We start from the raw sequence: 62685 nt of genomic DNA, 5'->3' as shown, positions 1-62685 counted from the left end.
TGCGGCGAACCACAAGTTTCATCGAGGCTACTGGTCTGACAGTGTAGTTGCGAACAAAGTAGTAGAAGTAAAGAAACAAAGATTTAATTGCTACTCAAGTGCAAACGTTTGTTTATTGATCGAGTTTATTTTTTCTCAATACCTTTATGGTAAAGTATTTTGGAGGTAGCTATAATTAAAAAATGAACCATCCTGTTACAAGAGTTTTACCACTACAATCATCTAAGGAATACAAGTAATCAGAAAGGCAACACCGTATGGTACGTCAAACTATTATCTTAGTCATAAGTGCCGAAGATAAAAGTTGTGGAATAAAGTACAAAACGGCCCAGGAAGCGGACAATGAAACTAACACAAAATAACAACATGTTTTATATTGCTTTATTTTCTAGACATGCATAGCCGAATTGTTACAAGCTAAGATACTCTATACACAAGGAATTAACAATTTATTGTATACCTTAAGTTTTAACACTGATTTTTTGTACTTATATCAATCATTAGCTTATTTTATGACACCCGTTTCAACCACATTCTATTTCTTATAAATGAAAACAGTATTCACCAAAAATTTTATCAATTATTGATATGTTCTATTACTTAAATTAGTACTTAAATAAAAGTCTGTGCGGCAATACAAAATATTAGGATTAATACAAGAAATGATGCAAGCATCGACACGGTAATGCCTCATTATTGACATCATTTCTTAAACACTAGACTACTTCTCACAAACACACATCACATGTAGTACTAGAGGGAGTAGACATATACGACTGGATACATTCATTTCTGATTCAAGTTGATAACATTTTTGTAATGCCAAGACAGCATACAGGTTTTATATTGTTAACAAACTCTAATTTACAAATGAGATTTCAGTGATTATTGTGGCATTTAAGTTAAGTAACTCTCATATAATTCATATGTACATTACTCAATATTTCATATGATCCTCCGGCTATTTCAATGTATATCTTGTTAAAGTTAAAGTGTTAAAAGTGATTGTATCCAGAGTAGAACAGTCATCTCACCTAGAGTACTGATATATAGTGAAAAAGACAACATTCATGGAATACATATCAAAGTGAAATACTAAACTGTGACAGAGAAGGAAAGAATAAAACTCGTCTAGGTGTGCGATATCCAGATAGTTTTGAAATGTAAGTAAACACTCTATCTTTCGACAGATGCTGTTGACAAGCAAAATTCAACACAGGTGTATTATAAATAATTGAATTTTTCCTTAGGTGACATTTTAGAATATATGGACTCTTTGTGTCATGTTTTCATTTGAGAGGAGATTACTTTATATTTTGCATCAATATTTATCGTTACAGTCGCTTATATTCATGTTCAATAGTCCGTAGATAAACCCGTTGAAAACAAGTGATTCCTTACAATTTCAAATAAGGAAGAACTCTTTGAAAAAAATTAACTTTTATTTGTTCTCATTGAGTACCATTACTACATGTAAGCCTTTGACCTACAGTAACTATAGATCAAAAATGTGAAAATTAGGGCCTTATTACTTTGTGCTTTCAAGTGACATCAACACACTGAAATCACCGATAGTCTTAACATTTCAAATTTTTTTAAACGGAACTACATATGTTTAAGAAGCCAACATGATTTTGGAGGGAAAGACTGGAAACGCTTTACACTTTAGGCATACGATGAAATTTGAATGTGCGTAAGTCCTACTTGAATTAATTAATAAAATGTAAGAAATTACGAAAAAATATAACAGATATTTTAAACATCGCTTATGCCATGGTTACTTATAACTCAAAGAAACAGTAGGGGACAATGTTAAGTGTTTGATTTTGTGCATACATATTTACTTTAAAACCTAAATTGAGATCATAAGATAAAATGGCACTGAAACCGTCGAAAAACTTTTATTACATATAACAGCTTTAACTAACTGTAGAAACAGAATGTACATTTTTATTTATATTAGAAAGCTAATGCATATACTAATAAATTTATGAATTAAGCAGATTTGTACGGACAAGAGTAATTTCCTTTCTTCTTTTTATATGAATTACCTTTAGAGAGACATTTACTTTAAACCTGAATAAATGTTTACAAGAGTGAACAGAGACAAACAGACATGATATATTTAGTATCATAAACATGTAAAACGGAGTATAATAATTTTCTTCAGTTCACTAAATTCGAATCTACTTAGGTGGTATACTACATCTTTAAAAAACTTTCAGATTAACAAAAAAGTTAGTTCATTCTAGAACATGAACTAACAAGAAATACATACACTACTAAATTAGGAAGTTACTAGTATGAATTAAAAGTTTTTGGATGAGCTTTCGTTGAATCTTAATACAACGACACAACCAGAGCCATAAGAGTCATCATGACACTAATTGCCAGAGTTGACGCGCTGTTGCAATCAGTGCCCACTGTTACTGTTAGTGTTGCAGTCCCAGTCAGTGGTGAGCCATCATCGTCGGCGGCATGAATAACAAGAGTGTAGCTTGCTGTGGTTGACATGTCAAGAGTAGTTCCTGAACTGACTTGAAGTTCGGCACCAGAAAATGTGAAGTCGTTGTTAGTGTCTCCAGCTGAAACAATAAAGATTATGGTCATTCTTGCTTCGTTCAGAAGCTGATATGGTAATAAAATGGTCATGATTGCTCTTTCTCAAGTTAAGGTAATGGTTGTTCCTATCTAACGCTGAAATGTTAAAAATCATTGTCATTTTCAGCTGAAATGATAAAAACTATTGTCATGGTTGCTCGTTTGTCCAGCTGAAATGACCAAAGTAAACTGTTTCGAAATGAACTCCTAACATAATCGATAATTGAATGGAATCGGAAAAGGTATTTCAATTCACAATCGGAAAATAATCGAAAGCATATTCTTATAGTTGATATATACATTTGCTGTTATCTCTAATACGCTGTACAATATATAATATCATCACATTTATACATGCTGAATGAATGAGTTGAAAAATGCTTTAAAACATATTTTATATTTAGAATAATACAATGGTATTTTCAAGACAAGTAAGATCAGAAGTAAGTGGCTAAATGAAATATGGACAGTGGAATAAATAGTGGATTTTTCTGCCTGTATATTCAAAAGCCTGTACGTTCTCTAATTCTACATAGCTTTTAGATTATTGAATAGATTTATATATATATATGGTAACGAAAACCAGTATATTGATAATCAGGCTAGGTCAGATGGCTTTATAAATTATACATACATTACCATTTTCAGACATATATACATTTGTATATTCAATATCATATTTTCAGACATCATGACATATTGCCCGCAGTGGCATTTTCTTCCAAAATAGAAACAGTCAAGGCAGGTGTGTGTATTCATCATGTGATAGACGATTATCATTATTATAATATTCCTCACTATGCGATGTTTCTTGTTAATCAAGTAAACTTGTATAAACAAGAGAGACATCGGATGTCTCATCATCTAGCACGAACCCTAAGTTATAGGGACTCAATACTAGAATCGACACTTATTAACAAGTACAATTGTTATATATGTACACTTGATTTACTCGACTCCGGAAGCAATCAATTTTTAACTGGTGACGCTGTTTCTAATTTGCGTATTCATAACTTCATAAGCATCCTAAATATTTATATAGACTAATGTAACGTATCATACTGATTGTCCGATGCTTGTGCGCTATAATATACCAAGAAAATATTTTTTATAATAGTTTATATCAAACGAACCCGTCGTCAAAACACACCATGCCTATGTTAATTTTGCACGGAAACCTGACGCACCAGTGCCTTTTTAATTTTACTTGCATTTTCCGATATGAGCTTTTAAAGAAAATCGACATGTGATCCAAGTAATTTTCCATCCGAGAGCACGTGCGACCGTTATTATGTTTATTATGTTTAAGGAAATACCACATAACCAGTTAAATTTTGGGCCCGCCCGCTTAGCTCAGTAGGTAAGAGCGTTGGTCTACCGATCTCGGGGTCGCAAGTTCGATCCTCGTGCGGGGCGTTTATTCTCCGTGACTATTTGATAAACGACATTGTGTCTGAAATCATTAGTCCTCCACCTCTGATTCATGTGGGGAAGTTGGCATTTACTTGCGGAGAACAGGTTTGTACTGGTACAGACTCCATGAATACTGATTAGGTTAACTACCCGCCGTTACATGACTGAAATACTGTTGAAAAACGGCGTTAAACCCAAAACAAACAAAACAAAAAGTTAAATTTTGGCTATATTTATGACGCCACTTTAAATAGCCACTCTTTGTATTTCCTTTGGTAAATATTGGCACTTCTAGCAAACCAGTTAGTCATTTGTCGGGTAAGCGGAGCATATTTGGATGAGGTTATGTACATGTCTAATCCTGGCATTGGTTTATTAACTGACGCAACGGTGTATGTATGGATATCAGACGCAAAAGTAGTAACCGAAGGTATTAGTAGGAAGAGTCCGGCCGTTTAACGTTGTCGGCGTCTTGGCACTGTAACCGACTATTAAGTCATCGCATCATCACTAATAAAAATATCATCATAACTGCTTGTGTCTCTAGTAGAAATGATACCAATTAAGGTCATGTAATAAAATTACAATTATAATCATTATATCTTGACTTAGAGCAAGACCACAACAATGCATAAAACTTTACTACTTTAGGGACAACAAATTTACCACAGACTAACAATACGTGATGCCTTCAAGAGCATATTAATTACAATTAAAAATGTGGAGATATAAAAGCAGAATGCTCTCATAATAGCAGAGACACTTACGGAGCCGTATTGTGATCAATTATCTTATATAACAATCTGCAATCGCATTTACTGATAACGGGGTTTCGTGGCTGGCCGAGTGGTTAAGATTGTTGACTTTGAATCGCTTACCCACCCCCGCCCCACTGTGGGTTCGAAACTTCAGCTGGGATGTAGAATTCTTTCATGTAATGAAGGAATTCCAGCTGATTTACGGAAGGCTTACGGCGGGTATCTTCCTCTAACATCAAAAGCTTGAAAGCTGGAAAGCTAACGTATTGTTGTGTGGTATGTCGATGTTACGTAAAACCAAACAAAAACAACATTAATTTAAATCTTGTTCAAATATTTATATACTTACAATTAATGCTGTAAGTTATGGTATCTCCTGCATCCTGATCAGTGGCAGTTAGTGTCGTCACAGACTGACCTGAAATGATAATAGTTAAGATTAAATATGCATCTGTTCAAAGACATCGTCTAGCCGATTCTTACAGTTTTTGCAAATTTCTACATTCTACTAATAGTACTTGATAGTATTTTCACACTTCAGAAGAGTTTAGAATAATATTTGTGTTATTTGTTATGTTTGGTTTTAAGTCAATAATCTAAACGTTTGGCTTTTATAGTGATGAAAGAGGCCGGATGCCTATTCCGGCCATTTATTAAACAAATATGAAACGAAAATTTCTTAAGTGTTATGATACATTTTAGGAAATTCAACCATTTCACAAAAATATCACTTTCCAGAGAAATTGTGAACTAAAGGCGTTTCTGCAACTGTATGCAATTACATTGTCTTCCACATTTGCTTAAATTTATTATTTATGACTTAAAAAGAAATGTTAACTGAAATATTAGAGCTACGTTCAAAGTACTCAAACGCAAAAGAAACTGTGCACTTTTTTGAAATAGAATATTCTCAGTTTTAAAAGAGGCATCCGTCTACAATTTGCAACATGCCTTGCTCGAAGCATGTAGTATTGATCTGCCTTCAACTTTATGATAAGAAACTTAGTGGAGTCAAGATAACTAGTGGTAGTTGACGTTTGCATGATTTGCACATGCTGCCAATAGGAAATATACATGTCTATAAAAACGTGTTTAGTCAGTTTTCTTTTACCTTTAATGAAATGAAAAAAAAAAACATTAGATTTCAAATCTGTGCTGTGATTAAATGCCACAACATAGTGAAACTCTGCGAATTGAAGCATTAACGAGGAGACAACGTTATTTACGTCAGCAGAACATTTTGGTACCAAAGTAATGCCATGATTATTTTGCACCAGCAATTTCAGAAAACTGGTCGAGTTGCTTTACGTTTTAGATCCAGCAGACCTCGGGTGAAAACCGCTACCCAAGAAAGGAAAAGAAAACCTCGTGATGTCATTCTATTGTTACGTTAGGCCAAAGGTTTTCCATATCAATGCTTGAATAAATAGTAGAGGTTCTCACACACGATATTTAAACAAAATAATGTTTGAAGAACAGGCAACTTTTTCCTCATCTGACAGGAAAAAGATTTACAACTTCCATTTTTGACTCCTGTTGGCTTTGAATAGCCAAGAATCCCCATAAACGTCAAAAGTTTGAAAATTATCGAAACACATCAAATTGGCCATAAATTGCACTAAATTTTGGTACCAAACATGACATACTTTTAGACAAAATAAACCACTTCGGACAACATAATCTACTTCAGTTGACGAAAACCTGCGTGCACACTTTCTTTTTCGTTTGAGTATATTTCAAGTTTACAATTCTTAATTTTAAATTTCGTCTGGTAGGGTTTTACGGAACAGGCCGTACAATATATAACATCTATAGATATGATATTTGATTAAAAGCATACCAGCTGTAGATGCATCAGCAACGCAAGCTGTGAATGATTTGGCACTAAATGTCGGGGCCTCATTCACGTCTGTAACGGTAATTTAAACAGTTGCAGTTCCAGAATGTGGTGTTTTATTATCATCAACTGCACTGGAATGGTAAGTGAAATAATTTATTTTATTTTATGCTTTTCAATGAAGTACTGAAATTTATCGGTGAAATAAAATTGATATTTTCACTGTTTCAAACAGTGAAAATACCATTTTTATTTTTCACTGGTACGGAACTACACTTGAATGCGAAAGAATATGAATTATAAATAATGGAAAATTTCATGAAAAATATACTTCAGTAAAGACATAGATATAAATTAATATTTACAGGATCATGAATAGTCTGCCAATATCTGAGGAAAATGTGACTTATGATGGCATTTTTTGTTAATGCTCGGATATTATTATAAAAGTGTTCCTTAGGATCAAACATTAAATTTAAAAGGGGCTGTCGCCTTATGGGGTTCCTCATTACAGTATAATGGGGTCAAAGGTCAAATGAGTGCATTTACAGATAAACTATACCGTTGTTCACTCGTTTTATTTTAAAATAAACGTCTAAATTGGTTTAAATATTGTTTTTCAACGCCCTTTTCTATTTTGTAAATAAAACTGATGATAATATTAAAAACAATATAAATAATATATATATATTATATAGAATAATATATATCTAGGAAAAGTGGCATACGATGGCATAGTGTGTTATACTTGACATGTTTGCCAATTTATATATGTGGATCAACTGCAAAAATAGTTTTGGTACTGTCGTATCCAAGGGTTATTTTAATGTAATTTTAAGGTCACAGACATGTCAAGGTCAAAAATGAACTTTTGAAAATGACTTCTAAGGTAGTAAAGGAAGCAAAATAGTGCATTTATTAATAATAAACTCAACAACTTTTCTAACTCCACACCTGTTTTTTTTTCTTTTATCGCCAAATTGTGACAGATTTGAATGATGTTCTACATAATGTTTAATGATTATTTTATTAAAATAAAACATAAAAACGATCATAGCCTGAATTATATTCATTTAACCGTAAGGGTAACAATAAGGTAACCTTTAAATTAAAAGTCGCATAATTAGTAAATTCGTCACAACAGAAATGCAAAGTATCACATTCTGAATGTTCAACTATGTTTAGTTGAAATGGAACATCCGTCAATATTTTCAGTATGAACATGTTAATTTTATATCAGGTTTGTGATGTCATTAATGACACCAATTAATGACAAAATTGTTTAATACTGCAGATGGCAGTACTTTCCACATAGAGACCAGCACCAAGTTGCATCCATTCTGTGACGTTTTATTTTTAGGTTACCTTATTTGAACTGTCATATGGCTCAATGAATGTACGCACAGTTGATATCGCTGTGATGTTTATTTAACTAGTCATTAAACAATGTGTCCAATTTTCATTCAAATCTGTCAAAATTTGGCAAAGATAAAAACAAAAGTCAGGTAGCAATAAAATTTGAATTTAAGCTTTGAACTGACTATCGAAAGATTATTTACATATTGTACACCTTTTGATAAATGTTTGCGAAAGGGAAAATATGGTTGGTTTTTAGGAGGAAGACTACAACGAAATTACATATAAATATATAAAACGTCTCACATAAACAGTTAAAATCACTTTACTGTCATGAATACAACCAAGTATTTTAGCTCAATAAGGAGAGCGTAGATCTAAGGATCGCAGGGTCATAAGTTTGATCCCCAGGAGAGGTGTATGTTCTCCATGATAATTTGATAATAGACATTGTAAGGAGTAATTTCGTCCTCCACTTCTGAATCGTATGGAAAAGTTGGCAGTTACTTGCGGGGAAAAGGCTAATACTTGTAGAGACTCCAGAAACACTGATTAGGTTAAATGACCGCTGTTACATGACTGAGATACTGTTGAAAGTAACATTTACATATACGGAATGCTTCTCCAGCTCCTAAAGTAATCATTTCAATACTGGTGATAATTCATTATATGATATATATTTATGTTAATTTGTCCCCGCGGTGATTGTTAAATAGGACCATTTTAGAGGAATAACTGAAATATAGGTCACAATATAGGTGTACACAAAACATGTACGGTAATAAACAAAACAGAACAGATCTGTAGGAATTCAACTAGTTACTCTATACACCATGTCTTTAATTTGCTGTAAATTGTTTCCTTTTTTTACTAACGGTCAGACATTTATCATCATATTTTATGTATTTGTAATTTAATAAAGTAGAACATTTCAAGAACTATTGACGAAGCTCTTAATGCGATATTTGCATTATTTTATTCTGAAAATTCAGCAGGCTATTTCTTTTTCGAATCCTATAATTTTTGGCTTTGCTTCCACACTCTCACTTCCTGTTCGAAACAACAGTTGAAAACGAATCAGATCATAACAATTTACACTTCTGACACTTGGTTTCAGACAGGATGTCTTTGATTACATTAAAAAAGCTAGTATCTTGACACTGAAACATTAGTCATTCATATGTTTTACAAATTAAAATGTAAAAATAAAGATATAAAAACATCAGAAAGGTTGCTTTAGATTTATCATAATAGTAAAATTAAGGCAGATTCAGTGAAATATTGAAAATATACCTTTCGATATCTTCATGATTACTGACAGATGATGGTTCAGCTAATCAAAATGATGAATTATGGCGGTTCGATAGTAACTTAGAGATATACAATGTGTAAAAAATAACTTTCTTCATGATGAGAAGACTGAACATGAAAAAGAGATTTGAAATTCAAAACGATGGATTTATAATTAACAAATACTGTCGATTGAATACGTCAGGCTAAGACGTCTATAGCATGTGCTCACATTTGTTTCATTTTATAACATCAGATTCCTTTGTGATACATTGATAAGATGCTCTACCCGGTTCTATCACCAAATACTAGGAAATCTAAAGGCGTTATAATACGCGCCATAGAATTTTTCTACCTGTACTGTTCATACAGACAATCATACAGGCAATCAAATAGCCTTTGTAAAAAGTGTTAGCCTGAAAATGGAAGTTTTAGAATATCAAACATGAAAAAGATAGCTTTTATAAATGAACAAAATATCAGAGCATACGAAAAATTAAGCTCATTCTATAGAAATAACTCTAGTCGTTTTGAATTTTGCCAGTTTCAAATGCAATAAATCTACACGAAGTAATTTATTTACTTCTCAAATTCATAATTATCACCGAAAAATTACAAGTTTATATTAAAAGGTAGCACAAATGGCGAAAATCTGACGTTTATAACAAAAAATGCACTTATTGACCTTTGACCTTGTGCTGTGACCTTACTATGACCCTTAGAAGGCGACAGCCCCCCTGAAACTTTTCCAATTTTTATAAAGTTAACAATGAACATGGCTGTCGGGCATTAACAAAAAATGCCATCAAAGGCAATTTCTAGGCCACTTTTCTGGATATATAGGCAGACTAGAAGATATACGTTCTATCATTAAATAATCTAAAAGAAGTCTGGAAACGTCTTAGGACTATTTGAAAGTTATACGCTATAGATATCGTGACGTCATGAAATTATGACGTCATGATGCGATGCACGTGACGCTGCGCGGGTAAAATTGGCATAATTTGTTTAAAACCATTAAAAATACATCAAATAAAAAGAAAATTTGTTTGTTTCAATTTAAGATTGAAATATATTTCACTCGTGAACACAATAATTTACATTTTCACTCGTGGCTGCGCCACTCGTGAACATATTTAATTATAGTGTTCAGTCGGTGAAATATATTTCGATCTTACACTGAAACAAACAAATATCCTCTATATACCATATGTAGATAGAAACATGACTTACTCTAATACAGAAACAGTTCCTAGCTGAACTATTTTTTTCAGTGATGCCAATCTAATTTATCTTCAAAAACAAATGAAACGACCGTTCACTATGAATTACAGTCGCTGACACAACACTAAATGCCCGTTACAAATTAATAGTCAAATGCAAATTTATTCACATATTTTATCCTTTTAGTAAAACGTTAACATTATTTCTTAACAAAGAGTAGTTCATGGTCTATGTGTCCATGTTCTTTATAGATCATTACAAACATAATTATTGCCAGTTTCTGAAGACCATGGAGAAGATACATGAATCTTACAGAATTTCGATTGTGTAGCTTGCGGTCGTTTCAAAATCAAGTGCACTATCTAAATTTAGGAGACCAGAAGATGAGGTTATCGAGAAAGGAGTTCCAGCAGTCAGTAGAGTGTAGGAAGCAATTGCGCCAGAAGATGGAGTGGCTGAAAATGTAGTTGATGTTGCACCCGTAGCTTGATCCTCGGGAAATGTAATTGCCCCTGTTCCACTTGCTCCAGTGATAGCTGGAACAGTCCATCCAGTTATCTGTGCTCCTGTCACAATATACTAATCCGTTTAAAGTCTGTAACAAGTATTAGTATTTATGTTATAAACTTTACAATGTAACGTTTTGAAATAAATAGTCTGGAATGAATCTTATGAATTATTCAATCAGATAAATGTGTACGAGAACATGTACTCGTAAATGTGAATCAAAAGATAGAAAAAGAGAAAAGGCGATATTATTGTTTATCATAAGCTTGTTCATAAAAAATTGCCGCCAATTTTAATTTGCCACGGACAATAATTGGCAAAAACGTCAAGTACTTCTACAAAAGCTTTGAACTTTTAAATGGTACTGAATGATAGCCCATATCTACCATATAGCAGCCAACAACTTTCATCATTCTAGTCTTATTATTTTAATAAATATTGCTATTATAATATTCTGTTTCCCATGGGAAATGGCCGATTTCCTATGGGAAACGGTCATTTCCCATGGGAAAATGGCTTTCCCATGGGACGGTGTTTTCCCATAGGAAACATTTGGGAAATCTTTCCCATCGGAATTTCCCATGGGAAAACCTTATTTTTTTATTTTCATATAAACTATTAGAAAAACATCATAGCTGTTTTGTAAAAATAGTTTTATAGCACTGGCTAGTTTATTTATTTGAAAAAAAGATAATTTAGTTTTCCCATGGGAAAGAATTCCTTTGGGAATCCCATAGGAAATTGTTCCCTTGGGAAAAGTTTCCCATGGGAATGCTTTCCTGTAGGAAACTGTTCCCAAGGGAAGCGTTTCCCATGGGAATGCGTTCCAATAGGAAATATTTTCTGTATGAATTTTTTCCCTAGTGAAGAGTTATGTAGCCAGCCTGCTTAGTTCAAAAATGACAACGCAAATCTACAGATCGCATGGTCGTGAGATCGGTCCTCGGGCGAGGCGCAATCCGCACTATCTTCTCCATGACGATTTGATTATAGTCATTGTGTCTAAAAGCGGAAGTGTTATAAATTTAATCCTTTTTAGGCTTGCTAAATAAAACAAATCGTTGACGCTTAAAGATATAAATTTTCTATTGGGGTAAAATACACTTTCACTTTCAAAAATGACCTTTTGAGCGAGTTCATATACTAAGATTGATCTGGTAGTCGGATCATCTCGGCTGATGATTCACTTTAGAAAATCTAACAAAGAATGCACAGTGCATAACGTGTAGGTTCGAACCCATGATGATTTTTTTAGAGTATTAGCAATTATAATTCAATTAATACGTACCATATTATATTGTTTGAATACTATATTGGAACCCATACATACAACAAAGACATGGTGTTCGGCGTTCAGTCTAAATCACTGCAACAAGTTTAGTACATTAAATTGGTTAATGTCATTTTAAGTATAAAACATGTATTCAGATAACTATAGCACCCTTAATCACACAATTTGAATAAAATAATAAAATGAAAGGCTCTATGGGAAGAATTTTTATCACAGGCAAGATTTGTTATGCTGAAACATCAAAATATCTTTTTTCTTTGTAGGGATAACGCATGTTTTTCGTGTTGCAACATATGCAGAATCCCGAGGGGTTCTAAAGATGTTATTACACGAAATGGACATGAGTTAAAATTATTTAAGCATAAAGCGCATAAACGAATGCAGAATGAATATAGAAACTCTACCTCAACGTAATTTAATTTCAATGAAATGCGCAGGAATATCTGTTGATTTTTTTCACGTTGACGTTATTTCCATTGAAATATAAATCCATTATGGGCCGTAATACCTTAGTGCTTTACCTAGGAACGTGCATATATTAGAATGTTTTATAACAGCACGTGAATCTCTCTATTAACACATGTTTTATGCTAGAATATCTACGAGCGACCAAGTTAATCCGAATTAAAATGACGCTGACGTCAGAACTGTATTACACTAGTTCATTTATGGCTTTATTTCATTCACACGACGTCAAACCATCAATAAAAATGTATGTGTAATTGCAAATGTGTAGGTACATACTTATATATTAATTTACTCGTGTACGTTCATATGTGCATGCATATTTGCAAATATACAAGCACTCAGAATAAAGCGTGCATGCATAAAATTAAACGCCCATTATGGAACATGTATATGCGCACGCGTATATATATACAAGCACATAGAATTTCGCATGCGCGCGTTAAATTATACGCGTGTGTAGATATAAATTTACGCGTACACTTATTAATGTATAAGTAAACGCGTATATCTAGTGCAGTTAGAATGTGCGTGCACGCTTAAAAATAATATGTCGACCTGTCCACCCGTGCGTTAAAATGTTGGTGCACGTGAACATGGATATGTCTATATAATTTCTGGCAGCAGGAAATCTTTCGACTTGCTGTTAATTTCATTTTGGACAAGGAATCGACACTAAACGAAAGGGGTGTGGGAACGCTAAATGATACAACTTCGCTAAATGAAACAACTGACGTTAAACGATACAAAACTGACACTAAATGATACAAAACTAACGCTAAATGATACAATTTTTTAGGCTCGCTAAAAGATACAAATCGTTTACGCTAAACGATTTTTCTATAGGGGTATATGGAGAATTTCTACATTTGTTGACGATTTCATGAAATTATTATCTCATTTTATGAAAGACCTGTCACAGGAGAATTTAAATATAGTTTTATGTTTCCCGCTAAATAAACATATACATGATCCCAACTGTATTTTTCTGGAGTACTCACGAGTAGCATCCGTGCACTCATTGTATTCATAAAACTAGTTACAAAACTAGTGAAAATTGAAAGGAAGTTGAAGACATAGGCATATGAGCCAAAAATACAGGTCATATATCATAGTTTGTCAGTCCGTCTTGCAACAAGAGAGGACGACTGAATTAACAGACTGCCTATACATAACTTTAGTGTACAATCTAGGTCGAAATCTGCTTTGCGTGTGCGCACATTTCAAAATACACGTGCAAATATATACAATGTAGAGGATATTTCATGAGTGTCCTGTCACATGACTTTATTGCACGAGTTGAATAAAATGATAAGATGAGAAGCTCTGCCAAGCATTTTATGAGTTTAATAAATTCTATGCGGGAAGATTATTCTTATCACATGTAAGCATTTTTCTGCTTCCGAGGGATTCTGAAGATGTTATAAAACGAAATGAACATGCGCTAACGATATTCTGGCATAAAGCGCAAAATACTAGTACATTGTAAATGAATACACTCTACCTCAACGTCATTAAATTTGAATAAATACGCAGGAATATCTGCGTTGTTTTTTCACGTTGACGATGCTTAAATTTATAAACAAAATGAATACATATCTTAAACATACCACGGTAAGTACGCACGCATAGAATGTGTGTTCTTGCCTACCTAGAGGGGAAAGTATACATTTGTCCGGGCACGCGCCGGGGACAGATATTCCTGTCTTTCCCTAGGGAAAACTCTTGTCTGAAATAGCGCGCACTAGAGTGACGTCACATAGTACTGGCACTATTGTGATGTCACAATACTATATAAATGAAAGCTATCAGAAAATATCTAAATCCACTTGTCTCCACGATCTATTTTGAACGTGATAGGCAAGAAAAATGATCTAACATGTTGCCTGTATAAGACAGCTGTTTTCCCCAACCCTCGGGACAGCTTGGATAAAAAAACCTCGGTAACGCTCGGTTTTCCATTCTACACTGTCCCTCGGGTACTGAAAACCCCGTCTAACACAGATGGGAATGTAAGATTCTTATATTCTTGCCTTCCTAGCAGGGAAAGTATACATTTGTTCGAGCACGTGCTAGGGATAGAGAGATTCTATTCATGTCTTTCCCTAGGGGAAAAACTTTGTCTAAAATAGCGTGCACTTTGGTGAGGTCACATAGCACTGGCACTAAATTATGACGTCATTAGCTATAGATCTATTAATAATATCAGTTAACATGGAAGGCAAGAAAAACACACATATCTCCAGAATCACAACAAATGCAAACAGAAAACTAGTTTCATCTAACGTAAACATCAAAACTAAACATGAAAGCATCAAAACTCTAGCACACAAAACAATGGTGTGTCTCCCGATAACTCCTACACGCAGCATGAATAAGCCTCATGAGCATGGTCACCACATACACAGGTCAACATTCACAAGCAGGAAATATGGTCCAGCGACGGCACAATCAGATGGGTCAAGAAGGATTATTCCCGTTTATTCCAGTGTAACCCAAATGCAAAATAAACCCTTGACTGGCGCACGCTTGTAAACAGACTCAACTCTAAGCTTGTCATGTCTATAAGATATCCTTCCACAGCCTTAACGTATACTAAAACGTATTAGCGTCCTAATGGCCCGTTCAGCACCACGCTTCCGTAGAAACAACATTTATACACTGAAACTTTATTTGAAAATATTCTGAAATGGTCTAGGGGTCAGCAGCTCTCAACAAATACGGTATCTTACATCTGGAGGCATATACTGGAACTCTCAGACAACATCAAAATGACCATTTTGAGCGATTTGATGAAGTTCCAAAATTATCAATGTACCCTTGTCCGTTAACGGACCCCTGTGATGTGTGTTTATCAAGAGCTCAAATATGTTTTCATAGATTAAAAGCTGACAGCTGTAACAAAGCCCATGTAATTTTTCAATTCGTAATAAAAGTAAGAAAATAGGCCTCTCTCCAATAGGAAAAAAGAACAAAGAAGAAGTCCACGCGCATATATTTATACGGATTGACCCCCACTGCGCGTGAACCCCTGACTACCAACGATTCCAAATGCAGCCTTTCGTTTTCAAGTTAAAACATTTCTAGTTCCATTTTATTTACTCCCGAAATAGCTAACGGTCGAGTGACGTCATTTACTGTGTTGTCAAAAACATACCATAATGCCCTGCGAGATTTGCATTAAATGTTGCTGGCCGTCCTAAAGGATATACCATGGCCTTGTAGCCATCTCCCTCCCCCAATTACTTACAGGCCCCTACCAGTTTTCCTAGGCACATGCATCCCCTTAAGCCTTCGTCAGGTTCCAAGTCAATTCAGATTAACTTTGAAATATTCCGCCCCCCCCCCCATTCCTCCCCCCCCCCCCCTCCCCCACACACACACACACACTGCAGTCTTGTTGGAACGGGTTTTACACCAAATATTGCAACCATGCCTTGAACCTTGAGTTTCCTTCAACAGGCAGTGCCCAGCTCAGTTACTAAGTACACCTGCACTTGTTTTTTATCCTTTTACCTCTATCCTTTTAAACATTTTAACCATCCATCACTTTCACATTCTTACTATGGCAGAAAGAACTGTCCTTCAGTTTGTATATTCTATTATTCTGTAACTAATCACCGACACAGGCACCCTGCCCATAATACCGCGAGAGGTGTGAGGCGTATAAAGAGATAACATAAAATGAATCTAACATATCTGTTTTCGTAACATATCTGCTGTTTTTCGTATGATAGCTGTTTTTCCCCAACCTTCGGGACAGTGTGAAATGGAAAACCGAGCATTAACCCCCCGTCTTTACAAAGGCATCGAAATGTAAGATCCAGATATATATTCTAAACGTGAATAAGGTGAGCGATTCGGTTAAAGCCTAACTTGTAGTGTGCATTAATGCATTGTGTACGTTCAATGAGGATATTAATCTCGTCTAACAACACTCGATAAACACTTTTCTTTCATAAGGTTAATGAAACGTGACAGATGCGAGAGGCAAGTGATATTATTATACATCAATTGGGGGGGGGGGGGGGGATGGGTCTACAATGTAAAATCCCCATTACCCAAAAAAGAGATATTATGACTATCAGAAACATTTTCAAACATTTTTGACACGTGACCAAGCCGGAGGTGACAGCCAGGTCCATGTGACCACACTGATATTTTGAATGTCATATAAGGCAAATAACTCTTCAGTTTTATAGTCCCCAAATGATTTGCCTCCCTTGTACCAATGTCATAAAGTAATGACTACACTATATTAAATGTGTACACAGCGAACTTACCGCCTTTAAGATGAAAACAATTAACAGTAAGTGCAAAAATTGTTCGGGAATATAACCATAACTAACAAAATGCAGCGTGTGAGACAATTGATATAGTCAACCTTCGAAACAGAAATAGACCACCCCTCTCCGACTCGGCATTCGCCTCCGGTGACATTCTGTCCCACGGTTGATAATATTCAATGATCACACACTCCTGCCATATGATATTTATATAATGTCCACTAGATCATAGAATGCAATCAAAGATAATTGAGCACAAGCATAGACGTAAAAAGAAATGACCGAGTTATGAAAAATGGCAATCATTGAAAACAGATTCGGATCCAGGCCCGGTCCCAAAGTGCTCGTGTCCCTCCCCCTACCTACCCCAGTCGTTGGGGGGGGTGGGGGTGGAGGGGGAGGGTAATATAAATCCTTATGTTTGCACTTTAAAATTGAGATCCAAATGCACCAGGATCAACCATTTAATTACTTTAAATTCAAAAAATTCAGGAGGGAGTTTGCCGTAGGGGGTACCCTTTCTATCCCGCGCGATGATATTCTGGCGCCCATAATTTTTCTGAACCGGACCTGGAATGCATCCTATAAAAATGAGTCTTCCTTACCGTTTAAAGTGGGTCAGTATTTGATTACCACAGCATGTGTGGTAGTACATCGTGTTTCTTTTCGTGAGGATACTTCTGTAACCAGATCGATTATCGATAAATATATCTTAATATTCAAGCTAAAGAAAAAGAAATTAACGTTTACAAGCTACCCTTACATCAATACCATATCATTCCGAATTCATTATCGGAAATGCCAAACTACGTCACATCAATTTGTTATATCAAACCTTGTAATTTTACCAGTTTGTTTTCTTTCGCTTAAATAGTTCAGCGAATAGACACAGACATTATTTTATTTCCTATGTGACTCTCTTCATACCAAAATTTTACGTATAAAAATGTTCAGTAATTGATATGTTTTTAAAACATTGACTCAGAAAAACATTTTACTTGATAGAGTATTAGACCTAGAAAATCCCAGTGGTTTCCGCTACCTTTGAAACTTGCATTTGAATCACATTTTAAATGAAAAAAAAAATCGTTGTCGTCTCGAATCATGAGAGACTGGTAAACATAGGCGGTACTATGCGGACATTTTCGATGTGCAACTTAAAATCGCATCTGAAAACCAAGTAAAACAAAAATACACATTCTGAATTAGATATCAAATGTAATTCACTCCACATTAGAAACAGATAGTAAAGTATATTTTACAGTTGAACTCGTCCAAAAGAATCCTCTATGTAATATCAGCTGAATTATGACCAAGGAATTATAATATAATTATGCTGACTTTATTGATTGCATAAATGGAAATTGGCAATACATGGATACTTCCAGGCAATATCTAGTTTAAGCGGTATTTTATCTATGACATGGACTGTGATTTTAAATTAGTTAGTGATAAATTGGCATTGGGTTTGTTGTCATTATTCAGACGGCCATATTTAAAAATAAGATGGATGATTTGTACTATGTATACTTATTTTTTATCTTCATTGCTAACATATAAAAATAAAGAATAATATGATGATGATGATGATGTTGATGATATGAATGATTTATAATTATTATTATTATTGTTGTAATTATCATTATGTTATTATTATTATTATGTATTATTACTACTACTCTACTACTACTACTACTACTAGTATTAAATAAAAATTTTTATAAGAGAACACAGAAGTAACTTATATCATAAAGTATAATTTTCGTTACTAATATCATTTATAAACGTATATAACGTATATAAAAGCCGTAAAATAATTATTTCTAAAACAGAAGTCTATCCTTAAGATTGACTAAATTAAAAAGATAGCTGATTAAAACTATGGACAATTGAAACTATTTCGGTATACCTCTAATATCCGAAAATTATGCGCAATCGATAAATATTGGTAGTTCTTAAAAGCCCGGCCCACCTATAGAAAATCAATATTCTTATAAGATACTGGGGTTAGTACCCCCCTTTAAACGCATAGACCAATGACAAGTTAAGACGTATTTGGTTGGCCCACTGATCAAGGCAATGGTGACTTCAACATTGTATGCCAATGTGCACTGTAATTGAATATTTCATAATGTTAATTTACTAAACAAAAGGAAATAATAATGATTTTTTGAATAGTTATCTATGTGTAAAATACATGCCAATTTTGCAGCAAAATATTTAATCACGTCATTGTTTGGAGGCTGAACGGCCGTTTATCCAACATTTAATAACATATAAGCTGGATCAACACAACCAATAAAAAAATATCATGACTAATGTTAAAAGGTTAAATAAAGGAAGTGGTTTGGTATTTTTAGAACGATACATTTTTTATTACTTTTATGGGATATAACAAAATCGCAAAGACAAAAATTGACGAATATATTAACGTCCTTCAATGCAGTCCATTACATTCCCTCGAACCATAGCTTCCAAAACATATTTATTCGAAAACATGAAAATGAAACGCAATTTTTAGAAAGCTTGCCACGAACCATTTAATCATTACAATGCGCATTTAGACCTTTTCTAATAAACTCTTTCAAAAATGAGGATAACATGGACTTATCATATGTACGTGAGAAAGAAAAAAAGCATCCCATATGACAACTCATTCATGGTGAGAAAGTTGCATATTTAGCTGAAAAAACAATGTTTTAGCTTGCTCACCTCGTTCCTACCTTATTAAATTAGATAATTAAAGTCGAATAGTTTATTTATGGTTTTTTTATCATACGTGCAAGCATGATAAAATAGTACCTTATACAAATATTCTTAAAATGGCGTACGCTTTTTCTATACAGAATATAATGACAAATTTGAAATATAATTCCTAGTTTAATACATATATAATACTTGAGGCGGTGTTTTCGAATTACTAAAGCCTTCTCAAAAGCATTTTAAATTTATTCTAAAGCGTAGAATGCAAATAAAGAATTAGAATAACATATGCCAAGTCAGTAATTTTTTTTTTGCACAGCAACCTGCCAGCCTATATCCGCGAGATCAAAACGAGAGCGTGAATATCCAGGTATTACAGAAGATTTTTGTATAATACTTTTTGTTACAATCATTTTGACACGATCATCTAATTATAATACCATGAATAGACACCGCTTAGATCTATGAAATTATCAATACCGGAAGAGAAATGATACTCCAGTGCTACTTCAAAAATTGATAAAATTATAGCAATAATGACATCCTCAGGGTAGTGGATATAAAGATTTAAGGACGACATACTATTTCTTATGTCATTTAAGATAATTTTCCGGGTTAATAATATACAAAAAATTACCACAATTCGACAATTCAAATTTTCATAAACATAAGAGCCGAGCTAGACAGTAATAAGATATCAAACTCCAAAATCCTCAAACATGTGCTCGTTATTGATTTGTTGTTGTAGATACTCTCGTTTTTAAGCTTGACCATATTAAATTGAATTATAAAATGATATAAACGACATAACTTTCAAAAGGGCGCTAACAAACTCAACATTTTGCTGACGACTTTGTACATTGCATTTTCTTCAGTTTTCAATCATCGCATCTTCATGTTTAACTAAAAATAACCGGGCAGACAATTAGAGCATGAAAACAACAAAGAAGAAACAGTAAACGAGTGTACATTTGCGATGGCTCTTGCCAATATCTGTGATCTATCTCTGTCGCATCTCGAGATCGTTACATGATAAAAAATGTCGGTAATCCTGTGATATATTAAGTCCGCACGTGTGGAAGGCGCCATAAAACGCAATGCAATTTAACCTCATGTCTCAGAATTTTTAATTGAAGAAAATTAAATGATTTTCAATTAATATGTTCTAAAAGCATGGCCATTTCTATAACGTAATTTATAAAAAAAATCAAATCAGAGAGCGTGCTAAGATTGTTTGCTTTTTCTGTCGCACCATGTCATTTTTTCTTTCTTAGGTACACAGTATGGCAATATCTCTAACTATTTGTTGCATTCTCTCTATTTTTTCACTGAAAGTCAAGTGCGCGCAGCAGTATTTACGTTCGAAGAATGCCGCAATCGCTTTCGAGGATTAGTTTTTAAATAGTTTGTATTATCGGAATCAATCAAAAATAATATACAAATTAATTGTACGGAAAAGTCTTCATTCCCACTAAAATTTCGCCGCAAATAAGAATATATTTGTGGAATTTTGAAAAAGGGTTTTCTGAGTTTCATCAACAATTTCAAGAAAAGCAATTGTTAGAACATGTCAAATCATTATTCCGAGCTAAGCGATTAGTCCGAATTGGAACATGAAACTTGTCATTTTTAAATTACAGACCCACGGCAAACCTATAAACTGATAATAAAGAATTTGTCGCAAAATTTCAACTTTGGTAAATTTTCTCTTGTTTTTAGTTATAGTACAAATGTCTGTCAATATTTTTTATTAGAGATTTTTCAAAGAGAACTGATTGTAATATATATGATACTGAACATAGATATAGACTTGGCTACATCCCACAATTTAAAAAAAAAAATAAAGATGAAAATACCATGGTCTAGGAGCTAGACAAGACCAGCTAATTCTACTATTTTAAAAGATACATATTTTTAACAATCAGGCTTTTGTTTGTGAAACATAATTAAGTTTCCTAAGATAAATATAGTGCAACGATATACAAATATGGAAAACATTGACATAAAAGATGACCGTGACTTTATCTCCCCGTCCTTGAATAAGTTTTGGTTCACAGGAACTGATACGGGTATAGAAATAACACTAGATTAATATTAATTTTCAAAATGTGTTACCGTTTCTTTCTCGGCTTGCCACTATTAAAAAATCAAAATATTAGCATAAAATCAAACATAAAATATTACACTAAAGAAAAGTACAGACATGATATCGGCTTCTATTTAAAACACATTACTAGTTTTCGTTTACCTCCGCCGAAGTTCTCGCCGCGGCAGTATAAATTCCTTATGTTTCTTAATTTTCAATAAATACTAGATTATATATTTATTACATGTTTTCCTGTACTGGAAGCATTTGAGATGAAAGAAAAATCATAATTATCAAAACCCCACATCATTTTTCAATAACCTAAATTTACAATTATTATAGTGCACTTGTAGCTGATCTATCATTAAGCACAGACAGATGCCCTAACATCACTTGTTATTGATAGGAATTCGGGCGTACAATTGGGAGAATTGAGGCATAGCATGAGGAAAATTAATACGAGCCCCCGAAATTTCCAACCAAAATTTATGTATTCGAAATAGTGTTTGGAATGAAAATGTGATACAATGAATGAATGAAATGATACAACCAGTTTAAATATAACTCGATGAAACTTGCCAGAGAATGTGCATATTCAAATTGGTTAGAACAGAAGGAATAGGCCGTTTTAAATGACTTGTTTATATGTTAAAAACGTTGCAAGCAACCAATTATTTTTTAGTTTTTTTGCATTTCCAACTTCAAAACCTTTTTGTTTAAAGGCTATAGTTTAAAATTCCTTAAAAGCATCCCAGACAAACAGAACTGGTAATAATTGTTTGAAACCGCGCAAAAAAAAACCCCTATGAATTCAGAATAAAGCAAGAAATGAATTATTTTCCTGACAATTCTTCAAAAATTATAATATATTGGTAAAATGATTCACGGGACATTATTCCTAAAAAAGTGCGCATCCAGTATAACAACACCGTGAAGGATATTCACCTTCTCAAACATTTTCCAACAGCAAAGTTTGAAATTTTTTCTTATATGTCAAATATTCCCAATGCACACTTTACATTCTTCATAAAAGATTCATTCTTAGTATTTTTTATTATTTTTTTTAAAATCTTGAATGCGGGATTTGAATGAAGTTTATATTAAGCAAGATGTTTATTTTATAAATACCATATAATCAATATGTAACCATGTAACTTCATTTTGTGTAACTACTAGGGCGATAATTAGATATTTTAGAATCTAGAAATGCAAAAGCGTAATTCTTCAACAAAAAATAAAACTTGGCGTCCTTCATGCAGACGTATAAGAGAAAACGGAAAAATGCTTTCGACGCCACCGTAACAACACACACACACACACACACTCACACACACAAACACATCTTTCCCACCCTTACCCCCTTTTTATGGACCATACCTTGTCTCCTCCCACAATCCTCTAGGCTTCAAGTTACACGTATACAGATCTGTCCATTGTTCCTAATAAATTTACTTTCAGTCCTGTTGCAAAAATGATAACCACCTCTCCATGAAAAATTATCATTTAACAACTTTTGTTTGATAGTTTCTAAATCTATTGTTTTTATCTGATAACTAAATACGGGGTGAGCATCAGGATTTTTCAGGGCCTTAAGACCACATCAAATATTCCAGAGTCTTATACTACTACCGACTGAGTGGCGATCGTCCCTAGAAATTTTAAAAACAAATTGTAAATCATTCCGTTGAGAATAAAAGGGAACAGATAGAGCAGCAGAAAAAACATAAAGAACGAAAGAAAAAGGGTATTTATACACACACAAATAATAAAAAAAAAACGAAAACGAATCCTTGTTCGCGCAATTTGCAAAACTGTTTTTAATTTCGAACAGGCGTTCATTTGGTTTACAAACCGGCATATATCCGGTCCAAAAGAAGTTCAAAGTGCTATACCGCAATGCGGTGCAATGTGATCATGTTGTATAAAGAAAATATGAGGGTCCCTCTAATTAGACGCAGGCTTGATCTTATCGCTTCCATACCGGCTTCGTGTACTATACACGCTATATATGGCTTATAAAATTTAAGATGAGATTCCAGTTCAATTTTTAGTGTAAATGTTTAAATAATAACTTACAATCGTTTTTCAGAGATTCGACAGTATAACACTTCGGAACCGAAATTGTGAATAAGTACAAGGTTCATTTTTCAATAAAATAAAGTAAAAAAAAAATAAAATAAACTTAAAATAAAATAAAAATAAAATAAAATGATAATAGATACACGATATGACTTAAGTATATATTTCCTTTTGCGGAAGGTGGGGTGTATAAATTCCTCCCCCCCAGGACTATCAGCTCCTCTCCATAAACAGACAAAGGCAGACAAAACTATCTTTTTTGAACTTTAAAAAGCCATAAAAACAATACACCTATATCCAAATTCATTTCATCTAAAAATGGGGTTGTCCAGGAAGGAAATGAAATTGGGAATCCGGCCTCTCAGCGCAATAAAAAATCTACCGTAAACTCGGAACGACCGTTTAGATATCTAAATAAGCGGTTTTATGTCACAAACGCTTTTCAATTTTCAATGACAAAATTAGAAATAACGATCAACCACGTGTATTTCCATATCAATAGTGTCCGGTAAAAAAGTTTCGATGGTGGCCTTAAAGAAATATAGCATTAACTTCCTGATACCTAATATGTTCTTTTTTTTGCGGTAAGGTCTGGTGCCAGTGCCTTAAAAAAAACCTCACTGTTGCGACTACGAAAACACCTAAAATTAGAAAAAGAAAAGAAATACGATAAAGGTGATATTTTTTGACCACTTATTCAAAACCTAACGGAAGCAGTTTGACCTACACATCTAAAACATGTATTGAGTTTTAGAATTCGTATAACTACTTTCTTTCTAATATAATTAAAAAAAAGATTGATCGGCTCATATGAAAATCCCAACTCAAATGCGCGTTTAAAGGAAATTTAATCTACCGAATAGAATTCTGTGGGACTGAGTTGGTCCGGAGAGATCTTCATGTCATACGTCACATGATTAACACGATTATGTATGTCAACAACTCACCAGTAGAATGCAGACGAGCACAGACTGCGAGAAACTTGGGACGCTAGACCCTGCGGCCGTGGTAATAGCATTAACACTTTCTTGAAATTGGCGTCTTCACATCGCTTTAATGATGATGTGTAAATCTGCAATTAATCTTATCTCTTAGATTTTTGTTTACTTATCTATTCACATATTAAACATAGTAACAGGAGCTGATTATTAACAGAGCGTAGCCTGAAAAGTCCGTAAGAGGTTTTTATTATTATATATTTTAATAATTTATCTTATATTATTTAGTTTATAATAAATGTATATATACATGTATTTCTTATATTGTTTTATAATAAATAGTTTAAAAACCTTTACTTAAAATCTTTAAACTAGAATAATTTTTCAAAAAAAGAAAATAAAGAAAACAACGGTAATTTTAAGCCATTTTAAGGATAATTTTAGACTACAATTTTAAAACTAAGAGACATTTCCTTGCACCCACTTTACATTTCGGCAATGATGGTCACCTGTTTGTACTACATTAGTTTTAAATATAATTTTATATCAAAATTTTAAAACTTTAGGCACAAGAAAAATCAGAAATAAGAGTCTTTGTGTTTTCGTTCTTCAGCATAGGCCGACTCTGATTTGATCAAATTTTAGCAAGTTTTAACAATTTTAACCAAATTTTACACAATTTTAACATGTAATAATAGTAATCAAGAAGTAACCACAGATAGTAAATATTATTTTAAATAAAGTTAGGCCAGCATTTGTATATATAATAATGTTAGGGACATATGGTGAGATAAACAACATACAGACCGAAGTAACAGGTATAAGTAAAAGGCCAGCATAGGATAAACTAGTATGAAGTATATTTGCAATGTATATATGTGATAGGGACCTATGGTGGCATGCATAAGCATGACCCAGTCCGAGAAAGACGCCACCATAGGAAAATCCAGTAGTGATGAGGATCCGGAAACATACAGACGTCGACACACAACGGTAAACAAACAACAGGTAAACAGGTAAATTTTAAGTAAAAATTCTTACGCGTAATTTATGCGACGGGTACACAGGATTCGCGTGTAAAACATTTATTAATACATAGTTTATCTTCAAATTTGCAGAATCGCTAAAGAACACATATAGCTATATTGCTAGAGCACTTTTAGGAAGATAATATCATTAAAATAACCAAAATCACTTAGAAACAGTCGAATTTTGATAAAAACAACCGCAAAATTTCATACAGCGCGATCGTAAATATCTTTTACATGCAATATGTAAAGTAAGTAATACCGATATAATCATTAAATTCAGACTTTGGACTATAAAGTGCAAAAAACAGAACTGAAAAACATTAAAAAATGACAAAATGACAGCAATTTTAAAATATAGTAAAACGGTATCGGTGAAGTACATTGAATGTTTACGAGAATATAAAATAAGCCATATTTATCGATATGACACATTAATGCAGTAGGCGTGGCGTGTAATCTATAAATGAGCCGTGCCATGAGAAAACCAACATAGTGGGTATGCGACCAGCATGGATCCAGACCAGCCTGCGCATCCGCGCAGTCTGGTCAGGCTCCATGCTGTTCGCTTTTAAAGCCTATTGGAATTGGAGAAACTGTAAGCGAACAGCATGGATCCTGACCAGACTGCGCGGATGCGCAGGCTGGTCTGGATCCATGCTGATCGCATACCCACTATGTTGGTTTTCCCATGGCACGGCTCAAATAACCTGTGTACTGTCAACAATCGGACGTATATAAAGGTTATGTTTTAGATGTGTTTTTAAAGTTTTAAGGTTTTTAAAGTTTTAATATTAATAAAATAAATCTTAAGAGTATAGATGTAGTTCACGGTCAGTGGCAGTTTTTCTCAGGCGTTTCAGGAGTGTAAGTAGGCCTAAGGTAATCGCGGCTCTTACCCTGGATGACAAATTTAATAAATTTAAATATATTTCATAATCCATTTATTATTTTGGAAATTTAGACACAATTGAGGGGGGTATAAAATTTAAAAACATTACATTAACAATAAATACCCCAGCCAAGATCCAGACATATTCCAAAACTAACACCCGGGCCTAGAATTAAGGCCCCTTTTTAATTATATCATATGAATCTAATTCTTTGGAATCGATCCAGGCGCCGACCTGTATCTGGCAACGGGTCTCAAAATTCAAATCTCGCTGGGCCTACGATTGATTAGTTAGACTGGAAACAGTCATAACTACGCAGCGCAGCGTAAACAAATAAAAATGAATAAAACAAAACAAAACAAAGGATAAACTAGTAGTAAATCCAGTAGGGATGACGTGTAGTAAACAAGCAGACGACGACAGGCAGCTGTAAGCATGCAACAGGTAAACAGGTAAATTTTAGCTAAAAATTATATCTCGAAATTTAGGTGTCCCGAACACAGGAAACGCGTGTAGAGCTTTTATTATTCAACAAATTTGCTTCAAACTTTCAGCATTGATAAAGGACAAATATAGCTAGAATATCAGGGCATTTTAATTAAGATATAAACATTAAATTAAACAAAATTACATAAAAGACGGCCGATTTGCAGTAAAATTACCGGGAAAATTTCATATAGCGCGATCGTAAATAGTTATTATGTTTTAAAAGTAAATAATTTAAAACTACTGCGATCATTTAATTTAGACTTTTGGCTGGAAAAGGCAAAAAACAGAATAGAAAAATCTTTAATAATGAAAAAATGCCATCAATTTAAAAACATACAGTAAAGCGAAATTGTTAACTATAATGCGAACAGTAAAGTGCATAGAGTAACATATTTATCGATATGACATAGGCGTGGCGTGTAATCTAAAAATAAACCTGTGTATGGAAAAGTATCGGACGTAAGTTGTTTATAAAATACGGTGTTCCGTTTGGACAATCGTGACATTTTATCTAATACTAAACCGCGATGTACGATGGTACGATGATGAAACAACAATGGTATGATGGTGAAAACGCGATGGCACGATGATGAAATCGCGATGGTACGATGGTGAAATGTCTATGTAATATCGCGTTTTCATCATCGTACTATCGCGTTTTCACTATCGTACCATCGCGTTTTCATCATCATACCATCTTGTTTTCACCATCGTGTCATCGCGTTTTCATCATCGTACCATCGCATTTTCACCATCGTACTATCACGTTATCACCATCGTACCATCGCATTTTCACCATCCTACCATCGCCTTCCGGTGGTCATGCGCAGTGGTACAGTATACGTGTCAGTAAAATACATATAGCTCGAGTCCTATGGCATTTTTAGTAATATATTAACGTAAAAGAAAGCAAAATTACATAAAAACGGTCGATTTGCAATTAATTTACTTGTAAAATTTCATACAGCGCGATCGTAAATAGCTATCTTGTTTTATGAGTAAATCAATCTATACCGCTACGATCATAAAAATTAGACCTTTTGCTGGAAAATGCAAAAAAAAGACAGAATAGAAAAACATTAAAAATTGACAGAATGGCAACAATTTAAAAACATAGAATAAAAACGATACGGTCAAAGTACATAGAATGGTTTAAGTATATAGAGTAAGCAAATTTATCGATACGTATATAAAATAAACTTGTGTACTGACAATACTACTAATCGGTCGTAAATAAGTTGTTCTTATAAATGTTTTTTTTTTTTTTGATATATTATAATGGTTTTAAAGTTTATAAAACATAGAGAAGTTGAGTATAGACGTAGTTCACGGACAGTGGCAGTCTTTATCTTTGTGTCTTATGTGTAAGTCAGGAAGGGAACCGCAGTGAACTTACAGCGCATAGAGCTTAAATGTGAGCTCTATGCGTCAAACCGTGACGCATAGAGCTTACATGCGAGATAAGCTCTATGCGTTGAAAAGGCATGATCGTCACGTATAGAGCTTACTTATGGATGATGATGCGCTATGTGAAATTATGCCTAGGTAATACGGTATGAATGATTTTATTGAAAGGAATCAGGGAGCATCGCTATGTCCGCCCATCTGTATGTCCAGAGCTCTTTTCAGGTATGTTTCCTGCGGAACTCCACAGGAAACTTCGCTGTCACAAATATATGCGAATATTAGAGGCCCGCAGAACGAGGGACTAGGCACGCGATTACCCAGCACCACTGCCAAACCAACGTTTGCTACATACAAGATGACTAAAGAAATTACCGTTACATCGGACTGATAAACATTGGATCTGTGGTCTAGTCTTTAACACACTGGACTTTCATTCAAGGGGACACGACTTCGATCCCCCGCGAAGATAATTGTCAGTTCGATCAGTAAAAAGATATAGTTGTGCCAGTGTATGATCATAGTGTCATAGCGATATCTTCATAAGTACAGGGTCTAAATGTGTTTTCTGTCCTATCTTTGTTTAAAAGGACTGGCGAATATGGGCTCAAACCCATGAAATTCATTAGCCATACATGCTGTGTCAACCCTTACGGTACACATACCTCCAATTGGAGCGCGGCAAAGTTGCGCAATTCTTTGCATGTCCGCACCCATTTAGAATATAATACGCACAACATACTGACTAAAGGTTAGAATTACTATCACTATGTTACAAAATATAAAATCTAAGATATTTTTTGTTTATATGGCTTGAATCCGGTTTAGATCTGATACCGGAGTCTGTAATATATCACAGGCGCACCAGATTTGTTTTTAGTCGCAGCCAAAGGAATCTTGTTGGCACGTTTTATGAATTTATGTAACTGATCCGGGGTGCCCTGTTTCTCATGCAGATAACCAGCCTGCGGACTGTACATAAACTGGAACCGGAAAAAAACATCTAAAAATTGCCTCAGTATATGCAGACAACAAAGATGAATAACTATATACGGACGTTACCGTCTCGGGATTTTCATCCCTTTATATGAATTAAGGCACCGCCTAGAATGGGAATTTATCTTTTATAGATTCGCCACTCATAAGAAAGTGAAACATCGCTCGAAACAGTTAACATTTAATGTCATCATACCTGTTACAGCAAATAACATACTTTGAAATTTACGGGCAGCTGGTGTGACGGTGACGGTGACGTCATTCACCGCGTTCCCGCACTGGCATTAAGATTTTTAGTACTGTTTGCACTCGGCGCAGAAACTTGACATCCTTTACACTTCCTTACTTTTTTTAAAAGGGTGTTTGTTTTTTTTCCGTTGCATATATACAGTTTTCATTACGATTTAGGAATATCTGTGACTGATTCATGGTGCAGACAACCAGTCTCCGGATAGTACATAAACCTAAACCGAAAAACATCGAAAAAAAAATGCCTCGGTATATGCAGACAACAAGGAAGAATAACTATATGCGGACGTTACGATCTCGGGGAATTTCATCTCATATCATCTAACCGATGGTCTCTAGACTTGCTACAGTGCTTTGTTGCACCTCAAAATGGTAGCAACGCATTTTGGTAGTCGCTACCGAAATTCGGCCGAGTTTTGGTAATCACTACCAAAATGCGTTTCACTCAACGCAGTTTGGTACTTTACAAAAGTATAGTACCAAAAGACGTTGGATATATAAACATCCAACGCAAAACGATATAAATAATAATCTCATGATTTACAAAAAGAATGGACAATATTATTTCAAAGAGAGTCATGATGGAACTTAGTCGCTCATCCGACCTTGGCCTTTTGACCTTGAAAATATAACGACCCTAATTCAGTCCGAAAGGGCCATTGGAACACACGTGAGAGAGGTCAAAGCAAATCTAACTTTGACATGCAACGAGAAATACTGAAGGAACTTGGCACAACTGTTCACAACAATTTACTTAGTGAAACAGGCTTGTCGATTTTCACAGACTCAAACAAGAGTGCGAAACTGTCACAAAATACGCCCGTAATGCAGGAAGAATCACAAACACACATTAAAACTATCAAAAAGCTAAAGGGAAGTGCTTTTTGCTGCCGGTCATTAAACTTGCGCGAGATATTATTCCCATAAATATTATTACCAAGTTAGGTGAACATTGGACAAAAGAACTGCTCAAGTAAGAGAGCGGAAACTGTCAACATTCGCAATTTTGAGTTATTCGAGAGGCATAGCTCCAGAACTACTGAGATGATCTGACTAGTTATCGATCTTGGCCGAGATATATTGCAAATCAGCATCCTGACCAAGTTTGGTGGATATTGGATAAAAACTGCTCAAGTTAAAGCGCGGACGTTGTCAGTACTTGCAATTTTAAGCAATTAAAGGGGTGTACCTCCAGAACTACTAGACAATCCGGCTGATTATCGAACTTGCCCGAGTTGTGAAAATTCTGACCAAGTTTAGAGGGTGAACACTGGATAAGAACTGCTCAAGTTAGATAGCGAACAACCTTTCGAGCAGCCCGCCCGCCGCAGGTGTTCTCATAATACGTCGTATACAAATGAAGAAAAAACCAAATTCCGCGAAAAATATTTATAGAAAATCATTCGCATTTATATATGTAGATAAAAAATATGATACATGACATTGTATACCTTTTTGCAGAGGAAGCTTCAGTTCAGAGTAAATGATATATTTCTAACCCATCTTAACATACAGAACCCACCATTTCCATGCGTTTTCCGGGGAGGACCCCAGAACACCACTCGCATGTATACACCAAAATAAAAATCTAAATCTAACGTCGGAGAATTCAGTTTTTGGAAAATTATTCGAGTAAGCCCCCGGCCACATTCTGTCATTCTTATACGTTGTGTTTCAAAGATATTTGTGGTGGACTCTCGAAACCCATCGCCTTTAAAGAGAAAAAAATCTTTTTGTGTCGGAATAATAATATCAGTCATGTGTTTACGAATCGGATAGAAATATCCGTCCCGAGGGCACCTGCGCATTGGGCGGTAATGAGGCTTGCATATCGCATACATTCTAGCATTTTATTCTGGCAGATTATTTTCCTTGCATACCGTATTTTACAAATAACATGTAGAAATACTTAGGCCTACGCAGCACTATTTCTTATAGTAAAGAAATGAACACAAAGCGCGGGAAATTAACGTCCGTAAGCAGAAGTGACGTCATGATGTTTTGCGTTACACGGAATACTAGTAACAAAGTTCCAGTTTAGTTTTATCGTTTGTTGCGTAACGTTATGTTCTTACGGTAAACCAACGTATTTTGAATCAAGAAATATACTATAAGGAATGGAGAGAAACTATCAAGGTACCTGCTTTTTTCGTATTTTTGGTTGTCAATAACAGCACGAGACTCATCTGGCATGGGGGTGCCAGATAGGTTTTGCCGGCAGACTGTGACTCAATGCAGACTTGGAGCGCCGGTATAAATTACAGACTCCGGTTCATACCGGATTAACTATTTTTGAACGAAAAATATCTTAAATGTATATATTTTGTAACCATGCTGATACTAACCCTAACCTTTAGTCAGTATTTTATGCATATTGTACACTAAATGCGTGCGGACATGCAAAACTATGCATATTTTTGCCGAGCGCTACAATTGATATTCACTTTCGGGCATGCGCAGAAGACCGCTCCAACTCTGCAATGAGTTACATCGTTGCCCGGCATGGGTGAAATCACCGGAAACGCCAGTCCTGTGTGGAAGAAATATTTATCTAAGACCCCTAAAACACGCACAGAATTCACCATTTATGTTTATGTAGGATGTTTTAAAAAAAACCTAGGTGGAGGACCCACGTGTCATTCTCACAGTTATACTTCGTTTTACAGAATTCAACATTTTCGTGCTTTAAAACTCTCGGTGGGTTATCCTTCCAACAACAATAGCACATTAAAACAACAAAATAATACAATGTTATTGCATAGGAAGCGTCGTATGAGGCCCTTTTCAAACGCCAGGAATCTACATTTGGTTGTTTTATACGAAAACCATATCTCGGCAGGGGAACTCCAAACCCCCTCTCCCCACCATTTTTATAGAAGACATTCCTCCTTTTATCTCTCTCTTTTGTGCATTATGTAAAAATGAGCACAGCCCCTGATGTAAAAAAAACCCTACCAAAATACGTTTTAACCCATGGTCCTTAACTATCATATGTACCCTTGCAACGCATTTTGTCGCTACCAAAACTCGGCCGAATTTGCTGAGCTTCATTTCTTATAAATATGTAAGAACCCAAGACTGATTGTGAAGCCTCGATATTAGGAATACATTGGTTCTTTATGGCGTAAAATATGAGAATTAGATTTTTTTCGATACAAGTTATAATATGTAATCTCCGAAAAAAAGTACTCCGTGTTATTTAGAGATAAAAAACTGGCCGCACACTACAAACGTAGTACTTTTGCGAACGAAATAAGTATGTTTCGGATTATAATAGCAACACATATTTAATAGAAGATTTGGGTAGAATGCACTTTAGCGGTCCCCGGAAGTTTACAATGCGCATGCGCAGCAAGTTGGGGGTGTAGGGTAAAGCGGGGGTGTGGGGGCGGCAGCCCCCAAATATATTCATCTCACAATAAAGTTACACCTTTTAACGTTTGATATTTAAGACATTATTAAACTACTATTATTATAGGGACCGCTAAAGTGCAAGTGCTCCGAAGATTTTAAATTAGCAATTTCTTTTTAGATTTAATTCAGTACACCATCTGCGTATAAATATAGATACTTATATTTTGATATATGATAATGACAGCAAACCAGCATTAATGTGGATTTGTTTTAATCGTGACTGTTGCACGACCTTGTCACAGTGCAGAATCGGCCACTACTACGATCAAAATAATTTGAACAGGAGTTTGATGAAGGATGATACTCAATAGAGCCTATGTCAGTTTTTTGTTTTGTTTTGTTTTGTTTTGTTTTGTAGTTTTACAGTGTTTTTATTGTATACTAAACACAAAAAGGGGTTATAGGAAGTATGCATAGTGAATATGAGTATGACTTTGGGATTCAAATTAAAGCTAGTGTTTGTTTTATTCGCTTTGGAGATTTTTTGGCATTAGAACTTATAAGGAAGAGAGAGAATATTAAACTCTATTTTAGCCCTTACCCCGCTGAATTTCTATAACGAACTTGTCCATCTTTCACTTTGGACAGTACAATTAACTGTTAAAGGGGATGCTTACAAAAGGATACCGACTGAATGGCGAACAGTGCAGATCATGATCAGACTGCACGGATGTGCAAGTTGATCATGATTTACACTGGCCGCAAAGATAGACTCAGACGTGTCCAGCATTATTAGGGTTAGTACGAGTAGTAACTCCAGATCACAGCAGTGTGGTTTAGATGTAATTTTGCAGTAAGTAAATGTGAAAAGAAATATCGCCTGTAGAAGACACATGACCATACTCTTTTTCCCATTTGACATACTCTATTTCCCATTTGATGCCAATTTAAACGATAGTATGGAAGACGTCCATATCTAAAAAGGTATTATTCAGTTTAGAATATTCAGTTTCTTATAAAGTATTTTGCTGTGGAAAATTATACACATGACTTATTTTATATTAAATATTCCCACCGGAATTCATTCCCGTCGGAAATATTTCCCATGGGAAATATATCCCATAGAAAATATTTCCCATGGGAATAATCTAAAAGTCTTCCCATCGGAAATATTTCCCATAGGAAATGATTCCCATAGGAACGTCCTCCCATGGCCGAAATATGGGAACGGTTTCCCATGGGAAAATCTGTAAAATAATAAAATGACAAATAACTTTTTCCAAGTCATCTTTGATGTGCCTGGTGTAGAATAAGTTTAAAAGATAATGATTTATCATTTTAAGAAACAAATATATTTCCCATGGGAAATTCCCATGGGAAATCCACTTTCCCATGGGAAAATTTATCACATGTTCTTCCCATGGGAAAGTTATTTTCCCATGGGAAAGTGGATTTCCCATGGGAAAAGACCGCATTCCTATGGGAAAATAGCATTTCCCATGGGAAAGTTAAGTTTTTTATGTTGACTGCTGCTTTGTTGGTGGCATCAAATCAAATTGAAAAGTATGGCATGCATCAGAATTTGAAGTACTTTACTTTTGCGAAAGAATTTTTAAGATAGCGTGTACAGAAGTACTTGCTGTTTTTGCCACATATTGGCGTGGCAAATTAAAATTGGCGGCCATTAAAACATAACTGTTGTGGTAATAGTAATAAGTTTCTGCATAGAAAGCCACAATTACAATACATTACATTACACTTTGTAACTCGGTGCGGGTAAGTATTTTACTGCTTTTAGGATAGCGAAAGTAAACGCTATTACATACTTAAACGACGTGAAAATAAAACTGAAGAAATAAAACTAAGAGGAACAATGTGTATAAAATATTCTAAAATAAATCAGAAAAATGTTCGAAAAAAGACATTTGTTACATTTTAATTTAGTAAGGTAAAGGTTTACCTCCAAATAAGTATTATATTGTTTTTTTTTTAAACTATCCTGTTATTTGTTTAATCTTTACATGTTAACTGTTGAAAATCCTAAATATATAAACTAACACTTTGTTTACAACTGCAGTTTTTTTGTAAATAAAAAAATCATACTATGTCTTTTTCATTGATTGTATCTTAAATATGCATGCATTCATGATAATAACATTTCCTGTTTATATTTATCAATCATTCGATTCATTTCATTTAACGTTTTTGCCTTAGGTCTTTATTTAAAAGGAAGATCTCCATTATAGTTACTGCGTCTTGTTTCAACTACAAAAACTCAAACAATTTCCATTCCACTTGTTGTTAAGATTATCAAATTTACTCTTTTTCCTTCTCTCTCACTTTGAGAGAGAGAGAATATGTAGCTTGTCTGCTCCCAGTCAGTAAGAAAGACTTAAATGATACTGCAAATTTATGAGAAATGATATCAGGGAATCCTACTTGAATTAATTAATAAAATCTAATGAATTTACGTGAAAGAGATAATAGATATTTCAAACACCGCTGTTGCTACGGTTACAATGTTAAGTGTTTGATTTTTGGCATATATATTAACTTTAAAACCTTCATGATATCATAGGGCCTAAAAGAAAACCCACTGAATCTGTCGAAAAAAAAAAACAACGTTTCATTATATATAACTTCTTGAACTGTAGAAACAAAATGTACATTTAAATTTATATTAAGAAGCTAAATGTATGTACTATAAATTATACTATTATAACTACGCAGAATTTTACGGACGAGATTGAAACGAAAATAATTTTAAAAGTGTTAATTAAATATATTTTATTTTTGCTCTTTTAAAATGAATCACCTTTAGAGAGTGATACACTTCAAATCTGTACAAATTTTTACAAGAGTGAACAGAAACAAACAAACATGAAATTTTTAGTATAAAAATATGTACAACGAAGTAAAATGAATTGCTTCAGTTCCCTTAATTCGAATCTAACTTAGTGGCGACTTATACTACATCCTTGAATAACTTTCAGACTTAGTTTTTTAAGTCTGTTCTAGAGCATTGTGATATGTTTATTAAGAATAAAATTAGGAGGTTAAAATGTAGGCAGTGTAATTAAGAACACAAATTTCAAGTAGGAACAGCATGTATATATATATATATATATATATATATATATATATATATATATGTTGTTATCTGCATGACAGTAGGTAGACTGAAAAAATATAAAATATAATTTTCGAAAAAGACTGATTTGAGCTGAAAAGAATGATCCCGGGTAAAATATTTGGAAAAATTGGAGACAACTCCGCTAAGACTTTATGGAAGGCTTAGGTGGCTATTGACATAGAACCTCATGTTAAATTTGCACTTTTTTATCACTAGGAAGGGAAAAAGCATGCATAATTGCCAGACGGATTAGCAACTGAATAGAAAACTATGTAAAAATCAGATAAGTTAATGCCCTGGGGAAAATGTGACATTTTCTGTGGTAAATATGTAAAAAGAATCAGACGATTGTTTAAAAAAAGGCAAACCCACAGATTTTCACAAGATGAAACATGTTGAAGAGGCTACAGCTGGAAAGAGAACAATCTCTATTACCCAAATATACGCGTCAAAGTTTGGGAACATACCTAGACGTATTAGAAAATCAAAGAAATCAGGACTGTTCGATGCATGACTATGTTATCATGCATATGATTTAACATAGATAGGTTACTTTTTCTTTTGGCTGATATAACATGGACAGGATAAGGATTAACAAACGGCGATCACTCAATAATTTCACTATATAAACTGATTGTTTCCCCTTGTATACAAAATACTTAGGGGAAGTCTCTTTACTATGAATTAGAACTTTCGGGTGAACTTTCTTTGAATCTTTATACAACGACACAGCCTGAGCCATAATAGACATCATCATTCTAATTTCCAAACCTGACGCGCTGTTGCAATCACCCACTGTCACGGTAACTGTTGCAGTCCCAGTCAGCGGTGAGCTATCATCGTCTACGGCATTAACAACAAGAGTGTAGCTTGGTGTGGTTGACTTGTCAAGAGTTGTTCCTGTACTGACTTGAAGTTTAGCTCCAGAAAATGTAAAGTGGTTGCTCGTATCACCCGCTGAAATGATAAAGATTATAGTCAATGTTGCTCCGTTAGCCAGCTGAAAAGGTAAAAACTGGTCACGATTGCCTTTTCTCCAGTGAAGGCTCTGTTTGTTCCTGTAGCTGTAATGATAACAATTATGGTCATGATTGATCGTGGCTTAACCTGAAATGATAAATATTACGGTCATGATACATTTTGTTTCCTACTGAAATGATAAAAACCAGTGTCATGGTTCCTCGTTTCTCTTGCTAAAAGCCTAAAATGACAAATATTTAGTGTTACAAATCTGAGTCGAAATATAATCGATAATTGAATCGAATCGAAATAGCTGTTTCAATTCACTATCGGGAAATAAACGGAAGAATATCTTTTTATCAAATTGATACATTTTACCGTTGTCAATAAATAGCTGTACATTATATAAGAACATCTAACTTGTACAAACTTAAAGAATAATTCTATACATGTTTTAGACTTACTTTATATTCAAAATAAAACTGTAGTCTTTCCAAAACAAGTAAGATTAGAAATAATTGGCTGTAAGTTATAAAGACTGTGGAAAAAATATTGAATGTTTTGGTCTGTGTATTCAAAAGTTCTTTTTCTTAGTAAAACCGTATCAGTGTGGTAATAAAAACCAATATTTTGTTTATCAACATAGGTTAGGTACTTTTAAAACTATTTATTGCCATGTTATTAACATACAATAGCACTCCTAGATCAACATACATTTGTATGCTTAATATCATATTTTAATTGTGGTTGTTTTTAATGAGATTAACGTCGCATCGACACAATTAAAGGGCATATGTCGACTTTCCAGCTCTGATGATTGAGGATGACACAAGATGATCCTCCGTGCATTATTTTATCGCGTGCTAGCACTTTAGTAGAACAACTTTCCGTAAACCAGCTGGATGGCTTTTTCACATGACAAATGCAACTTCCCGTGTGAGGCTCAAACCAAGTGATATCATATCTTTTAAGGTTATACAAGTACAAGTTTCGAAGAGGCATTTTCTTGCAAATTAGAAGTAATCACGGCAAGTGTGTGTATTATCATATCATAAATGATCACAATAATCATAATATTCACCAACATGCGAGGTTGCTTGCAAAATAAATAAATGTGTATGTTCAGCAAATTTATCGGACGCCACAACATCTAACACGAACCCTAGATCATAAGGACTCATTACCTGAATCGGATCTAAATAACGTGCACAATTGTTATACATGTGCACTTGATTTACTAGATTTCAGAAGTAAAAGTTTTTATAAGTGACGTTGTTAGCTCACCAGAGAACGAATTGCTCAAGGGTGAGCATTTGTGGCCACTGATTTTCATCGTCGTCCGTCCGTCGTCCGTCGACACCTTCTAGCATAAACACCCAATCCAATTTTGATTAAACTTCACAGGAATATTCCTTTTATGATCCTCATTAAAAATTAGTGGAAGAAATGAATTTCATACAGGACTCTGGTTGCCATGGAAACCGAAAGGAAAAAATTAAAAAATCTTCCCGTCCAAAACCACAGTAGCTAGGGTTTTGATATTTAATATGTGACATCATTCAATGGTCCTATACCAAGTTTATTCAAATTATCCCGCTAGGGTCAAATATGGTCTCGCCCTCGGGGACACTTTTTTGAATAGATTTATACAGGAAAAATATTGAAAATCTTACCCAAAACCTTAGGGCCTAGGGCTTTGATATTTGGAATGTAGCATCATCTAGTGGTTCTCTACCACGGTTGTTCAAATTATTTCCCTAAGGTCAAATATAGCCCCATCCCGGGGGTTGCATGGTATTTATAGACTTATATAGAAAACAAATTTTAAAACTCTTCTTGTCTGAAACTGCTCCTGTCTTATAATTAAGGTCATGTAATAAAACTACAAATATGATGATATCTTCACTTAGAGCAGGACCACAACAATGCATGCAATTATAAATTTGATTTTAAGGACAACATTTTTACCACATATTAACAATACGTGATGCCTTCAAGAGCATATTTGTTGCAAATACAATTTATAAAAAGAACAGAATGCTCTCATAATAGCTGAGAACGACGGAGCCGTATTGTGGTCATTTATCTCAGAGCACAACCTGAACTTGCATTTAGTGGTAACAGGGTTTCGTGACCGTGTGGTTAGACAGTTGAACTCGAATCACTTACCTACCTCATCCCCGCTCTCCGCTTACCCACCCAACAGTGTGTTTGAAACTTCATTTGGGGGTGTAGAATATATATTTCATGTAATGAAGTAGTTCCAGCTAAGTAACGGAAGGTAAACGGTTGGCACCTCCTTCTTACATCAAAAGCTGGAAAGCTGACCTTTTTATCGTGTCGATGGTACGTTATTCTCAGCAGAAACACATTCAAGTTAAAGCTTTTTCAAATATTTATATATTTACAATTAATACTGTAACTTATGGTATCCCCTGCATCCTGATCAGTGGCGGTTAAAGTCGTCACAGACTGACCTGAAACGATAATAGTTAAAATTAAATGTTTATCTATCCAAAGACATCGTCTGGGTAATTGTAACATATATTGCAAATTTTTACATTTTACTAATAGTTCTTGATAGTATTTTCACAATTTTTGGTTATAAGCCAATTATCTAAAGCTTTGACTTTTATAGTGATGAAAGAGTCCCGTATTCTGACCATTTATTAAACAATAATGAAAATGAAAGTTCCATAAGCTGTTAGGATACATCAGAGGAAATTAAATCATTTCACAAAAATCATCACTTTCAAGAAAAAATGTAAACTAAAAGCTTTCCTGTAACTCTATGCAATTACACTTCCACATCTGAAGCAAGGTTCAGTGAAATATTAGAGCTACATTCGAAATATTTCGAATTTGCAATGTTTATTTTCCACTTGGTCTGGTACAGTTTCACGGAACAGGCCTTTCAATATAAAATATTTACATAGAGGATATTACATGAGTGTCTTTTAATACTGAATTTATTTAAACGAGTTGAATTAAATAATAAAATGCGATTCTCTACCGAGCATTTTATCAATTTTATTCAACGAGTTTAATAAATTCAATGTGGAAAGTCACAAATGAAAATAAATATTATTTTATCACATGCAAGTCTTTCTTGTCGAAATATAAAAAGTTCTACTTTCATTTACTATATAAACATGAAAATTTGACCGAAGTCTCTTATACTATAAACGACGTCGACGTCATAACTTCATTACACTAGTGTATTGTCATTTTTATCTAATGGCTTTGTTACACTCCCGTGACGTCTACAAATATATGACATTTGATTAAAAGCAGACCGGCTGTTGAAGCGTCAGCAACGCAAGTTGTGAGTGATGTTGCACTGAATGTCGGGGCCTCGTTCACGTCCGTAACGATAATTGAAACAGTTGCAGTTCCGGAATTCGGTGTTCCATTATCATCAACTGCACTGAAATGATAAGTTAAATAATTCCTCATTCTACATTTAAAATAATAAATTTATGACTTATTATAATACAGAAACAGTTCCTGTGTGAAATGATATTTCAGTAATGTTAAATATATAAATCTAATTTATTTTCAAAATAGATTTGAAACAAGCGTTTGCTATGAATAACAGTCGCACTAAACACTAAAGGCCGTTACATATTAATAGTCAAACAAAAAATTAATCACATATTTTATCTATTTAGTGAAAAGTTAAATTATTTCTTAACAAAGAGTAGTTCATGGTTTATGTGTCAATGTTGCTTATAGGTCATTGCAAGCATAGTTTTTGCCGATTGTGCTTGTTACTGAAGAACATGGAAATGATACATGAAGCTTACCGAATTTCGATTGTGTAGCTTGATTTTGTTTCAAAATCCAGTGCACTATCTAAAGTCAGGAGACCAGAAGATGAGGTTACTGAGAAAGGAGTATCATCAGTCAGTAGAGTGTAGGAAGCAATTGCGCCAGAAGTTGGAGTGGCTGAAAATGTAGTTGATGTTGCACCCGTAGCTTGATCATCGGGAAATGTAATTGGAGCTGCTCCTGCTCCACTTGCTCCAGTGATAGTTGGAACAGTCCATCCAGTAATCTGTGCATCTGTCACAATATACTTATCTGTTTAAAGTCTGCAGCAATTATTAGTATTTATGTTATGCAATTTACAACGTAACATTTTAAATTCAACAGTCTGTAATGTATCGTATGAAAAATTCCACCAGACAAATGTGTACGAGCACTAGGTCAAAAGGTAGAAAAATCGATATTCTTGTATACCATATGTCTGTTTATAAAACATAATTGTTGTGCTTATAGTTTAGTTCATTGCATAGAAAGTATAAATGGCAATACATTACATTATATTTTGTATCACGGTTCGGATAATGTATTATACTTTTTGGCGTAGCGAAAGAAAACGCCATCACATACGAAATTGATGAGAAAGTACCACTGAAGAAATAAAATACAGAGGGCCAATGTGGAGAAAATCTAAATAAATCAGTGAAATGTTCGAAACTAAAAGCAACGTTACATTAAAAAGACATTTTGACATGTTAGTTTAGTGAATTATTGGTTTACCTTCAAACTATTATAACATCATTTCATTAAACTATTCTGCGATTTTTTACATGCTTACTGTAAAAATTCTAAATATGCAAGCAAACAGTGTGTTTAGTAAAAAAACAAATTCATACAATTAAAATGTTGGTTTTCAGATAAAAACGCTTTAAACATAATTGTGCATGTTGTATCTGTCTGAAATTAATGTTTTTTTAATGTTTTCGTCCACAATAAAAGCCAAGAATTACTTATTAAGGAGGTAGGTTACATTGTTACCAGGGTAAAATCAAATTAGTTGAACCGCAGCATTTTTTTGTATTTCGTGTAATATGAAGTTTTAACTGCTACAATCTCAGTTTCGTTTGTCTCTATCCTTTCAAGTTCAATTTTTATCCAGGTTTGAAGAACATGACCCTCCAAAGGTATTTCATATTGAAAGAAGAAGGAAAATACGGACATTTAACACTTTTCAGTGTATTTTAGTTTTATTGGTATCCGTAGAAGTCTGCATAATTGATAATTTTACTAATATGTACGTTAGCTTTCTAATATAAGCTTAAAATGTATATGTCGCGGGGCTCATGTTTCCATGGTAACGCATTTTCTCTCATTTTTAAACAACTATGTATAAAAATAGGGGTTTTCGACGGCTTCAGTGCAATCCTGTTAATGACCAACATGGAATAATTGGGTAATATTATTAGCAAAATACCAAGCACTTTACATGGTACCCTATTTTTCTTTTAAAGTAACCATGGCAATAGAGATGTTTAAAATAGCTTATAATTTGTTTTTTGTCGTAATGTCTTGTATTAAAAAAATATTGAATAAGATTATCTTTCTAGTTAATGTAGCTTTAAAACATATTATTTCTAACGTAAGTTATATTTTCATGTTATTTGCATTTATTCAAACAAATTTCACAGCTTTGAATACTTACAGCAGTACCCCTCGTCTGGCATCTTTCATGGTGCTATTATTCTCATGGATATTATTGAAATGAAAATAAAAAGCCGAAGCTGTGTTTCTTAAATAGACCAATGTCAACGCTTTTGAATTTTACATTTAGATACATAGGTCACGGGCTTCGTTTCCATGGTAACATCAATTCAATTCAAGAAACCACAATTTTCTACTGAAATTTGAACAATTTTAGATCTTAGTTTTAGTATATAAGTAACAAATTATCAACGGAACCTGAAAAATGGGTATTACAAATCAAACTGCTAGACGTTTTATTTGAAAATGGCCGTAACAAGTAACCTTTCATCCAACTATATTCCAAATAACATTGGTTACCATCATCCATTTTCTTACATTCCGCATAACACTTCGATATAACTACATAAAAGAAGCAAAATATTGATTATTATTCAGAGCAAAAGACTCATAAAAAATATTTCAGCAAATAATGGTTATTTGAAAATATTTAAAATAAAGAAAATGCACAGAATTACGTACTTTCAAGATAAAAGCTATTAATTTTGCGCGGTAACTGACACGTAACGTCATGATGTCAATGACGTCATTTTAAGGCAACATTGTTTTGAAGCGTTTCTGCGGAAATTTATTCATTATTTCTGCATTATTAAACCATAAAGCATCAGATCGAAGACAGGTTCATGATTTGTTTTCAGAAGAATGAATATACAAACAGTTTGCTTCCGGTTGGACATGCGCACATACAAATATGAAGGTAACCTACCTCCTTAAGTAGTTTTATGAATAACAAATATACTTAAGTAAAAAAAATTTCTTACCTAAGTAATACTTAAGTAAATAATCAATTTCTTATACTTATACTTAAGATGTTTTATGAATACTGCCTCAGGTGTTTACAAGAAGTATCATAAAAGGAGAAGTTGTAATTACAAACATGTACGTATACGGACAGTAGTAGCCAATGATGTGAGTTCAACGTGATCAATATCGCAAAACAGGTAGATAAATATGAAGTAGGCTCTTAATCTTTAATATACAAACGCACAAAACGAAAATGAAAAGCTTTATTCATGCTTATTTTCCAATAACTAAACGATTTTTATCATGCAGAAAATATGCAAGACGCTAAAAATTACTCGAGACATATACCATGGCAAAAGATCTGATATTACTCCGTGTATTCTAGCTTAATATAATTAAAGTTTTATAACACTACTTCATTTCTTTTCACTGAAAATTACAGTTTACATTAAAAAACTGATCTATATTTAGTATCTATTTTTACTCTACTGATTTCTTTACAGAAAAAAAATACATGGTAAAACACCAAAAAATAAATGTGACAAAAATATCGCCTTTCTAAAGACAAACAATATATGGTCACTTTGCAAGATCTAGTATTCAAAATCTTTCGGATGCTCAACTGAATTTTCTGTTGGCACGAATACGGTTTTCAACTTTTAGACAATAGAGAATTAATGTAGAAACATATTTAATTATATATTCAATGAAATAATATTGGAGATCATTTAATTTCACAGTTTGCTGTTGTTTACTCATACTGAAGCAATACCCAAATACAAAATTGTATTTATTCCAGAGGAAATTTCATTTTATAACTTTCATGGTAACACAGCTGGCATATATCATGTATTAAAAAAGCAAGAACCAAATCAATATCTGGCAAAATGCAATAAATATAACCTTTCCTTAGTATCTCCATATTTTCATTCTTATTACCGCGTCTGTTTGCGTAACGTGAAATTTTATACAAACTTCTGTACGTTGTACACGTCTTATCTATTCATATTTAGTAGGACATTTTTGTGATTCGGGTAAAAAAAGGGTTCACTATAAAATGAGACAGTTTCTCTAATCAATTTACATTGTTTAAAATTTTTCTAATTCTATTGAAAAGTAAACTAGCATACTGGCAGTATTTAAATTTTATCCTGCAACATAATGAAAATTTGTCCCATTATTTAATATCAATTTGAAAATAGTTCTCCTTAACAATTTAAAAAATAATGCTTCATTAGGTAATGCATATACAAATGTACCAAGTAAATTTGAAACATCACATACCTGTTATGCAAGGTAGCACCACATAAAAACACAACAATCAAAGTTATAGTGAGCATCTGTCCTTCCAAGATTTTATCCGCAAACTGGAAAATGTCTGTCAATACATCAGTTATGCCCAGTGACTCTGGGCTGCCACGGTGTGCTATATGCCCTTATATAGTAGCAGTCCCCGGCCATCACCATGGCTTGATTTAAAACAGATCAAAATATTCATGGATATATTATTGTTACACATCATTTATCATTTTAAAGGAACAAGTTGAAACAAACTCTACTTAAACAAATAGTTAACATTTTAAAGAAAGAACACACCTCCGTTTCAAATCAAAATTAATATATCAAAACGACAGTTTCTACTAACTAGCGCCTGCGCAATCCATTCCGCGGTTAACTCTATAACTTTTTGTTGGTAATCTAACGTAAATGTGACTTCTGACTTTTCACTAGAATATTGAAATTCAAGTTTCAGTGAGTTGTTATAATCATTGGAGCAATATCTTTATATTAATAAATCAGCCTGTGGGTAAATATTAGATACATGAATATAACATGACTTGACAGAATTAGAAATTATAAATTGCTCATTAATAAACATTTCAGAAAATTAGCTGCGAAGTGTTGCAACAGTATAATACTAGTTCGCTGCCAACCCATATTTTTACCCTATATTTTTGAAGTCGAGAGATTGATATCTGAATAAAACTGCTAAAACATTCAATAAACGAAGGAAATTGGTAACGCCTTTATCAGCTGGAAAGTGAAAATGAAAAGATGTATTCATCAGTAAGCAAATACTTTCACGAGTTTTAAGAGGATTTTATAATTCAACTACAAAGAAATATTAAAATGGACGTTCTTTTCTAATGAAAACTATTCGAATTTCAGTGAACTATCAGACACATTTATGATAAGAGACAAGAAAATTTGACACATATTTATTTAAGTTATATGTATTTCAGTCTAAGAAATAATAGTAAAATAAAGTTCTAATGTACTTAAGAAATGGGTCTGAAACTTATCGAAATGCGGATAGAGTTGTTTCGTAGTAAAACTTACACGGGAATGTAATAAACCCTGAGTAAAGTTTAATGAAGATATTCACCTTTACTAAAAAGACATAAATATGCAGCTGTAGTTGTTTCTGTGTCAAGGGCAAAAGCAATTGTTCGTAAACTAAATAAAAAAAGGAAAAACAAACAAACTAAAACACGGGTATACATCCCTTATTGTGTAAACATTGACAAGTTGATTTTCGGAAATAGTAAGCTTTACATTTTTACTAATTAGATCCTTTAAACTGAATATAGCATTGACAAATCAGACCAAATGAAACATTTCATTTATATTGTTCATATCTGCACAGAATAATTGTATTCAAAGACTAAATGTTTATACTTTTAGAGATTTAAAGTAAAATTTGCCATGTATTGCGTGATAATTTTAAGAACATTTTGAATCCAGTTTTATCTTTCCTTTCTAAATAATGTATTTTTATACACTCATTCTCAAATTATTTGGGAAATAAACACTGATCAGCATTATTCGATTGCCGTTTATGCATACTTTTACTACTTTTTTTACAGACTCCCGAGTTGGTACAATACCTTAAATCAGAAAGGGATTAAAGGCTCTAGAATCCTAAACATTAAAAATTCCACCATAAAAAGTAGTCGAATTGTAATATTTGATATTGTCGCCGTTTCCGTTTCTTATTTTTCATGACGTAGTTTAAAGCATCTGACATTATTTACAGCAAGAAAATATACATAATATTAAACGGGAAGTATTATAATTGTTAATCAAACAACATTCGATCCAATATATCTTCTCTTGTTAGAAAAAAAATGGTTTGATATTCCTGTTGCAAAGATTACAGAAATAAATGTTATCATCGAGACCATACTCTTTGACACATGGTTTTATCTGCGTGTTTACTGGCTTCTCTACAAATATGGATATAAATCGTAAAAAATATCAAATTTGCTTATCATGTTGACTCAAACGCAAGATTTGTTTCTAATTTTTAGAAGCAAAATGATCTGATATTCAAGTACAAAGAAGATTTTTTTTTCAGTAATATTCGATACCAGGAGTGTAATGTTTCTCACATAAAATTAACATCATTTCATCATTGCTTCGAATACGTAGCTCCCTTAGGAGTTTAGAAACATACCTGTAATACAATATAGGTTTGAGGCTAGCACTAACACTGATTTCGAATACATTCTGGCATATACGATACTGTAACATCCGATACCTTATCTAATCAATTACCAATTAAAATCTGTCAGTCACTTATTTTTACGTCATTGGGGGTTTGGTGCATTTTTTATAACATACAAAAACTTTTAGCAGCACTTGTGAGTAAAGTTTTTCATTGTTAGCTTCAATATTCCTAAGGGAGATTATTGGTTGGTACTGTTTAGTACTATTTTGTTAGCTCATTATTTCTATGTCTTTGTTAGGAGTATTTTATGATCTTCCCCAGATGTAGTGAAATAACTAACAAATGATTGTGCATAATGAGTAAATGAATCAAACTGATATTTCATTATTAATAAGCAATGTAATATTCGCGATTTTTTGGTATCGAATGTTACATGTTTTACTGTCACGTCGTTCTGTTGAACGTGTGAAACTTTCATTGCGATATGTAATTTTGAAACATTAAACTATTAAGAACAAAAGTCTATGAATACAATTTATCCCATTTAAGAGTGTAGCACAGAGTTCTGTTTCAATAGTTAATAGAGTCAATAGGACGCTTTTTTGCATCTAAATTGATATAATTCTTGCCGTGTATGCATGTAACAAAAACAAACAATTGTGAATTTATGCTAACGTTTCCTTATATAGCAAATATGAGAAAACAGATCGTTTCTCTCTTTTGCAGTTATCAAAATTGTACATTTATAAAGGTAAATATCAAAAATGCTGATCTCGAATATTGCACAAAAATGTATCGGATATTAGAGAGTCAGTAATGCAGTAACTTTGGTATATTTTTAGTACAAATTGGTATAGTCAAGGGTGGAAATTTGCCCTGATTATAGAAAAAGCATCAAAGAAAGAGACAATTATAATTATCTTTATGTATTTGTTTATTTATCGGTATAATTGTCTTTTTGAGAATGAGTGTTATTTTATGTGTAAGGTAATTTCTAGTTGATAATTATTCTTTTAACGAAGCATCTGAAAGGGGATGTTTTTTATAAAATCAATCACATATTAAATGCCTATCATAAAACATATAAAACACATATAACTTGTAATCAAATTATAAATTATAGCTTATTATAGGAATATTATCAAACAAGAAATGATTACTACACTGTCTGTAGAGCAGATCATTGCATGCACTGTTTTGTTTTAAATAATGTCGACTGTGCACAGAATGTAAGTTTTGCGAATTTTAGCAGCGCGCTTACAAATGTTTCATTATGCAAACATGTATGTGACAAACCTAAATTGAAATTCACATATTAAGAAATGCTGTTTCATTTTTCGCGCATCTGAAACTTCATTCAAACTTTTTATCGTGTCTGATATTAAATAAAGCTTTCGATGTGTCAAGCCTACAGTTGAGCTATACTAGAAGAGTCAGAATAATACTGTTTTGCAACCTAATACATCTTTAAGATCAGACAGTAATGATGGTTTTTATATCGTGAGAAAGTAAAATAGAAATAATAAATAAATAAATGTTACTAAACATAATAATAATAATAATAATAATGAAGATGATGATGATGATTCTACTAATAATAATGATTAATTAAGAAATAAAAAGTTCCCAAACGTGGTTTATCGTAGAATTACCCGAGTTTTGAATTCTTATGCGTAAGGATATATCACGAAGGCCGCATAAGAACGAAAAACTCGGGTTATTGTACGATAAATCACACTTGGGAACTTATTATTTTGATTCTAACACGACATACTAGTATCAACAGTGTTAGAAAATGGTAACTACTTTTTACGACTGTGCTACGCACCTGGATCATTGCACGCGAGTGGTTTATTTGCAGAATAACCCGAGATAGATTTTGCTCTAAATGTATGTAGGTTATTTGCTGGTCGTGTTAGAAAAATTTTCAATAATAATTATCATAGAAACAGTAATAATGATAATCAGATAACGTCAATGATTATAACGATATCAATATGTACTATTTGTCGATAAAATATATACAGTATAATAGATGATAATTTAACACACGAAAATGAAATTAACAAACGCACGATATATTCCTTCACTGTTCAAATCATTTTCTTCCGCGTGTGAATTTTTTTCTAAATTTGCACTTAAAAACAAGTTTGTGTCTTTAGGGTGAATCCTTTCTCCTTTCCGCTACCGTAACGTAGTTAAACGTATTAGTGTCTGATGGCTCTTGTACGCTTCCATAAAATCAGCATTTAGTAAAAGACATTTATTTTGAAAATGTTTCTAAAATAACTAGATCTGCAGCTCTCAAATACTAAAATATCTTTCATCCATGACATTAAATTACACTTTCAAACAACGTTTCTTTCTTTCTTATTTAAAAAGACTTGACTATTTAAACGAAAGGCAATATAAAAATCACAGTCATTTTGTCTGCCTTATAGAGACAAATCATGGCTACTGTGACCAAAACTGTAAATGCATTTGTTATGAGATGTGCCCATGTAACAGTGGTACAGTGGTTTGCATGTTTCCTAAAGTGTGACTGTGGCCAGAAGGCACACAGAAACCTGACCCTTTTATAATATACCTTATCTTTATATAAATCTTGGTGTTTTCATTTTTCATATTATCCACAAATTTAAGTATTATTTTTATTGGTTAATCATCCACCATGATAACGTTAACGTCACAACGCGCTGACATTCCGGTTACCTTGGGCCAATACGGTCATGGTGCTTGAGACACAAGGTGCCATTAAAGACCCGTCAACGGCGGCCATACTGAAAGTTTTCAACGGCGTTTTATAAATAATTATAGTGAGATATAATATGAGAAGAGAATCCTTCACTGGTCGAAATATCTAGCTACTGGGTAACTGTTTAGGCGGTAACGAAATTCTGACCAGTTACTGCAAAACAGGTACCCGTGTGATGCAATAGTTACATGCAGTAAACGTGTAGAAAAAGACGATACTACATACGCCGTCCTCTCTGACACTTTTTTTAAACGTCAAAGGGATGTATAATTTCCGTTTTGACACAGAATTAGGTATAAACAGATATCAAGTTTACTTCACAATTCTACCAAAGAAGTAATGTTATAAATGTTTCGATCTGCGGACGACTGCATTACATACTTTATTTTTATTTCTATCAACAGACACTTTGAATATAAAAATGCACATTTTTTCCCCCCAGAGTTGAATAATGTCTGATAAATGCCACCCGCGTTGATAAAATTCTCCTTGGTTCGCATAATCGTAATTCCTATAGATTATTTTGCCATGAATTTGGCGCCAATATGTGTTTTCGGCCTAGATATAGTCGATCGCTGTACTAATGTTCCGAAGGAATACTACAGTTTCCATTGTAAAATTGATCGCCACAAAAAATGAAGATAAAACTTTATATATGTTTAGTCTCGGATTCAATACTGTCGGTCGTAGACTTCGTGTTATCGACCCCTTTACCACAACTCCGATCCCACAAACAAACATGCAACGGATTTAAATCGGTCCTAAAGCTTAACATTGGAGCCTTTAAATCCGATTATCAAGATTAATTCGTAATTTTGTCACCACTGTAGGATGATAAATTTACCTAAATATCCAGCAAAGATTTTGTAATATGATTTAAATAAAGGGAAAGCAAAAACTTATAGAAACTATTTGAACCTGCCATGCTGCGATTTTCACGGCGCGCCATTCTCACATCATTTTGCAAAGGACAATATATAAAATAGAGTTTCTAAATTCCAGTATCTTTAGTTCTGCCCATTGTTTGCGCCTTTAGGGCAAACCCATTATTCAACTGAAGAACATACGCCGCTATTCATGGAAATACACGTTCGTGTGTCATTGAAGGTTCCGTGTGCACTGCCGTATGAACACATCTGCGGATGTCTCTAGTTTATTTATTTATTTTTTTACTTAGAGCATGTGTTTATGTTCAGTTCTGATCATGCCGGGCTAGAGGGCGTGCATGCATTTCCACTACCGTCCGTGAACAGGCACAGTGAAACCAAGCCTGCAACATTTTTGTTTTGTCGTGTTGAGCGACCTGTGGAGTTTCCACACTTTTTTTTATTTTATATGCGGTGCTGTAAAGTAAACTTAATTATGTAATTATGAGATTATGAGATAATGTTTATTACGAAAAATAACGAGCATCGCCGAAAATATCTGACATAGTATTTCATACAAGGGTACTTTTCATAATGTAACACCGATAAATATCAGAAGAAATGGACAGTAGAATGAACTGCATATGAAGTTCAAAAGACTACAAATGCAGATGGAATCACCGCATATACTATTAAAAGCACCACAAATGCAGTTAAAAGAACCATATACGCAGTTAAAATCACCGCAAATGCAGATGAAAGCTCCGCCTATACAGTGTAAAGCTTTTTACATACGTATATCACCACTGTATATATGGATAGGGAATTTCCATATACCATTATATGTACAGCATAAAGTGCTATACCAACATCAGAAGACAGCTAGGGCGTTCCATACAATAACCTACAGAGTTAACTTTGCAGCGCCGCCAATCTAATGTCATTTTCCTTACCTTTTTGGCAAGACAGTCAGGTGGATGTGATATAAGAATGGCTGAACAAATAAGATATTTGAATACCTTAACACAGTATTGTGCTACTTACATGTTGACAACTAATAGAATATGTAAAACCTACACGCAAACGAACTAAAATACATTATCGCTGGACTGACGTGTGTTATAGAAATTTAATTGATCTGAATATGTTATACACCGCAAGGTATAATTCACTTGTGTTACGCTCTCGTGTAATTATTCCGCATGGACTTTTCCCTCATGTTTAATGTATCATTTAAGCATGTTTCTTTTGCATATCATTTCTAACAAGGAAACATTTTCTTGTTCCAGTAAGTAAGGGATAATAAGGATCATGTTTTATTGAAAGCGTAGTTGGAATCAGACAGCAGGAGAAATTTGACCAGGTCGGAAACTTCACCTGGATGAACACTGTGTCTCGTTCGAAAGACAATATGTCTTTCGATCGAAGGAAGTGTTGAAAAACCATGAAATCTTTGTTAAAACAATCATTTCATTACAGTAACTTTTTTATTTATTTAAATAACTTATTTTCAAATAGATTTTACAAGAAACACGGTTTCACAAAGTTTCCTTAAGAACTATAATGCTTAAACAAATTTCCCAAATGATTTGCATTTTGAAAATCTGATAGCAGAAAGATAACTTTCTGCCTTTTAAATAAATTTGCGCATTCTATAATGAGTGTTTTGATAATAATTATATTAATTTGCATTGCTCAAGCTAATTTGAGTATTTCGATTGAAAAACATTTGCCTTTCGTTTGAGAGACAATGTTAAGATCAAGATAATGTTTCTCAATCCAGGTGAAGTCTCCGACCTGTTGACTGCTGCAGATATGTGCACTGAATGAACAAAAAATCGGTTATTTACTTGAAACTACTCTTACTGAAGTTATTACAGCATTGGGGGACTGTGTCCGAGGCATCTTAAGGAGAAATATATTTTAAGTAGCCCCAACTGGAGTACTGTAAAATATATTTGATAGTTCAAATATATTTTTCAGTTATATCTTAGTATTTCAGCCGAAAACATGAATGAAATAGAAAATACGAATACAAAATGCCAGAACATTGTAACAAAACTAAGGTTCATATAAGTGCATGTGTTTGAAACTGGGACATCTTATTTGCAGATGTCTTTTCTTTCTTTTTACATGGGCAGTCTACACAAATGTGAGCAAATGATTAAGACACAAGAAATGAAGGCAGTCTGTGATATATGTTGGGTGCTACATACGTTTATATTTTGAAAGCAACAAGTTCCAATTTTACGGATTGTCACGAGTTTCACAAACCCTAATTTTAATTAAGTTCTGTTTCAGGCATAAAAGTCTTAAAATACGTTTGCTGGGGCATACAGGGCTAATATCAATTTTAATGCGCTAACAAAAGAAAAACGAGTATATTTTTTCAATATGGGCATCGTCACGGTTTTCTATCACCACGGTATTCTACGTGAAATTGAGCGTATTTAAACAACTTGGCTGTGTGGTTAAATTGTGTTAGGAGGACTAAAAATAGTCATTTAAATTATTAGAGGATAAGGAATGCCTAACAATAAGTTAGTTTCATAAAAATACTTATAACTTTCTCATTTTTATGCCGATTTAAAAAAAGTCTTTCACCTCTTTAAATGATTATAAAAAAACTCTGGCAGATAGAATTAACATTAGAAAAACTTTGCCTTTCCCTTTCAACATTTTTCGCTTTGATATGTTAGAAATTTGCCTGACATTACATTACCACCTATGTGTTTCATCTTTCACATTATTTGATCTGAAGGTACATTGAATGTTATTCTCAAATAAAACATGAAATCTGAACATGACCAGATAATAGAGTATACATCACATGGATAATGCTAAAAATTCCTTGCATGGTAAGCACGTTGCTGCTTTTGTTATTAATAAATATTTTGTTCTACTACATGTGTATAAATAACAACTTATAAGATACCAGCATCTAAATGCATGTTTCGTGCTCCCGCTTATGCAATCAAGAGAAAAATAAACAACATAACAACATAACGACTACGATAACACGATATCATGATATGACAGAAACCAGCCACCATACAAACTTGAATTCAAAATGATATCATATGCGGAAAAGAAGACAGTCGAGGTTCGTATCAGCATTTTACTGGTCGTTCGTTTATGAACTCAGTTACGTTTGCTACTCGAGAAAAAGAGCCAGTAAAAGCTATCTTTAACAGAATATTTGCTAATACTGTATATATGTAGTTAACAAAAGGGAAAGTCTCGGGACCATTAAAACTGACAAAAATATAGAAGTAAATAATCTAAAATGCAGAAAAAACAGTTACAGTCTTATAAGAAATATTTTGTACATACTTTTTTTTACGTCTATATAAGACGTAATATTTGCAAGATTAATTCTACTTTAGAAATACTTGTATGCAAACTTGATACGAATGAACAGCTACATATAGGTATTAATCAATTACATCGGGCATATCAAGTAGGGTACGTGGTACTTATAAAATGTGCTAAAATTACCTTTGATGGGAGATATGTAACTAGCAGTAGTTATTTGACCAAATGCTTAGGACTGTTATACAATATTTAAGTCCTACTTGAGTTAGAGATTTACGAACTAATGGACCTAACGCATTTTGCTTACTGTTCAAACATAATAGTATATAAACTGGTCGTTGTTTATTTGATACGCTTTATTCATAATCTGGCAAAAAACCTTTTAACAACAAATATAAGCGTGGTTCTGAGTTGTTAATGCTAGCACTTAAGTGCTACTTCAAGAATGCTAGATTTCATTTTACTTGTCCTTTTATTAACCGTATTTATTTGTTAGGATAAGAAACGTAAATGTGTGCAATACTTAAGTGCTACTTCAAGTATGCTAGAATTTAGTTTACTTGTCCTCTTATAAACCATACTTATTGAATAAGATAAGAAACGTTAATTACGAAATACAGCTGTAAAGAAGGAAAATGCGCATTGCCGTATAGAACAATCGTTAAATCAAACGTTTGTTATAAGGTTGAGATAAGCATAATATCAAATATGTTGAAAGTTGAAAGGAGGTCAAACATGTCACGTCGCTTTAACTTAGTACCATACAGTTCCCTTGTTTTGACCTCACCTTGACCTATCATTTGGCGACATACGGAGACAGAAATGAGCTGTTACCACATTTGATTTACCTTTAAAAATATCAAAACCGTTTCAGAAACAGAAACAGAGGTTCGCTAATACGTTGCGCAACAGCTACTTGTTGGCAAAAAGACATATTAGAATCGAAATGATATAAAGCAGAAACATGCTTTATGTATTTGGTAAAATTATAAAACCTTTTATTAAAAGAGGTTACGACCAAACTGTTTCGAGACATACCGCATGTTTAGTGTTCAAGCGGTTTACAGTTGGACACTACGCTTCTCTCTTAGATTGTGTCTGACGAAAGAGGGGGAGGACTCTATGATAAGCAGTTTTTAAATCCTACCAGGACTGAACTGTTTTGATATCTGTCTTCTGGCCCGTTTCGTCGGGCCCATATGGGTGTTTCTCTTGTTTCTCCGTCTTTTGAAAAGGCATCGAGTACATATGTTTTTTATCTAAAGACTTGCTTTTTATATATTTATACACGAGCATTTCTGTGTTTTACATGCCATGCCTTTTTGGTTAGAGATTCGCCTGGAGGTAATTATTCTTATTTACACTGCCCCGTGTCTTTGGAACATGGTGGGGGTAAGAGTGAGGTTGGGTGCATACCATAAACCGGTTTAAGCTCCCCAGTGGTGTTTTTGCCACTGACTGTTCCAAGGCGGTACCCCACTGTGTTCCTTTGTTTTTGGAGACTGCGTTTTTGGTACGTGGCATTCCCTGTTTGATATTTGTCTTTTTTTAACATATCTCAACAAAACGATTCAGTTATACGGTGCGTGTATAATTCTGTCGGGTTACGCTCCCGCGGAATTATTTCACGGTGTATAGCACTTCGCCCTGTTTCAATATTCTATAACATGGTTCTATTATACATTATTCCTGAAATGTAAAGCTTTAATGTCAAAACACAATATTTTTTTAGACTAATTTGAACTTTGATAACAAATATTTTGCTATATTTAAAGGAGGGGACTTGAAAAATGCGACTTGATTCTCTAAGCAATATACTGTAGACTCTTTCACTTTATATTTGATACTACTGAAAAGCAAAAGAGTCGTGTCGTACTGGTAAGATTTAATAAAATTAATAAAACAGAACAGAAAGATAGTCTTTCAGCAATCCAATATTACCTATGATACCTACTTAATCTAACAGTGCACGCAAATGCGATCGTAAAAATAATAATACGAAGTAAGCAGTAAATAAAATTAAGTCGAAACTTGAGAATGAAGTTTTAAGTCAAATGCTTATTTTCTTAAAACAATACCACATTTCTTCTCCCATGAAATAAATACGGTTAAAAAAGTGTTGTTATTATTGTGTAAAATCGTGTTCTGATGCCTGTGCTTATCGACTTTTACTTGCACTTAGCCTTGTCGTCATTGATTCGCATGAACCTCTACATACACTTAACACTAGTAACCTTGTTTAGTTTTTCTTCCGTCTCCTGTAGGTAGTCTGTTATATCAAAATTCTTTATTTTCTTCTGCAGACATCAAAATTAAAATACCTTACTATAGACAAGCCTTACTCCGTGCTCCAAGATATTGCTCGCCAAATGTTTTCAATTTGACATTATTATTTCTTAATTTACATACTTTCGCATATATAGGTAGCTATGCCAATCTCATGGTTGTGGGTTGTGTCCAAAGTCTGGTCATATGGTACTTTTAAATCTTGTCTATAAACTGAACAAGAAGGAAAACTGCAACACTTACCTCATCTAACTTATCATGGTTTCCGTCTTTGATAGAAATATACGTGTTTTCAACTGATACACAAACCGTTAAAAGTATTTTTGATAAAGACAATGTCTTGTCACCATCTTTACAAGAAAAATATACTGCAAGAGAAAACAATTAAAGAGTGTATATAATACATAAAATTATGTACGAATAAAAGCAATATCGTAATATAACATTTCACTGAATAAAAAGAAATGCCTGAGGTAATATTGAACCCACAGTAATGTTCGTTATGCATGGGCCTCATATTTTTGATTAACTACTCGGCTATAAACTCAAGACCGATAAAACAAACACAACTTTATCGCGTATATTGTATTAAAACATAAGTTGATAAACTACTAGACTACAGCCACTCGGGCGGATGACATGATGTTTAGGACGAGAGAATTAACAACGTAGCTTTTATCACTAGGCCACATATTTCGGATTAAATAACTGTCTTTAAACACTTGAAGTGAGCATTAGCTACTACTTGGATAAAACCATTTAGCCGCTAGGCTTTTGTCAATACAATACCAGGATTAACCTCGCGCAAGACAAAGCATTGTACGCAGTACTGATAGAACAGGAGATGATATAACGATACTTGTGTCTTTTTTGAAAGGCCATAGGCAAACAACCATTCTGATGGTGTTTCATGAACATTGCCTTAAAAGATTTTAGTATGAGCAGGACTTTAACTGATTATGACCCATATTCTTAACTGACCTCTGATTTTCGGTAAATAGAATGATATGCATTGTATACACAGGGTTGTGTCTAAATTCAAACTCACGTAGTTGTACATCCAAAATGACTGAATTTCAAATTTATCTCAAATGTTATCAGACAATCATTTTGATACATGTTCAACCAGGAATGAGGGCTCTATAGTTAAATGATAACGAAGGAGTAAGATTTATTGTACATAAAACAAAACAAATTTCAATTTATCCCGCCTAAGGGCGGCAAACTCACAAGCCTGATTGTTAGGTGACATTTGTAAAAGATTAGACTATGATTATGCATATCAAATATTAAACACATAAATACTTAATTTAAAAATTAATCAAAGTATAAATTTATACTGAAAATATAAGATGCAATTTATTAAGTTGTTTAACGAAAGAGGAAGTCTATGCCTACATTGAAATGACAGATTCTTGTACCTTTCGATAGTTGCAGAGTGAGTAACAAACATTAGATTTTAGACACCTCATCGAAAGGTTTAAGAAATGGCATTCGTTCGGTATATTCCTAAAGAATTCCCTGATTTTGTATAATTAATGCTATCTCCTCAAGCTCAAGTTGAGACAAATTTCAAAGTGAAATTCCATGGTCCAAAAATGTTTGCACAGAATACATTATATCATTAATTTGATAATAGAAAAAACAAACTATTGATAAACAATTATAAAACACAAAACAGAACTGTCGATATCATTTTTTTCTAGTTCTAGGTCCCCACAAGTAAAAGGATTTGATTAGACAGAATTCCAACTGCAACATGGAAGAATTCAGTTCCAGGGGCAATGTTTCATTTCACTCAAAGTTAAGCTTGGGGCAGATGTAAAACCTGCCTACATTTCAGGTACAAGACAGCGTATACCTACATCATCGATAACCAATGTCAAGTGACACCGGATGTGTTTAAAAACTGGTAGCCGTCTGAATATAAAACAAATAAGCTTAAATTGACTAAACAGGACGTACATAAATTTAAAAGAAAAGCCAGTTAGAGCGGAATTGTCGATGGGTGGGGATGGGGAGGGAGGTTGCAGCAACACCCACATCCAACACATCTTATTTGCTGAATCAAATAATCATCGATAGTGCACGGAACATTACTTATACCCTGTTTTCGGTAAAGGATAATGATCTTTACTATCTGAAACAAGGCAGTCTGAAAGACAGCTAAATCCCCCGCCACTGCTATGGATAGTGAAAGGGTAAACCTTTGATTTTAGCTGTGACCTTGACCTTGAACTGACATGGCTGACTCATGAATTCTGCACAACGTCTTGATGAGGTGATCATTTGACCAAAATTTCATGAAAATCCTTCAAGGGGTTTAGGAGATACAGAGCGGACACCAAATGGAAGGCTCAAACCTTTGACCCTTAGTTGTGACCTTGACCTTGAGTTGACATGGCTGACTCATGAGTTCTTGATGAGGTGATCATTTGACCCAAGTTTGATGAAAATCCTTCAAGGGGTTAAGGAGATACAGAGTGGACACCAAATGGAAGGCTCAAACATTCGACCCTTAGTTGTGACCTTGACCTTGAGCTGGCATGGTTGACTCATAATTTCTGCATATCGTTCTGATGAGGAAATCATTTGACCCAAGTTTTATAAAATTCCTTCAAGGGGTTTAGGAGATATAGAGCGGACACCAAATGGAAGGCTCAAACCTTTGACCTTCAGTTGTGACCTTGACCTTGAGCCGACATGGCTGACTCATAAGTTCTGCACATTGCCTTGATGAGGTGATCGTTTGACCCAAGTTTGATGAAAATCCTTCAAGGGGTTTAGGAGCTATAGAGCGAACAAAATGGAAGGCTCAAACCTTTGACCCTAAGTTGTGACCTTGACCTTGAGCCGGCATGACTGACTCATAGGTTCTGCACATGGTCTTGATGAGGTGATCATTTGACCCAAGTTTTATAAAATTCCTTCAAGGGGTTTAAGAGATATAGAGCGGACACAAAATGGAAGGCTCAAACATTTGACCCTAAGTTGTGACCTTGACCTTGAGCCGGCATGGCTGACTTATGGGTTCTGCACATCGTCTTGATGAGGTGATCATTTGACCCAAGTTTCATGAATATCCTTGAAGGGGTTTAGGAGATATGGATCGGACACGATTTTGTTACGGACGGAAGGACGGACGGACGGACAGACGGACGGACGTTCTAACGAAACGGTATTTATGTGACACCCCCATTGTTCTCTCTATTGTTCTAACAGTCACATAAAAAGAAAAAAGTCACATAAACAGACCGGAATGAATGACATCAAAGAGAAAGTACCGTTATGCAGTCACTTAACCATCATTTCGCGGGCACGGAAGGACGGACGGAAGGACGGATGCAGACCATTCCTACAATCCCTTCGCCACGGCGGGGGATTAAAAATAAGTTGATAGTTAAATCAAGTGTCTTCAATGAATGGTGTTTTTGTGAGTTCCATTGTCAGGATAACAAAAATGACTGAGTAGTTTTCCATTGAATTGTTGAAATCCTGATAAGTCAAACTGCTAGCCTTCCTGCAATCACTTATGATGGGGGTTTCAGGCAAAATCCAATATTTCCTAATTTCACATAGTATCTCTGCTATTCCAACAAGCACAGATAATTTTTCTTCACATCTTCCCTTTTGATATTTTCTCTTTTCGAAATGGCTGTCATCAATTTGCACATTCCTTCCTGACCTCTCAATTTTAGCCCTTAGTCTGGTTTCAAGTGATTCTGCCTTTGCGACCAATGCAGATAAAGATCAGACTGCACATACGTGCAGTCTAATCATGGTCTGCACTGTTCGCCATTCGGTCAGTATCTTTTTTGGAACGCTCCCCTTTTTAACAATTAATGGTACTGCAGGGTAAGGATTAATTATCCCTTCCCACCTGTAGTTTGAGAAACTATACTGAGTTCAAGTACTGCAAACACAAAAATACCAACACCTACCATGCAAACTAAAGGACTTATTCGTTCCGAAGCAAAACTAGCCCTTATTACAGAGTATGTAAAGAGGCCCAGCAAGGTATCCTTATTACTTTTTCCACACTTGTCCTTCCCGGTAACCTGTCGAAATTTGCGACCACTTAAATCAATGTGTTGTTATAAAACTACTTTGCATTCTATTCATAATAATTGATATTATTACATACTCGTTTCTATTCCTCGTTAAGTTACACTGGTACCGGAAACGTCAATATTTTTCCATATACTGACGCCTGAATTTCATATCGGGTGCGTGACGTAATTCAATGTGTGTTTTTGCATTTTTTTTCTATTTAGTTCAGTATTGTCAATCCTTTTCAGGCTATTGAACATATTTATGATATTTACATAACATTTATACGTGTAGATGCGTATGTAATAAAAAGGTTATTATCTTTGCATCAGGAAATATGCACTCGTTCTTCAGCGGAAGAATATTGCGCTCCTAAAGTCGTGTAATATTTCCGCTGATACAAAGCTAATAACCTATAATTAATTTTTTTGATGCATATAAATGTAAACGATGACGGGGAAGCGCGTTTAGGCTGTTTATTTACGTTTTCTTACGTTATGTATTTAAGCCAAACAGCTGCGCATGACTCTCTATAGAACGTTTGTTGAAGGCCGCCATCAGGGTGACTGTAACACATCTCCAACTTCCGTCACGTGTATAAAAGCGCTATTGTTGTCTGCTTTCTAGGGTTTACTTAGTTCTAGGTGCGCTTTTGAGAGAGATAGTTAGATCAATGATACTATCAGAATTGATACCTTAAAAATATGATATATAATAGATATTTTATTTCAAAATTATAAAAATATAGTGTTGTATTGCACTGTGACAATGACTGACTTAAAGTCCTTTCAATTTCTAGTTGTTTTTAGACCCATATAATCCACGATATCTGCTGTAAGTCAATGGCTGTACTTCCTTTCCCAATACCTAAATAAAGTACACAGATATCTAGATTACGACTAAGTTATAGCAGCTGAAATACCCGTAGGATAATAAGCGCGCATTTTCATGCTTTAAACTGCGACATATAGATAACTCATACAGATTGAGGTGTAAACTCCTTTTGCTGCAAACATTTTAAATGCAGTAATTATTTTTATTTCTGTCTGTATATTTTTTTTAATAATTTTGAAGTCCATCTGTCTATTCCATGACCATATTTTTGTTACCAATACTACAAAACTTGGCTTTTATTGGTGTGAAGTGGGCGTCGATATATCTATGTCTTTTGTTTGCATCAAGGCCATAATTTTTGTATTATATACTACATATCTACTTAACGTTGTGTTGTATGTATATATTCATGGTCATTGTCATGGTGTACCAAACGCACCAAAATTGTTTTCGAATATACTTTCATATTGTTACCCAAAATGATGTTGCTTATCTCGCCTATGATTGTATGTGATAGTTTGAAAATATAAATCGAATATTCAAGGCTGATAGATATTAGTGGTCAAAGATTATATTTTGGTATTAATTTTCTTAACTTAGGAGTACAAGTTAAAATGCTTGAGCAGGAAATAATCTAAATAATTAAATGTTGATTAAACAGAGGTTATTAATTGAAAGGAACTTGCAAGTGTCCGTGCCTCTACTACCTATGGCAGCTTCTGCTAAATTATGATGTGGTGTTGCAGACTTAAATCATTGCTATTTAGGGTTTCATCCTTTTTGGTGTATTTCAGTGCTGCATTAACTGAGTACTCGACAATAACTTATTTACTTTGCTAACAAAAACGGAAAAAGAAAATGGTCTTAGTAAGTTTGTCTTAAAGCAATGCATTTCTTTACTTATTGTTTCGTAAGCACAGACTTGTGCCTATATTCCTCATCACATCTTACAGTAACTACAGTCAAACCTGTCTATAAAGGATTGGGAGAGTCAAAATGTGGACTTTACTGAGAGGTGGTCTTTATTCACAGGTTAAAATACACTGCAAATGTTAAAATTGGAAACAAAAACGTGTGGTATTTAGACCCAGGTGTCTTTGTTCAGAGGTGGTCTTTAACACAGGTTTGAATTTCAATTCTTCTCCCTCTTTAGACTTAATGTTTAAATCAATATAACCAATGTTAGCATCACTTTCTAACGCTTAAGGGAATAAATATGACGCACCAATGCTGATATATTTTTTCGGGTAATATTCTAAATAATCCGGAAATAGACATTTCTTTGATTGTTTACTTCGTAGTCCTTTAGAATTCAATGTAATGATTATAAATATTCTATTTCTATGTTTGTGAGTACACCTTTTGTACCGAGACTCAAATATCAAACAAACAAATAAATAATGTCAGTATATTCTTCAAAAGAACTAAGAAAATATTTACACAATTACTTCTTTTATGGAATATAAATCATTATCTTTCTTAAATTTAGGACAAATATCATTTTATTTTATAGATGGT

At 33.9% G+C, this 62685-nt stretch overlaps 1 long non-coding RNA gene across 1 annotated transcript; it reads right to left on the bottom strand.

The window, feature by feature from the left end:
• Positions 1 to 6613: 6613 nt before the first annotated feature.
• LOC128553770 (uncharacterized) lies at positions 6614 to 37439 on the bottom strand. The gene is made up of 3 exons (XR_008369435.1): positions 37152 to 37439; positions 10793 to 11045; positions 6614 to 6743 (listed from the first exon to the last, which is right to left on the bottom strand). It is a non-coding gene; the product is annotated as an uncharacterized LOC128553770 (long non-coding RNA).
• Positions 37440 to 62685: the final 25246 nt, after the last annotated feature.

This window comes from Mercenaria mercenaria, unplaced genomic scaffold (assembly GCF_021730395.1).
Source record: "Mercenaria mercenaria strain notata unplaced genomic scaffold, MADL_Memer_1 contig_4298, whole genome shotgun sequence".
In the NCBI taxonomy this organism is placed as follows: domain Eukaryota; kingdom Metazoa; phylum Mollusca; class Bivalvia; order Venerida; family Veneridae; genus Mercenaria; species Mercenaria mercenaria.
Note: the sequence above shows the minus strand (reverse complement) of the source record. Positions and strands in the feature narration are given on the sequence as shown.